Source organism: Saccopteryx bilineata, chromosome 2 (assembly GCF_036850765.1).
Source record: "Saccopteryx bilineata isolate mSacBil1 chromosome 2, mSacBil1_pri_phased_curated, whole genome shotgun sequence".
Lineage (NCBI taxonomy): Eukaryota > Metazoa > Chordata > Mammalia > Chiroptera > Emballonuridae > Saccopteryx > Saccopteryx bilineata.
The window spans coordinates 369,632,324-369,701,342 of NC_089491.1; the positions used below are offsets into that span (position 1 = coordinate 369,632,324).

General features: G+C 47.8%; 4 protein-coding genes across 7 annotated transcripts in view; all 4 read right to left on the bottom strand.

The window, feature by feature from the left end:
* The window catches only part of HEATR9 (HEAT repeat containing 9), a 12,509-nt gene extending 5,672 nt beyond the window's left edge, over positions 1-6,837 (bottom strand). The window contains exons 1-8 of the mRNA XM_066254568.1: positions 6,750-6,837; positions 5,604-5,653; positions 4,964-5,145; positions 4,588-4,714; positions 4,322-4,378; positions 4,073-4,129; positions 3,374-3,431; positions 2,880-3,010 (exon numbers count right to left, since the gene is read on the bottom strand). Of these exons, the coding sequence (XP_066110665.1) occupies positions 2,880-3,010; positions 3,374-3,431; positions 4,073-4,129; positions 4,322-4,378; positions 4,588-4,714; positions 4,964-5,145; positions 5,604-5,653; positions 6,750-6,837 (750 nt within the window). The remainder of the gene's footprint in view (positions 1-2,879; positions 3,011-3,373; positions 3,432-4,072; positions 4,130-4,321; positions 4,379-4,587; positions 4,715-4,963; positions 5,146-5,603; positions 5,654-6,749) is intronic.
* Positions 6,838-9,901: 3,064 nt separating this feature from the next.
* CCL5 (C-C motif chemokine ligand 5) lies at positions 9,902-15,306 on the bottom strand. Its single transcript, XM_066255383.1, has 3 exons — positions 15,166-15,306; positions 13,945-14,056; positions 9,902-10,129 (listed from the first exon to the last, which is right to left on the bottom strand). Exons 1-3 carry the CDS (start codon positions 15,239-15,241, stop codon positions 10,042-10,044), a joined length of 276 nt encoding a protein of 91 aa, XP_066111480.1. The 5' UTR covers positions 15,242-15,306; the 3' UTR covers positions 9,902-10,041.
* A 21,610-nt stretch (positions 15,307-36,916) lies between these two features.
* LOC136326856 (C-C motif chemokine 16-like) lies at positions 36,917-45,332 on the bottom strand. Of its 4 annotated transcripts, none has more exons than XM_066263382.1 (3): positions 45,141-45,330; positions 42,373-42,493; positions 36,917-37,800 (listed from the first exon to the last, which is right to left on the bottom strand). In XM_066263382.1, exons 1-3 carry the CDS (start codon positions 45,223-45,225, stop codon positions 37,689-37,691), a joined length of 318 nt encoding a protein of 105 aa, XP_066119479.1. In that variant the 5' UTR covers positions 45,226-45,330; the 3' UTR covers positions 36,917-37,688. The 4 variants fall into 4 exon arrangements, with proteins under 4 accessions (XP_066119479.1, XP_066119476.1, XP_066119477.1 ...); XM_066263379.1 differs by lacking the exons at positions 42,373-42,493; positions 45,141-45,330 and adding exons at positions 38,192-38,333; positions 39,597-39,751; XM_066263380.1 differs by lacking the exons at positions 42,373-42,493; positions 45,141-45,330 and adding exons at positions 38,192-38,312; positions 39,597-39,754 and having other exon boundaries at positions 36,918-37,800.
* Positions 45,333-52,134: 6,802 nt separating this feature from the next.
* On the bottom strand, positions 52,135-57,598 carry CCL15 (C-C motif chemokine ligand 15). Its single transcript, XM_066263378.1, has 4 exons — positions 57,427-57,598; positions 53,394-53,444; positions 52,812-52,923; positions 52,135-52,402 (listed from the first exon to the last, which is right to left on the bottom strand). Exons 1-4 carry the CDS (start codon positions 57,521-57,523, stop codon positions 52,306-52,308), a joined length of 357 nt encoding a protein of 118 aa, XP_066119475.1. The 5' UTR covers positions 57,524-57,598; the 3' UTR covers positions 52,135-52,305.
* Positions 57,599-69,019: the final 11,421 nt, after the last annotated feature.

A 69,019-nucleotide genomic window follows, 5' to 3' on the forward strand; every position in this document is an offset into this window, starting at 1 on the left:
CTCCGTTACTCAGCAACTGAGCTCTTCTTAGCACCTGAGGCAGAAGCCACAGAACCATTCTCAGCACCCAAGACCAACTTGCTCCAAATGAGCCATGGCTACAAGAGAGGAAGAGAGAGAGAGAGAGAGGGAACCAAGAGGGGGAAGGGTGGAGAAGCAGATGGGAGCTTCTCCTGTGTGCCCTGACTGGGAATAGAACCTGGGACATCCACATGCCTGGCTGACGCTCTGCCACTGAGCCAACTGGCCAGGGCCCAGACTTATTTTCTAAGCTTCAAATTGTATATCTAACTGTTTACTTGCTGTCTCCTTTGGATGTCCAATAGACACATCAAACGTAACTTGCCCAAAATTGGACTTCGGATATTACTTCTAAACCCATTCCACCTGCAGCTTTCTTCATCTTAATTGATGATGACTCTATCTTTTCATTTTCTACGCCCAAAACCTTGACTTCAACCTTGCTTCCACACTATCTTTTTTTTTACAGAGAGAGAGTCAAAGAGAGGGATAGATAGGGACAGACAGACAGGAAGGGAGATGAGAAGCATCAATTCTTCGTTGCAGCACCTTAGTTGTTTGTTGATTGCTTTCTCATTTGTGCATTGACTGTGGGGCTGCAGCAGAGTGAGTGATCCCTTGCTCAAGCCAGCGACCTTGGGCTCAAGCTGATGAGCTTTGCTCAAACCAGATGAACCCGTGCTAAAGCTGGCGACCCGGGGTTTCGAACCTGGGTCCTCTGCGTCCCAATCCGATGTGCTATCCACTGCGCCACCGCCTGGTCAGGCTCCACACTATCTTTTATAGCTCACTCAACCTGTCAGTTTTACTTTTAAAATATGTCCACTATTATTTTACCAGGATTGCTTCACTACCCCCTAATTTAGTCTTTCTGTTCCCACCCATGCCTCCCCCTCCCATCTTTTCTAACACAACAGAGTAAACTTTTTGAAATGTTAGATCATGCCACTGCCTTGCTCAAATGCATCCCTATCACACTCAGAATAAAAGCCCAACTACCTTAGTCCAGAAGGCCACCCTTGATCCAGCCTCCTGGTAACTTGTTTGACCTAACTTCATTTTCTACTTTCTCTGTTCCCACGCCCCTCCAGCCATACTGGCCTCCTTGCTGTTCCTGGGTGATGCCAGGAGTGCTCCTGCGTTAGGGAATTTGCATTGACTGGTCCTTCTGCCAGGAATGCCCTCTCTTGTATTTGCAAGGATAACCTCCTCACCTTCGTGTCTGCTCAAAGGACACCTTTTTTTTTTTTTTTTTTTTTAAGTTCTAGAATGCTTCCTTTTTAAGATTTTTATTCATTTTAGGGGGGAGGAGGGAGATAAAAAGAGAGCGAGAAGGGGGGAAGAGCAGAAGGCATCAACTCCCATGTGTGCCTTGCCCAGGAAAGCCCAGGGCCCTGAACTGGCGACCTCGGCATTCCAAGTTGACGCCCCATCCACTGCACCACCACAGGCCAGGCCAAAGGACACTTTCTTAATGAGGTCTTTTCTCTCTTCCATGTTTAAAATTGCAATCCATCCCCATTTGGCATTCCACATCATCATCACCCATCCACATAATTTTTCCGTAGCACTTGTTATCTCTAATATACTATATAATTAAGTGGATTGGTTTTTTTGTTTGTTTGTTTTGTTTTTTTCTGAAGCTGGAAATGGGGAGAGACAGTCAGACAGACTCCTGCATGTGCCCGACTGGGATCCACCCGGCACGCCCACCAGGGGGCGACGCTCTGCCCACCAGGGGGCGATGCTCTGCCCCTCCGGGGCATCGCTCTGTTGCGACCAGAGGCACTCCAGCGCCCGGCCATCTTTGCTCCAATGGAGCCTCGCTGCGGGAGGGGAAGAGAGAGACAGAGAGGAAGGAGAGGGGGAGGGGTGGAGAAGCAGATGGGCGCCTCTCCTGTGTGCCCTGGCCGAGAATCGAACCCGGGACTTCTGCACGCCAGGCCGATGCTCTACCACTGAGCCAACCGGCCAGGGCCTAAGTGGATTGGTTTTTATGTGTCTGCCTCCACTAGAATGTAAGCTCAACAAAAACAGGGATCTTTGTTTTATTTACTGATGTATCTCAAGGACATCCTATAGCTGCTTAGTATATATTAGTTGAGTAAGTGGACAAATGATGAATTCTGATTCATTTGGAGCAGTGATGGGGTCAAAATAAGAGGACTGTAAAAGGGAGATTTTTTTTTTTTAAGAGAGAAAGATGGAGAGAGGAGGGAGATGAGAAGAATCAACTCATAGTTGCTTCATTTTAGTTGTTCACTGATAGTTTCTCATATGTGTCTTGACCAGGGGTCTCAAGCCAAGCCAGTGACCCCTTGTTTAAGCCAGCAACCTTAGGACCATGTCTGTGATCCCGCACTCAAGCCAGCGATGCCGTGCTTAAGCTGGCAATCTCGGGGTTTTGAACAGGGGCCCTCAGTGTTCCGGGTCAGTGCTCTAGCCACTGTGCCACCACTGGTCAGGCAAAGGGAAAAATTTTGACTAGTGTCAGCAGAGTCTCTTGGTCCCTGTTCCTTTAATAGGTTATTTGAGGGATGATAATAACCTATTAAATGGGTACCATTTAAAGAACACAGGCTTTGAGCTAGATACTTTACGTACATTATCTCAGCTGATCTTCTCAACTATGCTATAAAGATAATTATCTCCATTTTAGAGATGGACATACTGGCTCTTCAGAGCCCATGTGACTGGTAAGTGGCTGGGCCAGTGCTTCTATTCAGGAAACTCTATAGGACAATGGCTTCCCCATCACAATTAGGGGGTAGGCTACCTTCTCCCTGACCGAACCCCCAGCCAACACCATCAATTACCTCGTCCTACCTCATCCCAATTACCCATCTCCTCCCAATCACCTTGTCTCTGGGGACAGCAGCCCAGTAGTTCAGAGCTACTCGTAGTCCCCTCAGAGTATCCATCCTTTGCTCCTCATTGTGCCCCTTCAACTGCTTGATGAAAGCCTGGATCACGTCCTTATTCAGGCAGCCTAGACAGGGAGGGTCCTCGGGTCAGGGCAGAGCCTCGGGAGAGGCTTGCTCCTCCCTGCCAGGATCCATTTGACTCCATTCTGTCCTCGACAGAAGTTTCAAGTACTAGGTCCCAAGGTGTTGCCCGTCCTCCCAGGACAGCAGAGCAGCTGGTTGAGCATGACCATGATTCCGGTCTCCCTTTTCCCTTCACCTCCCTCTGTCTGCCCAACAGTACCTAGGATAGTTCCCAGACACTGCCAGATGCCAGGCCAGCGTGGGTCTACACTCCCCTCCCTTCTGTCCTTACCCAGAGGGGCAAGTGGCGGCACTGCCTCCTGTCTCACCTGCCCCAGCTCCCCACCCAGGGAGGATATACTCACCCAGGATGGCCAGGGTTCTATAGGCCTCAGACTTCACTTTCTCTGAACCGGTTTGGGCCTGATTTGAGAAGCAGTTGGTGGAAAGATGCTGTCAGGTGATAGAATGTCAGAGCTTTAAGAATCTCAACTCCATATTATAAATGAGGCAGCTGAGATCTAGAAAGTGACCTGTCTATGCTCAGAGTACAGCCAGGACGGTGCAAGGGAAGGAACACAAGTTGGCAGTAAGACTTGCTCCAGTTCTTATTTGGGATCTAATAGCCACATGGCCATGGGCAAGTCTCTTGGCCTCTCAGAGCTTCTATCTCATCGGGACAATGCAATTACCACCTTTTCCTACTATTATAAAATTTAAATGAGATTATGGAGAAGATGCATGCTCTCAATTATAAACTGGGAGATCGTATAAACATAAGACATTGATTCAGTTAAGATAGAGAATGAACTCAGTCCCATTTCTCTCCCTAGTTTTCAGTTGAGTGTCTTAGGCAAAGGGAACCTGCAGATTCTGCCTCCTCCATGCTTTTAGATAAAGCCGAGGGCAGGAGATTGGCGTGTGCTGCACACTGGCAGCTCTCTCCTCACTGGGTCTGACCCACCATCCCTGCAAGCCTTGTCTGTGCCCCATATGTGCCCATGCTCTATACACCTCACGCCTTGTTCCCTCCACTCCAGGACTCGGTGCAGCCCCAGACTCACCACCTGCAGTAGTGCCTCTATGATAGAGCTGTCACTGACGCCCAGGCACCCCAGGGCCTGCAGGAACACGGATAGAGGCAATGGAAGAGAGCTTGGATACCGACCTGGGAGTTTACTATTCTCTGCACACAGCTGGGTTGTGTTCTTGGAACACCGCCCTACCCCCACCCCAGCTGAAGCACCTTTCTACTCTCCAGCGCAGCCAACTCCTGCCTGCAACCATGCTCTCCCACCCTGGCCGCTTCTCACCTGTGCTGCATACAGCTGCTCGTCCTCTCTGGGAGATTTCAGACTCTCTGTGAGTTCCTGCCCACCCAAAGGGAGCCAGTGGAAGGCAGACAGGGAGAGAGATAGTCATAGAACTTCAGACTGAAAGGAGCTCATCCAATCCAATCCCTCTTCCTGCCCTCCCTCCATTTTGCAGGCGGGGACTGAGGGCTGAAGGATGGTGTGAGCCCAAAGTAAGGACATCCACAGGAAGGGAGTCTCCCCATCCTCCCACCGTGGCCCCTGACCTTTAACCTCTGCCACTTCAGGGGGTCCCCAGTAGGGTGTAAAGGCTTGGATCCCTTCTGAGAGTTTATAGTCAGCTTGACCATGGGGAGATGGACTTCTTGGATGGCAGTACCCTCTTTGAGGTTCCTGTGTGAGAAGAAACTGCACAGGCAGCGTTGGGCCCCTTGTTCCCTCCCTCTGCCCTCACTCCACAAATTCTCCTCTGCCCCAGGTTCTCAGCCCAGCCCAGAGATGGGAGCTGAGGAAGACGAGCCTCCTTCTACCCCAGGGTCATTATAATGGCCGACTTACTCCATTCCCTGTCCCACCACACCCCTCCCTTCTCTTTCCTAGAAGGTGCGGAGGGTGCGGGGAATAGGGAGGGGCAAAGCACACCGAGGGTGTTCTCTCATTTTCCGCAACATCTTCCGGGGCTCCCTCTCCCGCCGCTGATCATACAGGCTGGGCCAGTACAGGTAGATCTGAGGCTTCTCCAAGTAGTGGTAAGGGACCGAGCTTGGCTTGCTTGCCTGCTGCCTCCAGCATTCCGGACTGGGGGGAAACACTTCCTTTGGTATGTGGAGGGGAGGGGTGTTAGTGGCAGAGCCGTCACAGATATAGGAAATACCAAGCAAATACAGAAACAGGACGTTGAGTTGGGATTTCAGGTAATGAATGCAATCTTTGAGACATGTATACTAAAAGTTCACTAGTTATTTGAAATTCAATTGGGCACCCTATATTTTACGAGCATCTCTGTGTTAATTAAAATGACTCATCATTAAGCACTGCCTGCACAGCCCAGGTCTTAGCGATATCATCTCATAGCGACTCTACAAAGGGTGCCGGGCAAGGGTTGAGCTGTGACAGGAGATTTCTGAGGCTCAGGGAGGGAAGGTGTCTTGTCCAAGAATTAGTGGCAGCCTCAAGGGTGAATATTGGGGTGCTGTGAACTGGCCTTAATGGGAAGGGAACAGTCTGCCGCCCCTCCTATTTCAATAAAGCTTGCAGGGTGGCAAAAGTTAGGGGGCCTTACCTGGTAACGGGACAAGGACCTGTGAACAGGAGCTGATGCTGTTTTGAGTTCTGTGGTACAAGTGAGACAGCAGTTGCGAAGGTGGGTTAAAGAATCCTCCATTCAGGCATTCCTTAAGTCAGCATTAGTGAGTACCAGGGAGCCCAGGGAGGTAAGTCAGGCATCATTCCTGTCCTGCAGGGGCTCATGGTTTTCTGGTAACTTGCTGCTATAGAACAACAGGATTGCCACGGCCTGGGCGTGTCTCAGAAATGCAAATCTCAGGCTCCACCCCAGGCCTTCCGAATCAGGGTCTTCATTTATCATGATTTCTGTGTACTTTGCAGTTTGAGAAACACTGGTCTAGCAGAGTGGTTCTCAACCTTGGCGACGTATTAGAATTATCGGAGGGAACTTGAAACATGCCTTGGCTCTCCCTACGTAAGACTAATTGAATCAGAACAGATTCTCTGCGGAGGGGCCTAGATAGTTTAGAAAGCTCCCCAGAAGATTCTAATGTGCAGCTAATGGTGAAAACCAGTGGTCTCAGCCAGGGCATTAGAATCACCTGGAGAGCTTGTTAAAGCGTTCCTGGGGCTCCTCCTTAGAGAGTTGATTCAGCAGATCTGGTGTTGGATCTAACAAGACGCAGATGCTAGTGGTCCTGGGACCACACTTTGAGAGCCACTGGACTAGCTGGTGAGACAGAACTGTTTATTAGTGAGTAACAAAGGGAAACACCTGTGAAGACAGATGGAGGCACAGGTGGTATGATGAGGGGCCCTGAGCCTGGCTGGGAGGATCAGGGAAGGCCTCCCAGAGACTGTACACAAGCTGAGTCTTCAGGCTAAGTAGAGGTTAGCCAGCTTCATAAGGGGAGGCGCATCAGGCGTGGGAACAACTCGTGCTAAGACTTGGATGTGTGAGAGGTAGATAGAGAGCCAGGGTGTGGATGCAGCAGCTGTGGGAACACGAGATGCCCCACCTTAGAAGACCCTGGAGATTTACCTTGATGGCTGTGGGGAGCCATCCAAATGTCCAAGGGTTGGCCCTGACCCCTCCCACGAATTTGCTGAACTCACCCAGACCTCTGCGAGTAGGGGAGCCAGGAAGCTTCCCTCTTCAGACCCTTGCCCCTGAATCTGTTCCTCTCCATTCCAGCCTCACCTTTGGTCCTGCCTGTAGATTTCAGCCAAGGGTACTTGGGCATTGACCTGGATTTGTCCAAGATATTGACCGATTTTTCGCAGGCCATCCTTTTATTCTCCTGGTGGGGCCAGAGGGAACCAGTGGCAGGATTGTGGTGGTGGAGGTGGAGGAGGAATACAGGGCCTTTGGGAGAGTGGGGACACAGCCCAGGGAGACCTGTCCTCTGCCACACAAGAGGAACTAGCGAGGAAGGTGGGCTTCTGGAGATAGAAGCTTCCGAGGGCTGAGCAACCAGGTCTCCTAGGTAAATAGAACACTCCAGTTCCCTTCTTGAGTCCCAGCCCTGGCTGTGGGTTGAGCTAGTCATTTTACCTCTGGGACCTTCAGTTTCCTCATCTGAAAACTGGGAAAGTCAGGCCTGTCTAGCTAAGTAGAGGGGCTATGGTGAGGCATAAATTCACAAAAGAGCGTTAGGGAAGTGTCAAGCTCCCGTAGCCCATGTTAGAAGCAAGGGTTCTTCTTAGGATTGGTCACCAGGGAGATGGCGGGGATGGGGAAGTCCCTCTCACACACACACCTTCCTCCTCAGCAGTGAGAGACTGAGCCGGCTCTGTGGCAAGGCGTTCAGACCTCCCACTTTTGCATATGCTGTTCCCCCTGCCTGTCAGGACTTTCATTTTCTTTTCCACTTGTGAAACAGTTTCAAACTCTATTTCACTATTATCTCATGTCTTTTTTCTCTTTTCTCCCTCAGGCACACTGCCCAGGTGTGATCTCCTACCCCACAGACCTTTTTTTTTTGACCATAGACTTTTGTATTGGTCCTTCCCTTCAAGTGTTTATCAAGTTTAATCTGGTCATAGGTCCCTCCATCTTCCTCACTGGACTGTGAACTGCCTAAAACGAAAGACTGTGGCGGCAGCTCACTGACCACTCTCTTCCACTCCCCACCCCCACCCCCGAATGCCCAGCACGGTGCCTGGCACATAGCAGGCAGCTCACTGTGGCAGGAAGACATGGGCCACCGAGCCAGGAGACGTGGCGACACTAGCAAACTGATGTCCTGTGCCCCGATGTGCTGCCTTGAGAAAGCCGGCACCCACCACTCACGTGGTATTCCTGCCAAGCATGTTGAACCTGAGTTTAATTATGAGGAAAACACCAGGCAAATTCAAACGAAATGTTCTACAAAAATCTGATCTGGCCCTGGACGGTTGGCTCAGCTGTAGAGCGTCGGCCTGGCGTGCAGGGGACCCGGGTTCGATTCCCGGCCAGGGCACATAGGAGAAGCGCCCATTTGCTTCTCCACTCCCACCCCCTCCTTCCTCTCTGTCTCTCTCTTCCCCTCCCACAGCCAAGGCTCCATTGGAGCAAAGATGGCCCGGGCGCTGGGGATGGCTCCTTGGCCTCTGCCCCAGGCACTGGAGTGGCTCTGGTCGCGGCAGAGCAACGCCCCGAGGGGCAAAGCATTGCCCCCTGGTGGACAGAGCGTAGCCCCTGGTGGGCGTGCCGGGTGGATCCCGGTCGGGCGCATGCGGGAGTCTGTCTGACTGTCTCTCCCCGTTTCCAGCTTCAGAAAAATACAAAAAAAAAAAAAAAAATCTGATCTGAACTCCTAGAAAACATCAATGTACTTAAAGACCAAAAAAAGAAAAAGTTTGTTAAAGAGCACTAAAAAGACATGGCAGCTAAATTCAACGTGTGTACATAATTGTATCCTGGAATTAAAAAGCAGCTACAAAAGGCGTTATTGGGACAGTTGTGGGGATTTGATCATGGCCTGTATATTAGAAAATAATACTATGTCAATGTTGTTTTCTGAGCTTGCAATATATTACGGGAATTTTTAGGGATGAAGTGATATCACATCTACAACCTACCCTCAAATTCATTAAAAAAAGTATTGTACCAATCATATATAACTATACACACACATATATGCATATAGATAAAGCAGATATGGTAAAATGTTAATATTCAAATCTAGATGAAGGGTATATGGCTATAGTCTTGCAAATTTCTGTATGTTTGAAATTTTGCAAATTAAATATGAAAAAAACAAGCACACAGGCTTTGGTATTAGACCTGATGGCTTTATATGTCCCCCCCCCACTCTTTTTTTTTTTTTTTTTCCTTTAGGACTTTGTGCAAGTTATTTCCTTCTCCTGCCAGGGTTTTCCCAGCTGTAAGGATGGTTAATAATATTTCCGCCCCCAAAGGGTGTGAGGATGGAGGACGGTGAATGTGAGGGGCTGGCAGTGCCTGGCGCACAGAGGGCGCTCAGCTATGCGAGCTACCATCACAACAGTGTATGTTGTCAATGTATGGTCACATGCAGGGACACACAGATGGGACATTTGGAGTGCTCCCGCTGCTTTATTTATTCTCTCTTTTTTTTAAAGAACTGGGGTGTTTTGGGATTGCCATTAAAACTGACTCCAGGAGCAAGAGTGTGGAGTAGCCCCCCCTGGGGAGGAGCATAGGGCAGACGAGGGTGAAGGGGTGGGCCGGATGGCCAGCCACATGGTCTGAGCAGACGGTGGTGAGTAGCCCCCCCTGGGGAGGAGCATAGGGCAGACGAGGGTGAAGGGGTGGGCTGATGGCCAGCCACGCGGTCTGAGCAGACGGTGGTGCTGTGGAGGGAGTGAGATCAAGTGTTGGGACTTGGGGGTGGGGATGTAGTGATTGTTGTATCCCCCAGAGTGGATAAACCGCTAGTCACTTTCCCTGCTGTGTCCCGCCCATGCCCCTTCTCAGAGAGCTGTGCTCCCAGCCCTGCTCACTGTGCAGGGCCATGGCCTCCAAACCTAGGGTGGACGCCAGATGTGTGCAAGCCTTGGACCCCTGCATGCTTAACAGTCATGAGGAAGGACGGTTCCCGAGGAGAAAAACCAAGAGCCAGCTTTGTAATTGCCTTGAGAATTTTAATGGAGAGCTGGTTTCTCACTTTTGCAGTCAGCCTATCCCAGGAGGGGCCGAGATCAGAACTTTGGCTGTGGGATATTACCAGAGAAGCCCAGTTTTTCTCCCTTCTTCACCTCCAGGGGCACGCTGACATCCTTCCTGATTGCCAAGTCATGGCTGAGCTGAGGGGCCTGAAGTTAGAAGCCCAGGGCGCCCTGTGCACAGCGCAGAGCCTTGGGGTTCTGGGAGGCCTTAGGTGGGGGAGGCTACTATAACTGCTCCTGTGTGGTGGAACTGAGGCCCTCCAAGGAGGGCTGGGAGTAGAAGATTGGGGAGAAGTCTTCTAAGCTGGTTAGGACAAGAGCAAGAAGCAACAGGAAAGTGTGCACAAGTTCAGCCCTCCATCCTAGCTCATCTCCAAAGTGTTGATATAGTCCCGCACCCATTTCTTCTGCGGGTCGGCACACACCTGGCGGTTCTTTCGGGTGATAAAGCTGTGGGAGAGAAGAGAGTGAGATCTGGTCAGCGCCGGGCCAGCCAGTTCGGGAACAAGATGGACTGAAGGGTAAGAGGAGGAGATGATGATGGTACCGGCGGGTCATTTTTGGAGCTCCATTAGATTGTGTCTGTGGCTTTAAGGAAAGGACATTTCCTCTTCTGTTGATTCAAAGGGCTCCAAGCCAGAAGCAGATTTGTGTGCCTTGTAACATACAAACCTCATGCAACCTGGACAGCTAAGGGGACTTGGGGCTTGAGGAGCCCAGGCTTGAGCTGGTCAACCACAGGCCTTGTCTCAGCACTTCTGTTGCAGACACTGTGCTGGGCGCTCAAGATGCAGAGAAAAAGGGGTGTCCTCCCTCCAGGAACTGGGTCATGGCTGAATAAGTGAGAGACAAGAAGTGGGAAAACAAACCTGCGAGGGGCCTGAGCCTCAGTACTTTTTAAAAAGCTCCTTGGATGGTTAAAATGTTTGCCCAAGGTTATGAAGCTCTGACGTAGAGGTAGGAGCTGTAAATGTTGGACTGGATTCATTATATGAGGTCTGCTTGAATGGACCTAGAGGCTGTTATGCTAAGTGAAATAAGTCAGACAGAAAAGACAAATACCATATAACCCCATGTATATATGGAATCTAATGAACAAAATAAATGAACTATCCAAACAAAAATGAACGCATGGGGACAGAGAACAAACTGACGCTTGCCAGATGGGAGGGGCGGGGGGCTGGGCGGGGGATTGAAGAGGTTAAGAAGTACAGATTGGCAGTTACAAAATAGCCATGGGGATGTAAAGTACAGCTTAGGGAATATAGTCAGTAATATTGTAATAACTGTGTACAGTGCCAGGTGGGTGCTAGACCTATGGCTGGATCACCTTATAAATTATATAAATGTCTAACCATTATGCTGTACACCTGACTAATAGGATACTGAATGTCAACTGTAATTGAAAGACAAAAATTAAAAAAACACCCGTCCTTCAAAAAACCCCCAAAACCCTACAAACCTGTGATTTGGCTTTAGATAACAACAGTGCCTGGTACACGGCAGACACTCAACAAATGGATACATCTATGTGTGTGTGTGTGAATGAAGGGACATAAACTGGAGTCTTGATTTGACCATTTACTAATTGGATTACCCTGGGCAAGTCATTTAGGACCTCTGAGTATATTCCCTTATCTCTAAAATGTGGATAGAAATAATTCCTTCTGCCTAACCAGGTGGTGGCACAGTGGATAGAGCGTTGACCTGAGATGATAAGGACCCGGGTTTGAAACCCCGAGGGCGACAGCTTGAGCATGGGTTCATAGACATGACCCTAAGGTCACTGGCTCAGCTGGAGCCCCCCTGTCAAGGCACATATGAGAAAGCAATTAATGAATCACTAAAGTGCCGCAACTATGAGTTGATGCTTCTCATCTCTCTCCCTTCCTGTCTTTCCCATTCTCTCTCTCTCTCTAAAAAAAATAAAAAAAAAATAAAAAAATAATTTCTACATTGCACAGGTATTGAGAAGGTCAAATGAGATGGTGTGTATGCAGTAGTTTTAGAAAATACCATACATACATTGTCATTATTGGAAATCTATGGGACCTCTGTTTTAGGGTGGATCAGAGCAACATGAGACCAAAGGTCCTGGTACAGGGCGCCATGGCTCAGAGAGGTTGAGGGCCTTGAGATATTGGTAATGTCAAAGCTCTTCTACTAATTAACCGGCCAGAATGTGCAGGGAGGTGTAGGAAAGCCAGAGACCTTATCTCTATAGGTGTTGATGGCATATGTTGAGGGTATTAAAAGGCTGGAGATCACCCTGGCCGGTTGGCTCAGTGATAGAGCATTGGCCTGGTGTGTGGATGTCCCGGGTTCGATTCCCAGTCAGAGCACACTGGAGAAGCCATCATCTGCCTCTCCACCTCTTCCCCTCCCCCTTGTCTCTCTCTCTCTCTTTCTCTCTTCCTCTCCTGCAGCCATGGCTTGATTGGTTTGAGTGCATTAGCCTGGGCACTGAGGATGGCTCTGTGGAGCCTCTCTGCCTCAGGTGCTAAAAATAGTTAAGTTGGAAGCATGGCCCCAGAAGGAGGCTGCTGGGTGGATTCTGGTCGGGCGCATATGGGAGTCTGTATCTCTATCTCCCCTCCTCTCACTTGGGGAAGAAAAAAAGGCTGGGGATCACAGGCTCAGTTTAGTTGCCTGCCTGACCTGTTACTGGGAAACTGGTTCTGTCTGGGAGAACCTGGGCCTAGCAAGCAGTGCTTCCAATTCTCATGTTACTTGGGGCTAACCCTGCCTACTTGCACCTTCTTGGTTTGGCTTCTCCCTCGGGATGTTTTCAGACAAAGTGAAGGTTTAGGTTGTCTGATGAGAACGAGGAATCTTGGTCCCTTTCATGGACCCTGCTCTATCGTGGGTAGTGTTTGCTCTCAGGGAAGCTGCCTCCCCTTTTCTGAGCCTCAGAGCCACGTGACCAGCTCTCTCTCCCACCCTGCCATGCAGACGAGAGAACGGGGGCAGAAGGAGTATTCTGGGCTCTTGTGCCTCCTAGTGTTTTTCTTATATCGGGTGGTGAGAGAGCTTCAGACCGAGCCCCTCCCTTTCTTTAAGCCTGGTGTCATACAGGAAATCCTGATGACTCACTATCTTCTCCCCTTAGGTCTGCTTGGCCTGTGGCCAGGAAGTCAATGGTCAGGAAATGAACATCTGAGGTCAGGGTCACTCAGGTGGTCATCTCTTCCTGCTCCCTGTAGAATGAGAACCCTGAGAAGAGCCCCTGCTCACCAAGCCTTCTCTTTCTTTCCCCACATTAGGGCCCCCTACCTGCCTGACCTCCCGCTTACTTTTTTTTTTTTCTCTGTCTCTTGGGAGCCTCCACCTTCACCTGTCCTTTGAGAATTGCTCAAAGTTACTGCCCTTCCTGTGCTTAACGAATATCTATTGAATGAGTTAGTGAATGAATTGCATTCACTCATGAAGTTTCACTTCATCATTACATAGAAAACTTCGTGATTGCCCCATTTTCGTCCTTTAAGTCTCTTATGGTCTTAAATTTCTATGCGACTCTCACTAATGACCTTGCTATAGTAGAAAGAGGAGGGTTCAGAGACAGACTGTACCCCGCACTTACTGTGCAACCTTGGGCAAGTCACCAAACCTCTCTGGGTCTCAGTTTTATTATCTGAAACATGGAGAGAATTATGCATACCTGTCAGGGCGATTATGATGAGATTTAGAGATAATGCGTGCAAGACATTTGACACACTTTAGGCACTTCCTAGGTACTGCAGCTTATTATATTTTTTCAAATGTAAATTTTTTCAGATGTAGCTTGCATATTTAAATCTCATTTTATTATTTCTTTGCCAATTGATAGTTTTTTGTTTGTTTTTTAATATACAAGTGACTGCAACTAAGACCCTGACCTCTGACCTCTCTTTCCTAGTTCTTCTGAAGATGTAGGTGGATTTGATTGGCTGTGGGATACGGAAGACTTGGCGGGGGGGGGGGTTCTTCAATGGAAAGGGATGACCAAGTCGATCTTCATGCAGGGGCAGTGCAGATGATGTTCAAGTAAAAGTCCCATCTGTAAAGATCGGAGACCCAACCTAGACCATCAGAGTCAGGCGGATCTTCCGAGAAGACCTGATCTACTTTTCATGACAGCTGGGGAGTCTGAAGCTAGAGTGGGAGGAGCCATGGCTGTTTGAGCAGTGAGAAGATGGGTGGGAGTGGAGGGCGCCTGGAGGGTGGGCTCTGCCACAAAAGATGTCCCTTCCGCACCCCCCTGGAGGTTCCACGGGACTGAGACTCACACGACTGCTGGGATGGAACACTTGCTGCTGGTGTAGAAATACTCCCGGATGTGGGTGCGGGGCAGTGGGCGGGAGGTGTAGGCAAAGCAGCAGGGGGTGGTGTCCGAAGCATCTGGGAGAGGGAAGGAAGGAGACCCTGTATCATTGCCAGTATTTTTCATGATTTATCTTAAATCAATGACTATCCTCCTTTGGCTGAAATGGAGGTTCAGAGAAATGAAGTCCCTTGGCCATGGACAGGATCGAGTGGGGATTCCAGCAGAGGACTGAGAGGGTCGCCCCAATTCCTCATCTAATCCTGGAGCCCAGCTGTAGCCTTCTCCCTACATCATAACCCCCGTGCCCTCGGCTCTCAGGGCATGCTGGGCCTCCTCCTGACTTGTCTTGCCCTCCTAGGACCCTCGATGGATTCAGAACTTGGCTTCTTTGAAACCTAGGGTGGGCTGTGGGAAGGCTTCTAAAACTCAGACTGAAGATGCATATTGGATCCTAGGAGCCTTGGCTGAGGTGTGGTAAGAAGGGCTCTAATAGACAATGAGGACTTATTTTGGTCAGTTAATTCAGGACAACCCTGGGCAATGTTAGCTGCCACTTCTAGGCAGAGTAAGAGTGTTTAAGAGCCAGAGAGAACTGGGTTTGAACACCAGATTCCCTACTTTCTAGCTGTGTGATCTTGGCAAGTTACTTAACCTCTCTGGGCTTCTGTTTCCCCATCTGTAAGTCAAGGACAGCTAATCAGAGTAGTTGTGACTATTAAGTAAATTGATATATATAACATGCAATCAGCATAATACTTGACCCATAGTAGGTATTTAATTAGCTTTCATTATCCTTTCTCAAGCCTAATTTTTCCAAGCTATGAAATGGGAAAAATGAGACTGTCCCAGGAGGGTTTTAGTTAAGTGCTTATAAGTCTCTGAAACCCTGCCGGTGTGAGGCATGAGTCAGTCATGTTTTGAGGTCAGCTTCAGCTGCCTCATCAGCCCAGACTCAGCACCTGCAAGCTTGGGTCATAGACCCTGAAGGACACAGGACAGTTATTCAGAGGGTCCCTGCCATGAAGTAGCTTAGAGATCTATCGGAGACCACTGGACATCTGGGAAAAGCAAGAAGTAATAGTGTAAATCATAAGATCCAGACAGTCTAAATGCTATAGTTGAAAAGAATGCAAGATCTGGGCTAGCCTGGTGGTCTGACTCAGGTGGTCAGGACAGGACTTACATGGGGAGGCAGATGCAGGAGCGCAGAAGGCCGCCGCGGTGAGGATGACAGCGAGGGCGGCTGCGGAGACCTTCATGGTACCTGCAGGCAGAGGCTGGGGAGGTCCTGTGCTGTCCTAGGGTGCTCTGCTGGGACTCTATGCAGCTCAGGTTGGCCCTTTATAGGGAGTCAGGCCAGTAGAGGGGGCCCTCCCCCCGCCCCCCCAAGGGGAGTTTCCGAAACAGTAGCCATGCATTGGCTGAGCTCATAAGTGAAACTGCATTAAACAGAAAAGAAAATTGCAACAGCCTCCGGAAATTTGAGGCTCCTTTCCTTTTCCTTCTCCTTCTCCTTCTCCCTCTCCCTTTCCTCCTCACCACCCTCAAATCCAGAGTGAGCACATGGATTCCCCCTTTGCCCCCCCAGGAAGAGCTAGCACAGGCTGGTGGTAGAGAACCACTTCCTCTGCTGGCATCCTCAGCATCCTCCTCCAGTGGGGTTCCTCCCCAGAGGTCAGGAAGCTGCTTCCCTAGGGCAGATGGAGGGGCAGTTAGGACAGGATCTGAAACTACTAGGTGTTTATTTGGTTGCTTTCAAAGTTCTTTCCGATGCATTACAGGTCTGTGTTCTCTCTCTCTCTCTCTCTCTCTCTCTCTCTCCTCCCCCCTCTATCCCTCTCTTCCCATGGAAGAAAGTTATTTATGGGGTTTTTATTGAGAAGGGGATCCTCTGACATGTAGTCCCCACGGGAGGTGATTGGGGCAGTGGATCTGAACTGGGCATTGGCAACCTTTCCACCAGAGATGAATTGGAATGGGTAATGGCTACAGGGTCACCCCATTTACTTATTGACTGATCTTTTGAAAAGTTGCGTAGTGTCTTTGAACTTATAGGCTTGTTGAGAGAGAGATGATGATCACTAGCCATTTACTGAAGGCTGACTCTGTGCCAGCCACTGTTCTAAGGGCTTCCCATGTGTCAACTCATTTACTATTAAAAAAATTTTTTTTGTTTTGTATTTTTCTGAAGTGAGAAGTGGGGAGGCAGAGAGACAGACTCCCACATACGCCGCACCGGGATCCACCCAGCGTGCCCACTAGAGGGTGATGCTTTGCCCATCTCAGTTGTTGCTCTGTTGTAACCTGAGCCATTCTAGCGCCTGAGGCAGAGGCCATGGAGCCATCCTCAGCGCCCGAGCCAACTTTGCTCCAATGGAGCCTTGGCTGCGGGAGGGGAAGAGAAAGAGAGAGAGAGAGAGAGAGAAAGGAGAGGGGGAAGGGTGGAGAAGCAGATGGTTGCTTCGCCTGTGTGCCCTGGCTGGGAATCGAACCCGGGACATCACATGCCGGGCCAATGCTCTACAGCTGAGCCAACCGGCCAGGGCTCATTTACTATTATTATGTCCATTTTCTCACTTTACAGATGGGGATTAGTAAGTGCTGGGATCTCATCGCGTTTCTAGGAAACAAAAAGCTACAGATTATGAAAGCTGCAAAGGGATTCTGAGATCATTTATCTGTGTTGCAGAGGAGGAAACTGAGGCCCAGAGACTGGGAATGACTTTCTAAGAATACACAGTGAGTGAATGATGGGCTCAGAACCCCAGTGCCCTAGCTCCTGCTTCAGTGCTCTGTCCACCAAGAACTGCTCCCCATCCCAAGGTTCATGGTTGGAGACATCCTTGAACTGAGCCCATGTGGTGGTCTTGATTACAGCCAGGCTTCTTGCCCCTTCCAAAGAGCTGGACACAGTAATCTTCTCAATTCCTATTCGGATAATTCAGAATTAGTGACAGTTTGGCCTGGGCTGGGCTGAAGTTGACTTCTGAATTATCTAAGTGAAAAGTGTCTGTTGACAGTGACAAAAGCAAACAAACTGAAAAAAGAATATTAACTTTAAAAGAATGTAATCTTATACCAAGACCGTTTCCTTGCTAGCTACTGTCATACAGGTAACGGTGGTGGAGAGTGACCAAATCACCCGGAAAGGGAAGTCCCTGTGTTCTTTCTTCCTCACAATTACGTTGAAGCAGGGTGGTTATTACTCTCATTTTGCAGAAGCAGAAACTGAGCCTCGAGACTGGTCATTAAGGTCCCCAGGGTCATACAGCTAATATGTGTTTCTGATGACCTGGAGAAGCTCTTTCTACTCACTCACATCTGTCAGGCATTTAATATTAATAGTTATTATGTCTTTTTTTGGTGCCAGGTGCTGTTCTAAGCTTGTCACTAGACTCCTCTCATTCCTTTCTTATTAACCAATTAACAGTAGAAACACAATTTTGGAAGGCATGGCCATCTCATTTAAAGAAATAAATTGCAGCCTGACCTGTGGTGGTGCAGTGGATAAAGCGTCAACCTGGAAACGCTGAGGTCGCCGGTTTGAAACCCTGGGCTTGCCTGGTCAAGGCACATATGGGAGTTGATGCTTCCAGCTCCTCCCCTTCTTCTCTCTATCTCTCTCTCCCTCTCTCTCTCCTCTCTAAACATGAATAAAAAAAAAATAAAAAAAAAAAATAAAGAAATAAATTGCAAACACTTCAGAAACACTCATCCATCCACACAGCAATGTTCTGCCTGTTTAGTCGTTCCCTTCACATAGCCTCCTTAGTTACCAAACATGTGGGACACTATGTGGCCTGTTGGCTAAGAGCAGGGGCTTTGGTGTTTCTCCCATTTACCAGATAGGTGGCCTCAGACAAGTTACTCAATCTTTTTGGTCTCAGTTTCCTCATCAATAAATCAGGAATAATAATGACTGCTCCACAGCTGTTGAGACAACTAAGTCCCAATAAATGTGCTTATGCTGTGAGTTCTTAGTACAATGCCTAAGCATATTAAATACTTAATGTTAGTTATTATTATAATATTATTACGAGTAAGAAAATGGTGGTCCCTTTAAGGATATTCTATATTTTAGGCTTTTCAGCAATCTACACAAGACCCCAATTAATAGGGATTAGTAACCTCTTATTTTATTTTATTTTATTTTATTTTATTTTATTTTAGTGAGAGAGGAAGGAAGAGAGGGTAAGGGAGGAGAGAGGTAACAAACATCAACTTGTAGTTGCTTCACTTTAGTTGTTTATTGATTGCTTTCTCATATGTACCTTGACTGGGAGGCTCAGGCCAAGCCAGTGACCCCTTGCTCAAGCCAGCAACCTTGGGCTTCAAGCCAGTGACCTTGGTATCAAGCCAGTGACTTTTGGGCTCAAGCCAGTGACTTTGGGATCAGGTCAATGATCCCGTGCTCAAGCTGACGAGCCTGCACTCTAGTCAGTGACGTCAGAGTTTCAAACCAGGGCCCTCAGCATCCTAGGCTGATGCTCAACTCACTGTGCCATCTCCTGGTCAGGCTTTAATTTATTTTAAAGTGACCTTTATTTATTTTTAAGCAAATGGATCAGTCGAGGCTTAGGTTAAGGGACTTGCTTAAGGTTCTATAGCCTTTAAAGTGGTAGAACTCAACACTGAACCCAAGTCTGGGTTCATGGACTTTCTACCGCATTGTATTGTTTCTAGAGAAATCCTGAACATTTTGCTAAGGTTCAGTTGTTCCATGTGGGCTCCATTTCTGTTTCCTTTTCTTGATCTTAGTTTCTCTTTAAGGTGTCCCATGTGGGGACACCAAATGTGTTGATAGACACGAGCTGAGGAGAGAAGTGAGGGAACTAACCCACAGATCCTTATCTTTGAGTGTTTGGGAACCTTTCGGCTGTGTGTGTGTGCGTGAGTGGTAGTGGAGGTAGGGTGCTGGGGTCAGTAAGCAGGAATAGGCGACGGGTACATACCTCAGGAGTATGCTTCCCTTTCGGTGGTTCTATTGGATTGTGGGAGTAGGGGCAGAGGAGGGAGAAGAATCTAATTGTAATTCCATTTCTGTTACCTACCTTCTCCTGTGCAAAATTCTCTGGCTCTAATTCACTGATTCCACGAGGAAATCCAAGAGCCTGTGTAAGTGAACAGTATGGTGCCTGGGGAAGGTCAGTGTTCAATGAATGACAACTATCATTAATAATTCACCCAGATTGTATGTTCCTGAAAACTAGGAACACTTGCCTGCCTGACTCACTGCACTGGTGGTTGAGAGAATCTAAGTTAGTAATGACTGTGAGCATGGTTAGGAGACTGTAAAATGAGGCAAAATAAAGTCATGAAGTTTCTCTGCCCTTCCTGTCCAGCCTGTGTGCTTGGTCTACACTGCTCGTTCATTTCTTATTCACTCCATTCACATCTGTAAAGTGAGAGATTGCTTCTGTTTTGGGTAATGAAGCCCTTTAAGAATCTGATGAGCCCTGACTGGTTGGCTCAGCGGTAGAGCGTCAGCCCGGTGTTTGGAAGTCCTGGGTTTGATTCCCAGCCAGGGCACACAGGAGAAGCGCCCATCTGCTTCTCCACCCCTCCCCCTCTCTTTCCTCTCTGTCTCTCTCTTTCCCTCCCACAGCCAAGGCTCCATTGGAGCAAAGTTGGCCCAGGCACTGAGGACAGCTCCATGGCCTCCTCCTCAGGTGCTAGAATGGCTCTGGCAGCAACAGAGCGATGCCCCAGAGGGGCAAAGCATCACTCTCAGTGGGCATGCCGGGTGGATCCTGCTAGGGCGCATGCGGGAGTCTGTCTCTCTGCCTCTCTGCTTCTTACTTCAGCAAAATACAAAATACAAAACAGAAAAAAAAAAAAAGAAACCTGATGAAAGCTGTGAACACTTTCCTCAAACACGTGGAGAGCTACTCCAACACACACATGTAATTTTGCTTCTAAGAGGCTCATAGACCCTGAAGGCTCATTGACAGGCTTCTCGAGTTCCGAGGGCTGGTTCTCCTCCACCTTCTTACCCACTGCAGCCCTGTTCCTAGCAAGCATATTTCTTGCTGAAGCCGGACGCTCACTGCCTTCAGCCTCCTGAAGCTCCCGCCCTGCTCTCCGGCTCAGGCTTGCTTTCTCCTCTTTCATTCGTGCTGCCTGGACTAAGCTGGCTGCCCGCCCAGCCTCACACAGTGACGTTAGGAAACTAAAGCAGGCAGAGAAAGTGAAACCTCATCCCGACTGGATTCCAAAGCTTTACTCAGATCTGGAGTTCCCCTCTGACCATGTGGGGAGCCGCTTTCGCTTTTTTGCTGCTTTTTAAAAAAATGCCCGAAGCAGGAAAAGTCCCTCCATCCTCTAGAAATCCGTCTGGGTCCCAGGAGGAAAACCTGAGGCAAGGTCGTTTCCTCCCAACGAGCCTTAGTTCTCCCCACCTGCAAATCGGAGAGATGCTCCGTGTGGGTCCCTTCTTCCCCACCCTTGTTTACAAGTGTCAGTACTTCCCATGTGAGTCAGTGATGGACCTGCCGGCCCACCCTTCCTTGTTCCTCTGGGATCCTGCGTGGGGTAGGTGCTCCTTGGGTGCTGTGGGAGGTCTGTAGGGGCAGCAGGGCGGAGGTGCAAGCCCAGGCCTCCCAGCAGGCTCTGGGGACTTGCCCAGGTGGAGGCAGGGTTGAGTCCCTATCCAGGACTCTGCCTCATCTTGCCCTTGCCTTTAGTTCCAGCCCTGGCGTGTTCTTTCTATACTATTCTATGCCGCACCTTCCCTCCCCTCCCCTCCCCATCACCTCATGTGCAGAAGTCAGAGGTATTAACTATGACAACTGTTCTCATCCTTCCAACCACGTCTGGGCTGGATGGTTACGGCTTAGCCTCCCTAATCTTCTCACCTTCACCACACGGGACAGTGGCTGTGCTCAGCTGCTTGTTTTCTGTAGCTGGAGACCACACATGGCGTGTTTGCTGCTGTGCTTCCTGGCTTCCTGGAGGAGCCTGCAGCAAGGTGCCTTGGCGGGCGGGGCGGGCGCCTGGGGAGCGAGGCCCAGGGGTAAGCATCAATTCTCCCAAACTTGCTGGGGGACAGATGGTCTCAAGTCCTACGCCTCCCTCCTGACACTTTGGAGTCTGATGTTTGTTTTTGTCAGAGTTCCTTCTCTGTGAGCACTCCCGAGTCCAACAACCCCGCTCCCTTCTGCTGTCCCGGCCGGCCCTCGGAGAGGCTGGATTGCACGGACAAGTGTGGGGTTGAAATCAGACAGCTCACTGACTCTCTCTCTATGTCCTTGGACAACTTATTAAGTATTCTGTGTCTTGATTTCCTTTCTGGAAATGGAGCCAAGAGTACTTTGCTCCTAGGACACTCAGAGGGTTAAGTGAGGGAATCTGTAAACCGCCCAGTACCATTTGGACCCAGGGAGATGCTAGGGAAACAGTTCCTTCCCTTCCTTTCTCCAGATATCCAGGCTCCAGCGGCTCTTTCCTCCGGTGTCTCCCCCTCCCAGTGGAGCTGTCATCTCAGCTCAGTGTTAGGAAACGTGGGGGCAGGTAAGGGGGAAGCTGACAGTGATTTTCCATTAGCTGTCAGGCACTGCAGTAGCTAATCTAGGCATTACTTCTCTTATTAGGAAGACAGCACATAGGAAACGGTGATGACTCAGGTCTGTCCTGAGCTCTTCCGCCTTCTGTCTTAGAGACTGGTCGTGGAGTGAGATGTGGTCCCCTTTTTCTCTCTTCCGCCTGTCCCTGCAGGCTAGCACATAGACCCTTTCTCAAAGAGTTTCACCGACAGGCTTACAAAGGAAGTGACAAGTTTCGGAGTTTTACAGGAATCTCGTGGTTATGCTCTGGATTCTGACCCTTTTTTGAGCTAGTCCCGGGAAGCCCCTTGGCTTCTGGCCCATTGCATCGATTCTCAGGGGCGGGGTCCCAGCCTCTTCTCTGTGCTGCCTCCCCTGCCCTCCACCTGTCCCCTCAGCACTATGCCTGCAGGGCATTCAGCCTGCAAAAATAAGACATTAGTACCTCCAGTGGCATTTGTATCTTTGAGGCCCTTCCGCCCCCAGTGAGGAAGTCACAGGGGATTTCCTCAAAATGGACTTGGAAATTCTGTCCCTTAGTGAGCTCTGGTAGGGGCAGCTCTGGGCAGGGAAAGGGCACGGGCTCGGGGGTCAGGAGACCCGAGTTCTAGCTCCAGTTCAGCCTCAAACGTAGCTGGGAGGTTTTGGCAAACCTCTTGCCCTTCGTGGGTCTCAGTTTCCTCATCTAGGAAGTAGAGTTTTGAGGCCTTTCTCAGTTAAAATGTACAGAACTAAAGGAGTCCTGGCTTACAGGAGGAGATAATGAGCTTAGGCGTCCCGTTGCTCCTAAAATCAGTTCACACCGCCCCTCCTGCAGGTAAGGCTGAGGGGTTAGCATTGCAGTCTCTTCTTTTTCTCCTAACCTTCCAGGGCCTGGGACACACCTGGTCACTTAGCTCTGAAGTCCTTCCACGGGCAGACTGCACTCATTCCCTGCTCTCCCTCTTACTCCTCCACTCACTCCTTTACTCCTTCCACTCTTCCACCCATCCGCGCCTTGATCTGCTCATTCATCTTCACATCTGTGTCACTTAAAATTCCTTGTGGATGGGTGCAGAAAACAACATTGGCTAACGTAAGCAGAAGGTACCATGCTGGGGGGTGGGAGGAGCTCAGAGAATGGCTGGAGCCCTGGGAAACCAGACTTGGACAGGACAGGCGAGAACGCAGGGAAGCTCTGAGTGTTTCCCTGGGCAGCGGGCACTCCTTGACTGCATACCCTGGGGGAGAAGTGATTCCACAAAAGGATGTTAAGCAGATATTTGATGAGGGGACTGCTGGATGCTGTGTAGGAAAAGAAAAGCAAAGAAACAAATCAAACTGATACTCTACCCATCCTTCCATCCATCCATCCATCCATCTGTCCATCCACCCATCCATCTGTCCATCCACCCATCCACCCACTCACCCACTTATCCATCCAAATCATGCTCCCAGCCGACCAAGCAAGTTGCCTTTATTGAGCACTTGTCGTGTTCCAGAGGCCATGCTAGGCACTTAGATACAGTGCCAAGCCACCCATTAGAAACATCCCAAGAGTCTCCTCACAAAGGACGTGTCTGTGGAGCTGAAACAGGGTGAGGATCCAGGGAAAGGAGTTTATGTAGGTCTGTATATTAGAGGGTCCCAAACAACACTGGTAGGGACATGGTGACTCATCCAGATGCAGGCAGATAAGAGGTGGCTTTGTGGACATCTCACATTGCCAGGAGATTGCTAATCATGAGCGCAGAACAGAATGTGGCCAGAATTGGGCACCAGAAACTCTGGGTCTGCCTCTAGTCTCTGTTCTCTCCTAGCAGTGGACAAGTGAACCTCCTTTTTCTTAGCTATAAAGTGGGAAGAGCGAATATGAGCATCCTGCTTTGTTTAGCTCGGAGAAGTGCTGTGGGGGTGAAATGAGTTAGTAGACGTGAAACACTTTCCAAGCGCAAAGGACGAGAACGGTTTTCACCATGCTTGCTTCTCTTCGCGGTGTGGCTGATGGTAAGGCCTGTGGCTCATGTGCTCCTCCCACTTCGTTCACACCCTCACTGCCCACTGGTTTCCTTTGTGTGGGAAGGAAATGGCGAGGTGAAGCCCTAAACCATGTGGGTGTTCCAACTATTTTCAGTTCGCTGTAGGAAGGAGCTGGAGTCTCCAAGTTGTGGCCGAGTCAACACAGGAGACCGCAGCTGAGATCAGAGGGTGAGGCATCTGCTGTCTGGAGGGATTAGCCCTGGATTTACAGGGCTCCAGGCCATGACCTTGGCGGAGGCACGCCAACACTCCGAGCCTGTTTTCTCATCTGTGAAATGGTGTCTTGCCTACAGGAAGCAGCCTTTTGTGGTGCTGGGCCATCTTTGTCACTGGTCACTTGATCTGCCTGTCTGCCTACCAGCTGGTGTTTTCCAGCTTATCCTTATATGAAAAGTGCTCCTTTACCTCCTTCCACGGTTGCTGGGCTACATATTGATGCAAGTTCTATGGAGGGAAGTTTGGCCAAAACCTATTAAATTTTAAAAGCACATATTATATTTAATAAGCCCTAGAAATCCTTCTTCTAGGGCTTCATCTTACACACATACTCACACAAAATATATACAAGACATTCCTAATTTGTAATAATGAGGATCGGAGACAGCCTAATCGTCTCTCTTAAGTGGCTGATTAAATAATTCTGGTACTGTCATATAATGGAATGTCAGGCAGCTACAAAAAAGACTGAGGCAGCTCCCTGCCTGCAGGTATGGAATGATCTTTAAGATACAAGAACTTCAAAGGGGCTAGGGACGTCATTTATACGTGTGTGTGTGTGTGTGTGTGTGTGTGAGAGAGAGAGAGAGAGAGAGAGAGAGAGAGAGAGAGACTCATCTATGCTTCTAAATGCAGAGGTTCTGGGAACAGGGGTAGGAGAGAGACCTCCTTTTCTTTGCACATCACTTTGTGTCTTTAGAATTTCCTACCCTGTGCATGCTGGATCATAAGTCTGGTCTGTTTATGGAAAGTCAGCTGGCAGGACGTGTCCTGGTGTCCAGGGAAAATCCCCAAGGGATTTCAGTCCCAGTCTTGGCGCCTCTTGTATCCCTGAGTCCAGTGAGATATGCGGGTCCTCTCAGTGGGTTCTCCGAGGTGGAGTCACTGACCCGCGGGTTCATCCTTGCTGTAGCCCCCCCCCCCCCCCCCGCCCCACCGCATCAGGGAAGTGGGCTTTTAGAATTACACTTTGACACCAAACAACCAGCCTTACATGCCCCCCCCCCCCAGAGAAGAAGAGTGACAAATGATCCCGTGGGGAAGGGGGAGGAGATCATTATCTCCCCTGACAGAGGGCTTCGGGTGAGGGCTTTGGAGTTGCACAAACTTTGGTTAAAATTTTCGCTTCTGTGGTTTAAGTTGCAAAAGCTCAAGAAACTTCCATGATCTTACTAGACGGTTTCCTCATCTCTAAACTGAGCTGCCTTCTACTGAACCAAGGAGACTAGGAAGGGGAGGTGAGGTGAGGTCACTGTGGACAGTGGCGGGCACAGCAGGTCCTCAGGAAATGGCTGTAGCTGTGTGCACGTGCGCTTTGCCGCTGACGTCAGTTCACTCGGCTGGGGCCCTTATCACCAAGCAGGGGAGAAACGGCAGTGGCTAGAGCTGGGCCCAGTTCAGCAAACACTGATGGTCCTCCTCGCCTCGTCCCCTCGCCCAGTCGAGGTGAAAAAGGCACAGTGCCTGCCCTCCAGGGGTGCATGTTGATAAGATGGTCTGGGACAGCCTCAAGTTTGCAGCTGCCTCTCCGTAGCTGTGAGGTCTGCAGACAGTGTGCTCTGCCCTAACATGACTATTGCAGGACAGGATGCAGCAGTGGTGTTTACAGGGGACACTCAGCGAAAAGGCTCATGTGCAAGCTGGAGGCTGCTCCATGAGGACGCGGCATCGGACCAGTAGGGACCTGGAATGCAGTCTCCCCCAGCACCAGGGGCTCTTACATCCGGGCTCCACAGTGACCCTGCAGCACACTGGCCTTCCTTGCCACAGAGGAAGTTTTCTGAAAACAGGTGTGCCTCCCAGCTGCAGAAACATAGCTCCTTCTCCCAGGACGGGCAGTGGTGGAAAGCATGGGTGTTGAGAGGAAGGTAGACCTGGGTTTGAGTTCTTGCCTGGCTGTTGATTTTCTCAGTGGGTATGTTATTTAGCTTAACGCCTAAGTTTCCTTTTTTTTTTTTTTCTCTCTTCTTTTTCCAACTGAAAGGTGGGGAGATAGAAAGACAGACTCCCTCATGCACTCCAGCCAGGATCCACTGTCTTAGGCTGATGCTTTGCCCATCTGGGGCCATGCTCGCAACCAAGCTATTTTTAGCACCTGAGGCAGAAGTTCCATGGAGCCATCCTCAGCCCCCAGGGCTGATGCGCTAGAACCAACTGAGCTGTGGTTCTGGGAGGGGAAGAGAAAGAGAGAGAGAGAGAGAAGAGAAGAGAACAGAAGAGAACAGAAGAGAGGGATGGGATGGAGAAACCAATGGTTGCTTCTCCTGTGTGCCCTGACTGGGAATCGAACCCAGGACCTCCACACACTGGGCCGACGCTCTACTACTGCACCAACCGGCCAGGACTAGTTTCCTTGTTTGTCAAATGGGGTTAATAATACTAGTAATTGTTCACTGTGAGGATTTAAAGAAATGTATGAGGCATCACAGAAATGCTTTGGTAGAGCTGGCTAAAGTTGAGCTGGTTAGTCTAACTGTTAGACTCTAACATGAGGGTAAGAAATCTTAGGAAAGGAATTATTACTCTTTGGCTTAGGGAAAATGCTTAATGGGCATCTTAGATTATAAAAGGGGACCCCCCCTCATTCCACCCCTACCTATATTGCCTAGAGAGGGCTAAACTGTTCTGCCTGAGGAAGAAATAGGATTGGGCATTGTTCATGGTCAGCGTGAGTCAGTACGGCGTTGTGAGGGAGAAGTGGGGTGGTGTGCAGAGGTCCCAGTTCTTGGGAAGAAAATTGGGCCAGGGAGAGATTCATTTCTTCTGTCAGTGGGTCTTTAAGACAGGGATCCTTATGACTAATACCTAATTTCAAGTTCTCACCCGAATCATTCTGTGCTACATTCAGAACTTAGCTTATGCCCAAATTTCCAGGAAACTTTTGCTGACACCCAATAGCTTAGAGCTGTGCTATTTAGTGGGGAGAAGGACTGAGGGCCCTTCATGTCGGGTGAAGCAGTGTGGGAAGGAATAGAGTATTCAGTGGAAGCTGGGAACTGGAGGAAGAGGTGCCAGACTACACGAGCCGTCAGTTCTGCTTGGGGGCGTCGGGATGAAACTCGACTGCTTGGCGGGATCTGAGATGGAGGATGGAACGATTTTTCTGGGTATTCTGGTGGGGCTCTGCACGGCCCCGTATCAGAGAATGCCAAGCGGGGGGCTTTAGAAGGATGGAGGGCATGCTGAGAATCAGGTTGGTGGGAACTGGCTGGGGCAGAGGCAGTGAGTGAGGGGCCCTGGGCCCAGACCACACCCAGAGAACACACCATGAGTTTCCCCAGCGTGGCTCTGTGGCAGTCAGGAGGGTTCACAGGCGAGGTGAGATGAGCCACACTCAGTGCAACATCAACTGAAGCCAGCAGGATGCGAATCATGTCCCTCAGCCCCAACCAGAGTGACAAGGCTGCCTAAAGTGGCCCCTGCATCCGGAAGCCCTCTTGGGAGATAAGAAACAGCCCTTGACAGGGAGTCTAAACTTCACATTGGCGGCGAATGTCTACCTGATGTGCATGGCTTTATTCCAGATAGATGGTTTCCCAGTATTCTTTGCACCGTTGGTGGGTGCTATGCAGCATGAGATCAGTTACTGAAAATACAGAGAACAACTGTTTTTTTTTGGTCTGTGTAAGCGGTAACATCTTTGACACTGGCACATGATTAATGATGAGGAACCACCCCCACTGTTGCATCCACACACAGTGCTCCAGCCACAAACCACGCTCGCGTACTGCAGACACACTGGAGGCTTTCTAGCCTCGCAGCTGCGGACGCTCTGGCCAGTCTCTCTTCAAGTCTTTGTTAGTGCTTCTGAAAACAGGAGGGGATCCTGAGAGCCAGCACCCCCTTATGTCCTACAGCTGTCCCCTGGTGGCTTCACTCTCTTACTGGGGCTTAATTCTACCCTTACCTCCCAGGGACCAGGCTGGGGAGGCTCAGAAAGTAGGATGTGGAACTGTTTTGTTAAAAAAGAAAAATAAAAAGGAAGGAAGGAAGGAAGGAAAGAAAGAAGGAAGGAAGGAAGGAAAGAAAGGAGGAAGGGAGGAAGGGAGGAAGGGAGGAAGGAAGGAAGGGAGGGAGGAAGAAAGGAAGGAAGGAAGGAAGGAAGGAAGGAAAGAAGGGAGGAAAGGGAGGGAGGAAGGGAGGAAGGAAGGAAGGAAAGAAGGAAGGAAGGAAGGAAGGAAGGAAGGAAGGAAGGAAGGAAGGAAGGAAGAAAAGAAAGAAAGAAATGGAAAACACAGAGGCTAAGTCTGACTGACAGGGAGGTTGGGCTGAACCCAGGCTGAGGGGGTATCAGGTTGGATGGGTTTTCTCTTCATTGTTCTGTGGAATTTGTCCTTTCCTCCTGTAAAACGGGGGATAATGTTAGACAGTACTTCCCTCAAGGCTCGTTGGGAAGATGAAGTGAAACGACGTAAAGAACCGGACAGCGTCTGGCTCACGGCAAGCACTCGGTACAGAAGAGCCGGTGTTATTCTGATTACTCTCTTTCACCCTTTTTACTTTTGGTTTTTCTCTCTCTCCCTCTTTTCTCTACTTTCTCCATCAGTGAAAAGGTGAATGATAGTGCCATTCAGACTCTACCGTGAGGAAATGGGAACTTTCCAGTTGGGAGTGAGGGGCTGGTAATAGGAATTGTCATGAACCCACATTTTGGGCAGCCAAGCCACAGCCGTGGGGACTTACTACCGCCCTCACCTGCTGCTCCCTGAAAGCCAGTTCCACCACTCTCTAGGTGTCTGACCCTGAGCAAATAAATGGCTTCACTTTTTTGAGCCCTTTTTCTTATTGGTCATGTGGGGGATGATACTTTATAGTACGTAACGTGCCTGGGATAATTAATTGGCATATTCTATGTCACAGGCCCAGAAGAATGCTTGGCTTGGCTCACAGCAAATGTTCAATACATGTAGCTACTTAAGCTAAAATGATGATGGCCAATAACTTAGAAGTCATTTTTTTATATATATATTTTTCTGAAGTTGGAAACGAGGAGGCAGTCAGACAGACTCCCGCATGCACCCGACCAGGATCCACCTGGCATGCCCACCAGGGGGCGATGCTCTGCCCATCTGGGGCATTGCTCTGTTGCGATCAGAGCCATTCCAGCGCCTGAGGCAGAGGCCGTGGAGCCATCCTCAGCCGCCGGGCCAACTTTGCTCCAGTGGAGCCTCCGCTGCGGGAGGGGAAGAGAGAGACAGAGGGGAAGGAGAGGGGGAGAGGTGGAGAAGCAGATGGGCACTTCTCCTGTGTGCCCTGGCTGGGAATCGAACCTGGGACTCCTGTATGCCAGGCTGACGCTCTACCACTGAGCCAACCGGCCAGGGCAGGGGTCATTCTTTTTTTTTTTTTTTTTTTTTTTTTTCATTTTTCTGAAGCTGGAAACAGGGAGAGACAGTCAGACAGACTCCCGCATGCGCCCGACCGGGATCCACCCGGCACGCCCACCAGGGGCGACACTCTGCCCACCAGGGAGCGATGCTCTGCCCATCCTGGGCGTCGCCATATTGCGACCAGAACCACTCTAGAGCCTGAGGCAGAGGCCACAGAGCCATCCCCAGCGCCCGGGCCATCTTTGCTCCAATGGAGCCTCAGCTGCGGGAGGGGAAGAGAGAGACAGAGAGGAAAGCGCGGCGGAGAGGTGGAGAAGCAAATGGGCGCTTCTCCTGTGTGCCCTGGCCGGGAATCGAAGGAGTCATTCTTGACTTTCATTTCCCTCACACCTTTCTTAGATTGGGGCCCCCTGGACCATGAGATAAAGATTTGAGTGCAAGTAGTCGACTGGGAGGTGGCCCCTAGAAGTTTCAGTAGGAAAACAGAGAAATGAAATGTAAAAGGGAAGGAAGCCACCGCAGGGTTCCTTAGTGAGCAGGTTCCCACTGTCAAGGGCAGCCCTGCTGGGGCCTCTGGGGGACTGTGTAGAGCAGTCTCAGTGTAGTCCATCCTGCCCACCCTGGCCCTGGGGCGTGGGGGGGGGAGCTCAGTGATTTCTCCACCAGATTGCTTGTTAGGATTCTGGAGCTTGGCTGCGGAGTCAAGGGCCTGTACCCCCTCTCACCACCACCACCCACCACCCCGCTGGTAGTAAGCAAGTGAGGAAGCCTGTGGGCACCCTGCCCATCCTGTGGCCAGCAGCTAGAGGCCTCATTGTTATTCAACCTCAGGACTGGGTCAAGGAGTCTGGTCAGACCAGGGAAGCCACAGTGGGAACTGGTTTGTCCCGAGTCTGCTCTGTGTCAGCTCCAAGCGCTGCTGCATCTCTGTCCTTTTGGTGTCGCAGGGGTTACCCGGAGGCGGATTTAACGGTAGGCGCAACAGACACGTGCCCTGGGCCCCGACTTCTGAAGGGCCCTGCAAATCCCCAACTTTTTTCTAATGACATCAAGTTTGGTTTCATATGTGCAATTTTAACATTAGTAGTATATAATATTTTTTATTTATTTAAAAATATGGTTAACATGTATTTTTATTTTCTCCATCTTTTTTTTAAGGGGCCCAATATTTTCTTCTGCACCCGGGGCCTCAACCGACCTTAATCTGCCTCTTGGGCCACCATTCACTTTGCTGCTGGTCAGGACTGTGAGACTTGGGCCTCATCTCGCATTGGGATCCGGCTCATTTCACCTGGCCATCATGGAAGGGATAATTAACTTTTGTTGAAAGTAGCAGAAATCTAAATGAGCTTAATCAAAAAGAAAACCTAATGACTCACGTAACTGCAAAGTGTAAAAACTTCTGGGCTTCAGGTCTGGCTTGATCCAGAGACTCAAACGATGTCATCAGGGGTTTCTCATGCTCCACTTTTTATCCCTGTTTATTGTGTATGCTGCTCAGTTTTCTTCTCCTAAAAATGCTAGAGTTCCTTTATTCAGAGGTGGGAGAGAGGGACAAAGTCGTAATCTTTCATCATTCTAGCTTAGCCAATCCCAGTAAGGAGCAAGCTTCCTTCTCCAAGTGTTCATTGCCAATCTTAGGGAGGTACTTGGTCTGCCCCTGGTGGAGACTTGGTGGGTTGTGTATCTACCTCTTGAACTAATCTCTACAGTTGGGTGTGGGGAGAGCCCAGAGACAGACAGTGTCATCAGGACCCATTATGGTCAGACACAAGATTGTCTGCAGGCACTGTGAGGGGTGACTGTGGGGTCGGGCACACTTCCCTCAACTGCCCTGACTCTGTTTCCCTAACTCTACCAGCGAGGGCCCGTGGTGGTGCAGCAGACATAGCAGACTTCTCTGACACTTTTGGGAAGATGTTGGGTGGTTTATATTGCCACTGTCCAAACAACCTACGTGGAAGTGTTAGATGTCTTAGACATCCTCTGGTCTCTCTGTCACTTGGAATTTCTTTCTGCTGATCAATTCCCTTCCATGTGGCCTCATCTTTTCTCTTGTTCTGCAGCTCTCTCTCCTCTTTTCTCTGTTTCCTCTCTCTCAACTTAATTTTTTTTTTTTTTTTAGTGAGAGAGAGAGAGAGAGAGAAAGAGAGAGAGAGACAGGAAAGGAGAGAGATGAGAAGCATCAACTCGTAGTTGCAGCACCTTAGTTGTTCATTGATTGCTTCTCATACGTGCCTCGACCAGGGGGCTCCAGCCAAGCCACTGACCCATTGCTCAAGCCAGCGACCTTGGGCTCAAGCCAGAGACCATGGCATCATGTCAATGATCCCACGTTCAATCTGATGACCCTGTGCTCAAGCCAGTGACCTTGGGCTCAAGCCAACGACCATGGCATCATGTCGATGATCCCATGTTCAATCTGATGACCCTGTGCTAGTGACCTTGGGATTTCAAACCTGGGACCTCAGTGTCCCAGATCGATGCTCTATCTACTTTACCACCACGGGCCAGGCTCGTTCACTCTTTACTGGACTCCTCAAGGTATTTTCCTAAATAAAAGCAATTCCTTTTTAAAGAACAGCTCTGGTGCCAGCTAACAGGATAATTGGTTATTTCATCTTATATCATCATCAGAATAGGCCTGTCCTGGACCAGAATCTGAATCAATGGGAATTCCGTAAGCAGACTTCCTGTGATTTAATGAAATTCACTGGGGAGAAGGAGCTGGCTGCATTTTAATTTATTATCATGTGTCTAAACTATAGTACTACTGCTTCGGATAGGGGAGCTGGCTGAGTTCCAACTCTGGTTTTCTCTAAATTGAAGATCTATTTGTCAGATAACAGACAATGAGCTATTGGTGCAACTGGAGTTTAAATTATACTCGTCTTGATGATGAAGGTTATTACATTTCTCAACACTGGAATGATTTGCAAGTATAATGTGAAGATGATACCATGTAAAATTTTGTTGTATGTTTTTATTGTAGACACAGCCCCTGTGGAGATTCAAAGTCACAGCAAAGACAAGGTCTGAGGGGCGAGAGTCACCCTGCCCTGCCCCCACCCAGCTAGACTTGCTGATTTCCACCTGCAGGCTCGGTTGCTCCTTGGTGAGCAAATCAAGGCTGACCTGAAGGATACCTAGGGACTGGGAGGCTTTTTAAAGTTGGACCCTAGATTCAATACCCTATCACTCGTCCCTGGGCCCCAAGTCATACAGCTCACTCCCAGTACCATATTTGGCACATGAAAGGTACTCGATAAATAGCAATGATTATCACTCTCTGTATTCTCCCTTTTCTTGCCATGGGTCCCATTTAAAAGGACATGGCTCCTACTTCCGCCTTGGTTTTGAGTTCTTATTACTTGATCTCCAGTAGTCTGAAAGGACCAAGATCTTGTCGTGCCCTGAATTCCCAGCCTGAGTCTTTCCCTGGTGTCTCCCCATCCACCCAACCAAGGGTGTATACCATTTGCAGGACTGGGATTCTGGTCTCATTTCAGTTACAAGATCCCAGTCTCTGAGTGGTTTCCAAAACTTCCTTAGAGACCAAGAACTGGCCTTGCTCTTGACACTGTTTTCCAGGAGCTTGGACCCCCAGACTGTGCTCCTCCTTGGCTTTGGGTATCTCCTGCCCCCAAATTCTGTGGGGCTGTGCTTGGCAAATGCTCAGCCTTATCAATCTCTAGATAGCATCCTTTGGCCCCTGGGGCCTGGTCTCTGGGCCTGTCTCACAGTGTCAGGCAGGGACAATAGGTAGGATCTGATGGGGAGGACTGCTTCTATGACCTTCCTTGTATCTTCCTGCCTGAGACTTGGCTGAAAACCATCAGCTCTCTGCTTATTTGTAATTCTCATCATCCCCCTTCCCCCGCCTTCTTTGTGGTGATGTCATCGAAGACTCTTGATGATAACAATAATTAAAATAATGGTTGGTAAAACCAATAATAAAAATTTATTGAGCTTTAATTTACTATGTGGCAGGCACTATGCTAAATGCTTTAAATGAATTAACAATGGTTCTATGGTGGGGGTACAACTATTAGTTTGATTTTATAGGCAAGGACACTGAGACACAGTGACGTTAATCAAATTGTCCGAGGTCACATAGAGCCAGAGTTAAGATAATATACTCTGTGCCAGGTATACTTGATCTTATGTAAGCCTCACATCAACTCTCCTGAGATAGAATTATTCTTTCTATTCTACAGATGTGGTGGCTTAAAAATATGTCCATAAGTTCTTTGATGTTTCTTTCATCAAGAGGTGGAGAGTATGTCCGCTGTCCTTGGACCTGGGCAGACCATTATGAATGTCTTAACAGATGAATACAAAGTGAATAGAGGATAGATGAGAAAAGGTTATACAATTTCTTGCTTTTCTTTTTAAGATACTTTCTCTGGGCGCCTTTTAAATGCAACTGCTCTGAGGCTCCTGGATGTATGCTGGAGAAACCATGTGGAGGGAGAGAGAGAGAGAAAGAGAGAGAGAGAGAGAGAGAAGTAGAGAGAGAAGTGAATTTGATTGCCTCAACATGAGACACCCCAAACCAAAAACTTCTTGCAAGCCTTTCCTGATTGTCTGTTTCTCTGATACAAATTTCATCTCTCTGAGGGAGAGTCCCATTTCTGAACCTCTGATTTCAGTATAGAGGCCTTGATTGATCAGACATAACTTACTTCAACTTACTTCACTTGTGGTGACAAGTTTTCTTTCAGTACTTTATTTTTTAAAACTTATTTTTATTTTTTATTTTTTGTGTGTGACAGAGACAGAGAGAGGGACAGATAGAGACAGACAGACAGGAAAGGAGAGAGATGGGAAGCATCAATTCTTCGTTGTAGCACCTTAGTTGTTCATTGATTGCGTTCTCATATGTGCCTTGACTGGGGGGCTACAGCGGAGCGAGTGACCCCTTGCTCAAGCCAGTGACCTTGGGCTCAAGCCAGCGACCATGGGGTCATGTCTATGATCCCACGCTCAAGCCAGCAACCCTGCACTCAAGCTGAATGAGCCTGTGCCCACACTGGCGACCTGGAGGTTTCAGGCCTGGGTCCTCTGCATCCCAGTTCGAGGCTCTATTCACTATGACAATGCCTGGTCAGGCTCTTTCAGTACTTTAAACTGTTGTTTCACTGTGATCTCCATGGTTTCTGATTCAAACTTGTCAGTCATTCATTTTTTTCCCCTGTATGTAATGTACCGTTTTTCTCTCCTGCTTGTAAGACTTGATTTTTTGTTTTCTGAAGTTTGACTTTGATATGTCTAAGCATGAATTTCTTTAAATCTATCCTATGTGGGATTTGCTGACCTTGAACCTGTAAAGGTATGTCTTTCGACAAATTTGGGAAGTTTTCTGTTATTAGTTCTTTAAATGTTTTTTTTGTTTGTTTGTTTTTTACCCCATTCTTTCTCTTTTTCTTCTGGATTCCAAGTATCTACATGTTAGAACTTTTGAAATTGTCCCACAGATCCCTGAGGCTCTATTCGTTCTTTCCTAATCTTTTTTCCTTTCTCTTACTCAGGTTGTATCATGTTTAGTTGCTTCCTCACTTTCTTTCCTTCCTGTCCCGCCCACTGGTTCCCCATGTTGCTGTGTGTGACCTTCACCCAGCCAGAGCTGTTCCTTTCTCTGACCAGGGAGGGGAAAAGCCCACTGCTCTAGCCCTTATTTTCTACTTCTCCCAGTTGATCAGCTATGTTCCACAGGCCAACAGTCACAGAAGCTGTTTGGGTTAGGGTTACATTACGGAGGTGAGGTCTTCTTTGCTTGATCAGGACTGTGAGACCCCTGTGTGTTAGAATAAGGAGGTTCTCTGTGTGTGGGCGTGAGTCTGTCGCTCTTTGTGTTTAAAGCCAGGCATCTGTCTACCTGGAAGGGACAGGAATAGCCCTCTTTGAGAACAGTTGAGTGAGCCTGAGCAACGTACTTCTGCTTCTGAACCATTCACATTTTCTGGCAAATCTGATCATGTCCTAGGATGGAGATTTGACCCTGTATGTAGACTTTCAATTAGTTTTTCAGGTTGACATATTAATCCAGAAGTCCTCTGATGGACTTGGAAATTTCCTGCTGCCTTGGGTACATGTTGAACTTGTTCTGTCTCCTATGTCAACCCAAGCTCTGTCACCCCTCCACGTTCACTCTGGCCTCTGCAAGCAAAGTTCCAGACTTGACTACATGGGATTTGTTAGTGATTCTGTCATCCCTGGGCTGTGAGCTCCTGGAGGGAGGAGTTTGATCGTGTTTACCTCTCAGTTTTGATAGCAAGGAGGGTGGAGAAAAATTCCTGGATCAAGGAACAGGAGCTCTCAGCCCAGTAGGGACGAAGGCATGTAGCACTGCCCCCCTGTGGCGGGTCAAGGGCAGGAAAAGCCTTGGTCAGAGCCTCGGGCCCTTACCTGCCTGAGCCCCTACCTGGACAACGTGGTGATTGATAGGCCATTTGGCAAGTTAAAGTGCTTTTGGCACAAGAAACAGAAACTAAGATCTGCTAACCCTGGCTAAGGGGGATACCCAGATTTCCATGGGTGGATGAATGAATAAATAAAATGTGGAATACACATGCAATGTGTTACTGCGTTTTAAAAAGGAAGAAAATTCTGACTCATAACATGGGTTAACCTTAAAGATATGGGCTAAATGAAATAAGCCAGTCACAAAAGGACAAATACTGTATGATTCTACTTATATGAGGTAACTAGACTAGGCAAGTTCATAGGGGCAGGAAGCAGAATGGTGATTACCAGGGGCTGGGGGAGGGAGGCATGGGATATTGTTGTTTAATGGTACACAGTTTCAGTTCTGGATGATGAAAAAGTTCTAGAGATCGATAGTGGTGATGGTCACACAACAATGTGAACGTCCTTAATGCTACTGAAGAGGACACTTAAACATTTAAAAGTGGTGTGTATATTTTACCAGACACAAACCAGAATGGACCTAACCAACAAAAAATTATTCCAGAGCTGTTAAATGCCACCACGGTCCTTCAGAAATTAACAAAACAAAACAAAACAAAACAAAAAGCTGGGGCATCTCATGGAACTAAAAGACTAGCTGAACCTTCAAGCCTTGAGCGAGGACAGGAAACGGGGTGGCTTCAGGAACTTCAGTGCAAAGTTCATAGACATTTTCCCTTGGATGCTGCTCCAGCAGCGACCTTATGTTTCTCTGGTCCAAAGCTCGGCTCTTAGAGAGTGTGATTGGCTAGCTGTGGTCAAGTGGCCATCAGGGTAGATTAGCTCCAGTTGGGGTGGGGTGGCAGGCTCACTGGGGACCACTATGGGAAGTCACAGGTCAGTTTAACAGAATCCAAGTCATTGAAAAGCCAGTTTTCAGAATGATCACTTTTCCTAATGTATTTGTTTCTCTTAATTACATATCTTTAATTGCCTGATTTTTGTTTTGTCTTCACAACAGCATTTTGGGAGAGTGTTGACTTTCTGAATCAGCTTCCTGCTGTGGAGCTAGAGGCAGAAAGTTAGCAAGAAGGGGAGACTGACTGTGTGCGCCTGGCCTCGTGCCATATAAACTCTCCAGCCCCCAACCTTGGCAAAATCTCAGGTGAGTGTTGATAAGCTTCTGAAACAACAACAACAACTGAGATTAAGTTTCTTCCACCCTAGCAGCAAGGAGGCAGGAAGTTAGGAATCAAGTTGTCAATAAAGGCGATTTTCTTTATTGAGTGGTTGAGTTTGGACCAAGATTGTTACTTCCAGCCTAGTCTAATGCCCTTTCCCTGCCCTGAAAAGGTTGGCGTGGGAGCTAGAGATCCTCACCTCTTCTTTCTATATCCACGGTGCCTGGGGGTGGGGGGTGGGGGGGGTAGGGAGGGTGGGGGGGGCATGCTCAGTATCCATGCCACCTGGGGGAGGGACACTAAATCCCCAGGGGATCTAGCAAAGCCTCAGCAAAAGGAACAAAGATCATTCGCATGTGAATATTCCCACCTTGGTCTGCTAAGAAAAAGTTATGTTTTGTGGGATTTTTTTTTGACAGTTTTTATGAGTATAAGTCTATTTGAGCCAAACTGATGATATGTGCAGAGGAGCAAGATCTCAAATGTGTTTTGTTTTAAAAAAAAGAATAATGTTTTAAAAGAAAAAAAAATACAATGAAAGAAAAAAGATCTTTCTTTTTTAAAATAGGATGAGGATGAACAGGAAAAGTCAAGAGTTCCGTGGGGCTCTTAATGAGTCCAAGGTTAGACACGGTCTAGCTGGTTGGAAGCTGGACGTAATTATTCAGAACGGCTGTTGTATTGGTGTGAGGGGAGGGACTGAGAGCAAGGAGAAGGATGTCAAAGTGTGTTTCTGTGATTCAGAATGTCTGCTCACCTCCCTTACCTTTGGCATTTCCTCCAAAAATTGAGAAAATATTCAAAATAGTTTTTTGTTCTTTGGTTTTTTGTTTTGTTTTTTTTTCTTTATCACTGGCTTGTTTCTCTGAATGTGACTGTCATTCAGACCTCAAGGCTGCCCTCGTAGCTCATGGGGTCACACCTTATTTTTTTTTTTAAACCGAGGCTCCCTGATTATCATGAGGAATTAAGGAGCTGGGCTAGGCCTTTCTATGGTCGAATAGATTTAACCTAGGCCGCGTTCCTGGGGGGTAGCAAAGGCAGGTTGGGATCCTTGATGTAATCTTGGACCCATTTGTTGTTGGGATTGGCGCAGACGTCATAGTCCTTTTTGGTGACAAAGCTGTGGAGGCAAAGTGAGACTGTCATGGGCCATGGAGTAGAGCAGGGGTCCAGTCCACACTCCCGCACTTCCAGCTCTCACACAGGGCTTACCTAGGCCTCCCCTGCCTTGGTCCCGTCACGAGGTCTTCCTCTCTGACCTCTAGACCTCATCAATCCTCCTTTCAGCCCCTTGCCTACTCAGCCTAGACCCTCAGGCTTGCGTGTCATCACGAGCACAATTTATTGGGCCCCACAGCTATAAAATTAGCAAAATCAAGAATTAAACCCACCCCTGTCCTGTGAGATCAAAGCCCTCAGCCACTATTCTCCTCTGGCATGGAGACTTCTTGGTTCTGTGCATTCATTCTGGCCCCCAGTTCCCCTTCCTTCACCTGTAGGGAAGTGCTTACATGATTGCCGGCAGGTTACAGTTGAGGGCCTTTCTGTATCCCACCACCCGTTTCCTTGGGAGTACGCTCTCACGATATTTCCAGCAGCATGTACGTGCACTGTTCACCGACTCAATAATTTCTGCGGGAATCACGTTGAAAGCTGAGCCAAGAAGGCAGAGAAGGAGCCTATGACCTCCATCTCCTATCCACTGCATTTGACTCCTTTGATGGCAAAGCCATCTGTTAGCAGGGACTGATCATAGCTGGTGGCAAGGTTTGGGACATCTTGAGAGTACCGTTTGGCTGATCTGTGCTTTGGGTGGGCCATTTTCTCTTTCTTGAAGCTGGAGCCCATTTCACAGGCCTTTTTGACCCCCTCAGAGGGCACTGTTGTCCCCTCCCACCCGCCATATGCACACAATGACATTCATGTCCTTGGTTCTCAAAGCAAAGTTTAGAAAGACCAGGGGCATCCTGAGAGTGTGTGGGCAGATTATGTGGTGTGCATGACCCTTGCTCCCTCAAATATTTATACAAGCAGAGTCGAGCTGGACAGCATGCCAAAAGCTAGCCTCAGGAGAAAAGAAGGGTCAGGGCAGCAGAAGGTGGGCATGTGGAAGGACTGGGTGACTTAGTCCCTTTCCTGTCACCAGGTCCTCATAAGTGACAATAGACAGGGATAGGGAGTGGGCAAAACCTTGTTCTCCGAAGCCCCCAAGCATCCTGTAGCTCCAAAACCTTTCAACCCCTTTTCTCTTTCCCACAGACTTTTTTTAGACCTAGGCTGGGGTGGTGGTGGTGAAGATGGGGGTCATTCAACCTCAAAGGGCACACTTGGGCATCCCCTTGGGACTCCTTTTGGCTGCCAGACTTTATTTAGACCTAGGCTGGGGGGGGATGAAAATGGGGGTCATGCAACCTTAAAGGGCATACTTGGGCATCCCCTGGGGACTCCTTTTGGCTGCCATGATAGTCCCAGCAATCTGCGCCAGACACTGCCGGGAAGGGGTGTCTAGGTTCAGACCCCTCACTCCCGAGCTTGGCCCCAAACGTGCTTCAGCCTGCCTCACTGACACCCTTGTCGCGCACTCTGGGAGAGCAGGCTGTTCTATCCACTGGCCTTGCCTGCCTCTTTGCATACTTTCCTTGTCTCTCCTGTGACTTCCTGAGCTCCTCTTCCTAAAGGCTCATTCCTGGGGACTTCTGATGTAACCTTGACCCAGCTCTCCAGAACAGCACAACCCCAGGAGGATCAGGACCGCAGCCCAGCTCTACTTACAAAGGGGAGAGTTTGCAGATAGTGGCTAAGCAGGCAGGAGGGGAGAGGACCCCCTGGGATGAGGACAGAGATCTGAAGCGCTCTTGCCATCACCCTGCTGCCGCCCCCTTTCTCATTGCTGCCCTACCGGGACAGTGGACTCACTTGACTGGCTGTGAACAGCAGATATCATGGTGAGGATGAGGATGAGGAGAGAGAGGGCAGCCACGGAGACCTTCATCCTCTCAGTGGGGCAGATGTCCTTTTTGCTGCTGTTGTTCCCTCTCTGACCTCCCTGGTCTCCGGACTCTGACCACTTCAGAGCAGGTGGAGGAGGAGAAACAATGGCCCCTCCCCGATGCCCTCCGCAGGTGTTTGCCCACAGGGAGGGCAGTGCAGGGCGGGGCCTGGGGCAAAGTTGCAGTCAGTAGGATCGGAATTCGTGTGCGGGACGTAACAGAGAAGAGGCGTGTGTGGCGAACGCGTGCTGCATATCAGCCACCTTGCCCATCCGACTTTACTTAATCCTCACAATTGTGAAGTAGAGCTTATTCCTATTTTACAGATGAGGCCATTGAGGCTTAAAGAGGTTAAATAAATCGTGCAAGGTCACGGGAGGCAGATAGGCAGTCCTGGAAACCAGATCTATGTGACTTTACTGTTTTACCTGCCAACTACTCTATGTGGGGGAAGAAGGAAGGAGGGCTGAAGCACCCCTTTCCTCGAGTGATCGGCCTTTGGGAGAATTAGAGAGAGCACAGACTGAGGCAAGGGTAGGGTTTGGTGGTCTCAAAATGATGTCCCCCCATCTGCAGTTTGAGGACACATGATGGAGCTTGCTTTTTTATGTCACAGATTATGCTGCTAATATTCCTAAAAGACAACGTGCCTGTTCTTTGGGTTTCCGTTTTTTGCTGAGGTGTTTGGCTAATTTGTCAATGTTTTCATTTATTTCTTTAGATCTTGGACTCAAAATCAGCTTTAGGTCTTGGTTGGCTAATCCCTCCTGAGTGCCCTTAGTATGGATTTATCCAACCTGCCACCATGGTCAATCATGGCCAACAGAGGGCGCTCTAACACTGTGAGCCTGACAACCTGCGTCTGAGTCCCAGAGTTCCAGCTTCTGCCCTTTGGCTTTGGCTAAGGCTGGACCTGCCTCTCACCATCTTTTCTCTTTAGACTGCCGCAGGATCACCTTCCAGGTTGAAGGCGGCATTCAGAGAAGAGATGAAATATATAGGGGATTTTGCTGCTGATGGACTGTGAGCTTTAGAGGTATGGGGGAGTGCTTCAGATGAGAGTAGAGGGAGGTTGGGGCAGAAGGGGGAATATAGATAACTTTATGGGGCTTGCTGTTTGGCATGCCTGCTCATAAACAGGGAAAATCATACAGTGCCATTGGGCTCGGTGGGTTCAAGGCAGTTAGCGGTAGTGAAGCTGTGGCTTTTTATGAGGGTAAGGAGGGTGTGTGACGGGGGTACTCCCTTGGCCCCTGTGTATGGAGGCAAGGAGGTCTGGGAAACCTGGTTGTACATTTAGCAGGAAGGGCCCCTCTTAGCACTTGTCTGTGGAGGGCTGGAGGCCAAAGAGTAGTGACTCTAGCTCCTATGCTGTACATGCTCTTATTCTGAGTAGGTAGAGCTCCTTCTTGACCCCTTAAGGTGGGTCTGAGAGCCTTTGGGGGCAGCTGAATGTTATTCCTGAAGTACAAGCCTCTACTTCCTTCTTTCCATCCATCCATCCATTTATTTCCTGAGCATGGACTAGGCTTTCTGCTAGGTCTTGTGAGGAGGACACAAAAATGAGAAAAACAATATAGTACAGCCTGACATATGTAGTGGGTGGGGAGGGTTGGGTAAACTACACCTATGAGTCATTCCAGTCCCAGAAGGCAGCGAACCTAGGGCCTTGGGAGCAGCACAGGAAAAGGACTGTGGAGCTGGATTGCTATGGAGAGGCCTTTAGGAAGATTTACCTGCAAAATCAGGTGATGATTCTTAGCTTGACACTTGTAAAGCTTAGATAAGATAATGCACATAGAAGACACTGAAAAAATGGTAACTGTTATTGTGGTTATTCAAAGATGGCCTTTCCACTGAGTGTTTTTTATCACTTGCTGCCCACTACCCACATCGCAGCCTGACTCATTTTTTTGCACCAGACTCTGGCCAGATTTCCGCAGAGCAAGTTTTGATGCTGAGAGTGCCACCCTGGGCTGGGCTCACCTGTGTCTCAGTGCTAATGGACAAAGTCAGCAGAAATAAAGGAGGACAGGAGGGCATGACTGATCTTTAATTCAAGGCAGGACAGCTTCCAGGAAGTAGCTGGGGCTGAGGGCTGGGAGCAGGGGTGGTCTCTTTGTAAGATTCTGAGCCGTGCCCTTCCCCACTACCCCTGGGTCACTCAGATCTCCTCCAGCTCCTTGATGTAGTTCCGGACCCAGGCAGCACTGGGGTCGGCACAGAAGAAACGGCCCTTTCTGGTGATGAAGCTATGGAGCAAGAGGGAGAAGGATTGCAACCCAGGTCCAGCAGCTGGGAAGGAGAGCTTGTCCTCCCTTCTTCACAAACCCCTCACCTGACCTAGACTGTTCCCCTTGCTAAAGGCAGCCCAGGGCCCGTGTTCTTTCTGAGACAAACTCTTCAGCCTGTCAGGGCCCCTAAATCCCACCTAGTCTCCCTGTCCCCACCCAGGAAGTGCCCTTCCACCTTCTCTTCCCCTCCCTTGATACCTCCGCATCCATAGAGCTGGCTTCCTCCCGGCCCCCCAGCAGCCTCCTGATGGGCTGGAAAGCCCTCAGGTGGCCCCTGGGCTTCCTCTTCCTGTGTCAACACACCTGAGAGGCACCCTGGGGAGTCCCCATTCTGCCTCCTCCCTGACTCTGCACCTTGCCGGCTCTGCTAGCCCCTTCTACCCAGTGTGGTGTGTGACTGCCACCTACACAACGCCGGGCTTGGCGCATTGGCCGCCAGTCTTATAATATTCCACAATCCGATGACGCGGGATGGTGTGGGTAATGTAGGCAAAGCAGCATATCGTGGGGTGGTGGTAGTCAGGACCTCCTGCGGAGAAAGCATGGAGGGAAGCTGAGGTTGGGTCCCTTGTTCAAGGTGGTACCCGAGGGGAGGGAGAGGAAGGGGAGGGAGAGGGAGGGGAGGGAGGGGAGGGGAGGGAGAGGGAGGGAAGGAGGAGACAGCCCTGCAGAATCCGGAGACAGGGCTGTGGAGGAACTCAGTGCTCTCCTCTCCCGCACCACACTACTCCTCTGGCCCTCCTCCTCCTCCTCCTGCTCTGTCCTCAGTCAGTCTGCTTCCTGTTCTTCAGCCCCTCCTAGAAAGTCGGCTGATGGCTTTCAGCTCTGGATTGAAGAGCAGAGAAGCCCAGACTATCCCCGTGAGCACACGCCATCCCTGTGGGGCAGGCTGGCAGAGACACTCCAAATAGGAGACATATTTGGAAGAATTCCCAGTAGGGGTTGGGACATATTCCATTTAGGAAAGTGGACCCAGTCCCTCCCAGCCCCCCCCCCCCCATTCTGCAAAGAGGGAAGCATGCCCACAGCCATCCCCAAACCCAAAGACAACGGCCAGGGAGTCAGGACACCCAGATTCTAACCCCACCTCGCGTGTGCTGGCTTTGTGCCGTCACCTCTAGTCCCCTCTCTGTCCTCATCTGGCAGCGAGGCGGTTGGACTGTGGTGGTTTTTACAAGGAGGGAGCTTCCTGGGTCTCTGGACACGTCAGGGACTATCTTGGGGGCGCCAATGCCTCTGAGGGTAAAGTCTTGAGTGTAGGACCCCAGTCAACCATGATTTCTGCTTTACATTTTGGATCTCTGTGTAAGATTTTGCTTGAAGAAAAGGTTTCATGGTCTAAAATAATGTTGTTGTTCTTTTAAATCCCTGGATTAGGTGATACTTCAGTTATTTTCTGATTCTGAAATATCATGGTTCTTTTTTTTTTTTTTTTTTTTTGTATTTTTCTGAAGCTGGAAACAGGGAGAGACAGTCAGACAGACTCCCGCATGTGCCCGACCGGGATCCACCTGGCACGCCCACCAGGGGGTGTTGCTCTGCCCACCAGGGGGCGATGCTCTGCCCCTCTGGGGCATCGCTCTGTTGCGACCAGAGCCACTCTAGCGCTTGGGGCAGAGGCCAAGGAGCCATCCCCAGCACCCGGGCCATCTTTGCTCCAATGGAGCCTCTGCTGCAGGAGGGGAAGAGAGAGACAGAGAGGAAGGAGAGGGGGAGGGGTGGAGAAGCAGATGGGTGCTTCTCCTGTGTGCCCTGGCCAGGAATCGAACCTGGGACTTCTGCATGCCAGGCCGACGCTCTACCACTGAGCCAACCGGCCAGGGCTCAAATATCATGGTTCTTATAGGAGGTCCAAGGGGGTGATAGCAAAGCCCCACCAAGCTTGAATTATGAATGTAGCAGGAAGGGCATTTCAAACAAGCACGTGCTGTGGTGATGGGCTGGAGCGACTGGGGGTGTGCACACTGTGCGACCAACCTGGACAGACTGTGAGTGTGCATCGTGAGGAACCCGGGGTGGCCAGATGCTTGGGTGGAAGAGGAAGGCCTGGTCCTGTTACCCAGCATCATTCCGGGCAGCGTCCTTGCTCTCTTAAGAAGGGGACCAGGGACCCCCCGGTCCCAAGACCCATTCCCATGGCATTTCTCTGAGCTTACTTTTCAAAGAGGCAAATCAAACTGTCCAGACTCCCATTTACTTTAGACTAGTTTTTTCTCAACAACCTTCTACATTTCCCCACCGTTTCTGAAAAGGAAATGAGGTAAAATTGAAGGGCGAGAAATAGTTTGGTTGTCTGTAAAGGCAGCTCGTCCTAAGAAATAAGCTGGAAAAAGGTGGCTTAGGCGGGACTCCTTACCCCTGGCACCTCCCCTATGGGCCACACCTAACCACTGCCGCACTCACGAGGGCGGGGCTGGCCCTGGGAGCCGCTGCACCCACAACTCAGGGGTCAAATAGACAATATGGTCTTGAGGGGCTCCAGGCACTGCTCCTCAATCTCTCTGAGGATAATGTCCCCCAAATGGGGCAAGCCACTCTTTTGCTTAATGGCAAGGACAGAAGAATTGAGGGAGGGAAGAAGCAGGCTAGCCTCACTCTATGGCCTTGGCAGGAAGGGGACTGGTCCTGGGGACGGAGGGGATGAGCCAGTCTGAGAAAACCAGCTCTGCCCTGGCTGGCTGGCTCAGTGGTAGAACGTTGGCCCAGCATGTGGAAGTCCCAAGTTCGATTCCGGGCCAGGGCACACAGGAGAAGCGCCCATCTGCTTCTCTATCCTCCCCCCTCCTTCCTTTCTATTTCTCTCTTTCCCTCCTGCAGCAAAGCTCTATTGGAGCAAAATTGGCCCAGGTGCTGAGGATGGCTCTGTGGCCTCTGCCTCAGGCACTAGAATAGCTCCAGTTGCAACAGAGCAACGCCCCAGATGGGCAGAGCGTCACTCCCTGGTGGGCATGCTGGGTGGGTCTCGGTTGGGCCCATGTGGGAGTCTGTCTCTCTGCCTCCCTACTTCTCACTTCAGAAAAATACAAAAAAAACCCCCCAAAAAACCCCCAAAAAACAAAAAAAAACACCAGCTCTTCTCGGAGAGCCCCTCTTCCTCCTCGTGTTCCCAGCAGGCTTATCCCTGCTCATTTCCTCACAGGGACCAGGTTGGAAGGAAGACGAGGCAGTGCACTCACCTACGGAGGGCTTGGTCTTGGACCCTGGGGTGATGGTTAGGATGATGAGGACGAGGCAGGTGATGGCAGTCACAGAGACCTTCATCCCGTGAATGGAGCTCCCGTGGGACAAGAGCTGACCTGGTAAGGGCTTCTGAGGCTGCTGGGCCGAGGAAAGGTAGAGAAATGATCATTGAGGCAAAAATGTCCTTTTAAAATAAGAGAACTAAGATTTGAATGGGTGGATGCCTCAGTGATTTCATATCCTGCACATTTGCTGAGGGTGGAGTGAAGGAAACACATAGAGCCAAGATTTCAGAAGGGAAATTGCCTTCCATCCTGAGTAGGAAGAAGTTTAACCGTTTCATGTAAGCCCCCCATTAGGTAGGTGCAGGCCAGGAGCACAGTGCTGGGGGCAGGAGGCACTGTCTCAGACTGAGAAGGTCTCCAGGCTGGGATGTGCCTTGTGCCCAATTCCAGTCCCAGGTCTCAGAACAAGGCCGTGTCAGGGCTGGGGACTCAGACTGTGCTCATCTGAAGACCAGAGGGGATTTGGGGGTAACTGGATGAGCCCCCATGTCAGCTCTAGGAAATCCTCACTTGAGCTCTTAAGCAGAACTTTCAGTTGCCGGTCTCATCCTCACCCCCTCACCATACCCAGGTGAAAAGTCCCCTGATGCTAAGTAGGTAATTCCGTTGAAGGCACCTTTTCCAAGCCACTGTGTTTTCATTGATGCACAAATTTCTAAATGGATAAAGAATGGACTGATATTTTCTTCTGAAGCAGTCTACAATAGCCCTAATTTTATACAGTTGATCACCTTGGCATTGAATATTGTTATCACAAAAGTGCAACAGTCATAGCATCAGGTGAAAACTATCCAACAACATAATTTTTCCAAAGATTGGTATTTCAATCAAAGAATTTTTTAACCAGTATTTCTTCAGTCTGTTCTTTCTGAAGCTGGAAACGGGGAGAGACAGTCAGACAGACTCCCGCATGCGCCTGACCGGGATCCACCCGGCACGCCCACCAGGGGCGAAGCTCTGCCCACCAGGGGGCGATGCTCTGCCCCTCCGGGGCGTCGCTCTGCCACGACCAGAGCTACTCTAGCGCCTGGGGCAGAGGCCAAGGAGCCATCCCCAGCGCCCGGGCCATCTTTGCTCCAATGGAGCCTTGGCTGCGGGAGGGGAAGAGAGAGACAGAGAGGAAGGGGGGGGGGGGGTGGAGAAGCAAATGGACGCTTCTCCTATGTGCCCTGGCTGGGAATTGAACCCAGGTCCCCCGCACGCCAGGCCGACGCTCTACCGCTGAGCCAACCGGCCAGGGCCCCATTTGTGTAACTTTGATTTTTCTTTTATGTCTGCATTTTCAAGAATAAATTTGTGATAATTACTCATTTCAATCGCATTTTTTCTCAGAAAAACTTCATCAACAATCTCTTTGAAAATTGAAATTTCCAGTCTATTGTTGTCATCAGCGTCATCCAGTTTCTGAGAAAAGCTATCGAAAATACCTGAATTTGGATCATCAAAGGCAGGAGAAATTGTTGGAAGAAACTTTCCTGCAGACAGCCATTTCCTCAACACAGGGGTTTATTCGGTGTACAACGAGGCCTTTTTGCTTGTGTTGCTGGCCCAGGATCAGAAGAACCTTCATCAGACGAAGAATCGATTATTTCATCATTGGAATCACTATCACTGCAAGATGAATATTCATCATCGGACTCTGCATTTGTCAAGATATTATGAATATCTTCTACAGCTAGCCTTCCTGCCCAATTGTGTCTCGATGTCTTTCCTGGGGAAGAATTGAAAATTTTAGACTAATGAAGGATGTATATGTCGAGAAAAAAGCAAAAAATTAGAAAAACAACAATTGTACCAGGTAAGATCCTGAATATTGTGGTATTAGAACAACAATAATAACATAAAATGACAAAAAACAGCTGTGAGTGCAATAAGTTCTGTCAACGGAACTATGGCAGCTACATATGCACATACTCAAGGCTGAACGTAGTTACTAGTATTATGGAACAGGTGGTAGCACTCTTCAGAGATACTTTATAGTGATAATTGGGCTCACCAGCCTCCAGGATAGATGGCAACACATGCTACAATGCTTCTGAAAGGGAGGTGTGCATGCACACCTTTACTGCTCCAGCTCAAAGTTTAAAGACATACATGTACAATTGTACTCTGGATGGTCAGGAGGCACGAGGACGTGCATGAATGTTTGTACTACTCAAAGGGTTGAGCACTGTGCTATATGGAGAAACATAGGAGCCCCACTAAACCGTCTCTAGAAATGTCCTGGCAGGCTTGGGTTCTCCTGAACTCAGGTAGCGGGTCCCTTTGGAACCATCTCTTGGTTTCTAGCTTTCATTATAAAGAAACTTACTTGGTGGGAACCTAAAATATACCGAGTTCAGGGATGGCTGGTAGGTTTTCTTGATTAGTGGTGGACACGAGTTCAGTGTTGGAAGCTACTCCGAGACCACGCCCACGCAGATCAGAAGGGAGGGCTGGGACTGACGGTGGTTTCTGTTCTGGCGCAGTCGTGTGCTGTGTATTGTATTTGCCATTTACTGGGGAGGAATCAGGGCTCAGGAAGGGTCAGAGACTTGCTCACATGCAGAAATGATTGGGATACAGGACAGAGCCAACTCTGTAGACTCAGTCCAGTGGCCTTTGCCATGCTCTTCTGCGGCGAGGGGACACTCCCTCATTCTGCTTGCTGCTGTTGTTAGAAGGCTGTTAATGTCTTCTCACCTTGATTCATCAAGGCAGGGAACTTGTATTACTTATCTTTGCCCATTACACAGAGCCTAGTATATAGCAGGTGATTTACAGATTATTTTTATTTTATTTTTGTTTGTTGTTGTTTTTTGTATTTTTCTGAAGTTAGAAGCAGGGAAGAGGCAGACTGACAGACTCCCGCATTCACCGTACCGGGATCCAGCTGGCATGCCCACCAGGGGGTGATTCTCAGCCCATCTGGGGCATTGCTCCACTGCAATCGGAGCCATTCTATTGCCTGAGGCAGAGGCCATGGAGCCATCCTCAGCACCTGGGCCAACTTTGCCCCAATGGAGCCTTGGCTGCCTGAGGGGAAGAAAGAGAGAGAAAGGAGAGGGGGAGGAGTGGAGAAGCAGATGGGTGTTTCTCCTGTGTGCCTTGTCCGGGAATCAAACCCCAGACTTCCACATGCCAGGTGATGCTGTACCACTGAGCCAACCAGCCAGGGCCACTATAGCAGGTGATTTACAAATATGTGTTTTAGAAGGGTGGATAAATAAATTGAGCTGTTCTAAGTATGTATATCTTACAAGGAACAACGGAATTCTCATGCTTACATGCCAAGATAGTAATTTATTAGAAATTTTCTGTATTTGTTATTGTGAATAATAACATTATTTAAACTTTGAAAATCAAATGATAATAACTATCATTAGGAACAATCTAAGGAAACCAGTTTGTTTCTGGGAAGAACGTCAGTTGGAAAGAAATGATGTCCACTCCTTTGTTTTTGTGGAGACCAGCCTACCTGCCAAGTTGTTACTAGGAGCTTTATAGGAAATTCCTTTATTTTTCAAGCAGTTATTGAGTTCCTATCTACATGAGTCTGGATATGCTAATTGCTGTAATAACCCCTAACTCTCAGGGGATTGATTAAAGATAGTTCATTTCTCGCTCATGTTGCAGTCCAGTGTGGGCCGTCAGTGCGGTGAGGGTGTGTGTATTGGGGAGGGCTGTTTCATTCGCCCGTTCAGAGACCAAAGCTCTTCCCTCTTGTGATGCTGACATTTTCAGCACGAGGCCTCCAAGTTTGCTACCAAAGGGGAGAAGCAGAAAGGGACTGGGATTTTTTTAATGGACCAGTTCTAGAAGTATTATGAATTACTGTCACTTACACTCCATGGCCAGAATGAAGTTACTGGCTCCCACATAATGGCAAAGGTTTGGGAAACAGAGCTCATCTGTGTGTCCAGAAGGAAAGGGAATGGGGTTTAGTGATCACACCACTCCTCTGCCACAGGATCAAATGCCACGCACAGGGCAAGCTTGGAGGCTGGTGATGAAGATGACCTCAGTCCCATAAAATCTTTAAAAAATTGAGACATAAGTGTTTCGGCTTATGCCGTTAACATCATACAGTACTTACAGACTACGTGGGTGAACTAGTTCCGTTCCCGGCAGCAGAAGAATGCGCAGTATATATTCTTTTTCTGCAGAATAGTTGTATTTTTATGTTCTAGATCAGAGGTAGTCAACCTTTTTATACCTACCACCCACTTTTGTATCTCTGTTAGTAGTAAAATTTTCTAATCACTCAATGGTTCCACAATAATGGTGATTTATAAAGTAGAGAAGTAACTTTACTTTATAAAATCTATAAAGCAGAGTTACAACAAGTTAAAGCATATAATAATAATTACTTACCAAGTACTTTATGTCAGATTTTTGCTAAGTTTGGCAGAATAAATCTTTATAAAACAACTTACTATAGTTAAATCTATCTTTTTATTTATACTTTGGTTGCTCTGCTACCGCCCACCATTAAAGCTGGAATGCCCACTAGTGGGCGGTAGGGACCAGGTTGACTACCACTGTTCTAGATTATGATTTTACAACTGTGTTAGGATAGGTAAGTGACTTAGGCTAGGGTATTTCGACTTATACCAAAATTCGGGTTTCGTCACTGTTGTTAGAACAGAACTGTGTTGTAACCCAAGGACCCCTGTAGCTCGGTTGGGAGCATCCCCAGATGGGTAGAGCGTCAGCCCCAGATGGGGGTCGCCAGGTGGATCTTGGTCGGGGCGCATGCAGAAGTCTGTCTCTCTATCTTCCCTACTCTCACAAAAAAAGAAAAAGAAAAAGAAAAAGCACTTTCTCAGCAGGACCCTGGGGAATACAGCTGTCAGTCAGTGGGTGTTGGGAGAAGAAGCTTGGGTGCGCAGAACAAGCCCTGACCTTGCCAGTCCTCACTTCAGGACAGGCAGGTGCAGTGTTGGCCCCAGGACAAATCCGCAAGCACAGTTCTATATATAAAGAATGCTATCTGTGTTGGGAGCCTTCCAGAGGAGGCCATGGGCCAGACAGAATTTAACTTCTGGTCAAAGATAAGAAGGCCCATTCCCTGCCACTTAGAAATAAAGCTCTCTGATAATCTCAGTGAAAGCCTGACTAGTTCCACCCCTCCTCCTTCTTCACCTGCCAGAGACAGGATCCCAGTAAATAGAATCTGCATTTACAACCCAGGAACGAGAGATTTCCACTTATGCCATAAATAAAGAAAGACATCCATGAAGGCTGAAATATACTAAGGTACTCTTCCCGGTCCACCAGCCAGCATGCCTAGCTGTTTACCCACACCTCCTAAGTGATGTGTCTGAGTGAGGTCTCAGGACCACCTGCATAACAATTACCCGGAAAGTTTGTTTAAATTGTATATATCTGTGCTTTATCCCTTATCCCCAACCATTTCCTGCCCATCACTCCACTCCCAAATGAGGGAGTAAAAGAAACTTTTCTACACATAGTCAAACCTTCCAAGGTTAGCTCTTTTAGTAGGAAGGATAGGATATACTGGGATTTGTGTTTAATCTCTTTGGCGTTATAGTAATTTCCAGCTTTCATCATTGTCTCAGGATTTCTTTCTAATAGTGATTTATTATTACAAAGGACATTTGGTTATCGATCATTTTTTTTCCTATTGATTGTCCTCAGGGAGCCACACCAAAAGTAAGCATAGGTTTTAAACTTAAAAAAAAAATTTTAAAAAGCTTTGCTGTTTTCTAAAATTCAGTGCATTCTTCTGAGTTTTATGAGACAGTTGACCAAGATTTACTAATTATAAATATATAGACTTTAATAGATATAAATGTAAAATTGATATTAACTCTAACTTTAAATGTTTTTTTTAAATGTCCTTTAACTTTCAAGAAGACATTTTTTTTAGGAAGTAGTTGTATCTATTAAGAAATAAGGCAACAGCCATGTTCATTGCAGCAATGTTCACAGTGGCCAAGACATGGAAACAACCAAAAAGCCCTTCAACAGAAGATTAGATAAAGAAGATATGGTACATATATACTATGGAATTCTACTCAGCCATAAGAAATGATGACATCGGATCATTTACAACAACATGGATGGACCTTGATAACATTATACTGAGTGAAATAAGTAAATCAGAAAAAACTAAGAACTATATGATTCCATACATAGGTGGGACATAAAAATGAGACTCAGAGACATGGACAAGAGTGTGGTGGTTACTGGGGAGGGGGTAGGAGAAGGTGGGGGTAGGGAGGGGGAGGAGCACAAAGAAAACCAGACAGAAGGTGACGAAGGACAATTTGACTTTGGATGATGGGTATACAACATAATCAAATGTCAAAATAACCTGGAGATGTTTTCTCTGAATCTATGTACCCTAATTAATCAATGTCACCCCATTAAAATAAAAAAAAAAAAGAAATAAGGCAACAGGTTGACTGCATACCTTCAATTACATTTGAACATTGTCTAAAAGGCCCACCCAGGACTCCTTATATCAGTGGGGGAAATGGACTTTTGATTGATGTTCTATTTACTATTGTATTGATCAGGCCTTGGACTTAGTGAGAGTACATGTGAACTTGTAAATTTTTGTCCAGTGCAGATGAGAATGTTTTTTGTCCAGTAGAAAAGATAATTCAAGATAATAATTATATTGAAATACTGGACTTACTCTGTTTTTCAGATTTCAGAATGCCACCCCCAATTAACTGTATAAATCTCTGTTCCTCAGATCTTAGAATCAGTTTTATGGTTTTCTCATTAATGGGTTAAGTACATCTTTGACATATATTCAATCAATATTTGAGTAAATTATGTTTTTTAGATACTTTTAAAAATGTTTTTAGCTTCTTAAAATTATATTGTGATGTCTCATTTTGAAAAAAAAAACAAACCCCACAAATGCAAAGTTCAGCTATTTCTACATTTCTTTTTCTTCATAAAGTTCAAGTAGAGTGAAATCGGATACTTTTTTATTAATGCATGGCTTTTATAACCAGAACAGAACAGTGATTGTTGCTTTTGAAAAAATAATTCCGGCCAAGAGACTCTCAGAAGTGAGGTAAGAGGGAACAGAGGTGGGTGGTTGGGACCTAGTATTCCTTCTCCTCAACCAACAATTTCACTTTCGCCTCATGTCCCTTATGTCCTTTATGCAATCCTGAACTCCCACATCACTGGGGTCCACACAGACACGCTTCCCCCTCTTGGTGATGAAGCTGGGGAGCAAGAAGGAGAAAGATTACACAGTGAAGAGGATTCTGCAAACAAGGTGGGGGAGCCCCATCCCCCCTGCCCGTCCACCCCTGGGCCCCTGGGATTCCCCACCCAGCCCATCGTGTTCCTCTCTCTGCTGCAGGAGCGCAGGGTGTCTCCTGTTTGAGACCCTCAGCCTCTTGAGACTCCCTTAGTGACTCATGGGAGTTTCCTGGGGCAGACCTGCCTCTCTCTTTCCTTCCCTAGCCTCCCTTTTCTCTGGGAGCATCTGAAATCTGATGCTTTGCAGGTTCCTAATGGCGACACCAGCCTCCCCTGACCTGGAAGGATCCAGAGGGTGGGACTTTCCTGGACATCCATCCATCATCAGGTCGCCCTTCCCAAGACATGGCTGGTAAGCTTTGCACTTACATGGCACCAGGCTTGGAGCACCCACTGGATGTTTCAAAATAATCGTCCATGAAGAGGCATGGGATTCTTCGTGAGGTGTAGGAGTAACAGCAGTCAACAGCATAATGTAAGCCTGCAGAAAGAGAAAGGGCTGTTTAGGGACCGAGTTTCTTTTTGAGGAAAACTAGATCCTTCCCCCCTTTCCTCCAAAGTACTGGGGTGGGTGAGACGGTGAAGGACTCAAAAGGGGGGGGGGGTTTCCTCCTCCACGGCACTTGCTGGCATCTCCTTGCTTCATCTCCCCGGGGCTGAGCTGTGTGTCTGACGGCACCCAGGCGGGACCACAACAGGGCCAGCTGGAACCGTTTCTTCCAGAACTGGAAGGGTGTGAGGCGTGCAGTGGGCGTCAGAGAGCACCCTTCCCCCAGGTGAGCCTCCTTCGGGACAGCCAGGGGGAAGAGAAGTCATCTACAGAGGAGGGCCCCATAGCGCATTCTGATCTCCCTTGGAGATGTTCCCTCCCCCTTCCCCCAGGCCTCAAGCTGCCGGGCAGATGGGTACCCACCAGCTGCTTTCAAATCTATGCGATCACTAAACATTTACCTTCATGTTTCTCTAGTAATAGTTTCCTCTCTTGTATCATCATTCTGGGTTCTATTGGGGAGAAACAGACAAGGCAGGAAGAGAAATCACTGGGAGGCAGCATTGTCTCAGCGGTTACCCTGTCGCATTCCTCCGCCCAGCACCCCCCCATCCTGGGTCCACCCCCCTTTGGGAGGGAGGCATCGAGGTTGAAACACCGGGCTCCTCTGTTCCACGCCCATTTTCTCCACTGGCGCCCTGAGATTTTTCAGGGAACTTTTGAAAATGTTTGAGACAGGGAAACATTCTATTAAATACAGAAAGCACACTGTAAATCCAACATGAATAAATCAATTGAATAGAGACATCATATGATCTAGTCCACAATGCTTCCTGCACATTTCTGGAATCCACATGGCTCTGGAAACAGAAAAAATTTTTAGTGACTGATTTGGTGGTACGATGTCACCCAAAGTGAAGTGAGGTTATTTACAGTTTTTATCCCATTAGTTAAATATTTGTAGGTGTTTGCTGCAGATATATTATTGTTTGATTAAAGTATGCTTCCCAGACTTGCAGAATGCTAAGTAATGTTCAATTATGGATTATTTTTAAAAAAAATATTTTTTCAGTATGTGGTAAAATATACATTATATAAAATTTATAATTTTATCTTTTTTTTTTTTTGTCTTGGAGCTCTGACCTTGTACCCTATACTCACAGTGATCTAGACCTGCAAAATATACTGCTCACAAAAATTAGAGGATATTTAAAAATGAAGGTGAAGCAATAAAATATCCCCTAATTTTTTTTTTTTGTATTTTTCTGAAGCTGGAAACGGGGAGAGACAGTCAGACAGACTCCCACATGCGCCCCACCAGGATCCACCCAGCATGCCCACCAGGGGCGAAGCTCTGCCCACCAGGGGGCGATGCTCTGCCCCTCCAGGGCGTCGCTCTGCTGCGACCAGAGCCACTCTAGCGCCTGGGGCAGAGGCCAAGGAGCCATCCCCAGCGCCCGGGCCATCTTTGCTCCAATGGAGCTTTGGCTGCGGGAGGGGAAGAGAGAGACAGAGAGGAAGGAGGGGGGGTGGAGAAGCAAATGGGCGTTTCTCCTATGTGCCCTGGCCGGGAATCGAACCCAGGTCCCCGGCACACCAGGCCGACGCTCTACTGCTGAGACAACCGGCCAGAGCCAAATATCCCCTAATTTTTGTGAGCAGTATATATAGAGGGTGTGGCAAATGTTGGATTAGAGTTGTTTGTATGGAAAATAATTCAATAATTAATAAATAATAATACAAGAATAAACTCTGTGTTTCACATACAACTGTTTCTACTTTTGCCATACCCTGTATTTGTTAGGTGGATTGATAGGGACTATCAAGGAGCTTAGACTCTAGTCATTAGATAAGGCACAGTGTGATCAAAGTTGTAAGAACAGTTAGAATGCTATTAGGTTCAGAGGAAGAACAGAAGATGTATATTTTAGACCAAACTGGTCAAACTTGAACCATTTTCAAGTGTACAGTTTAGTAGCATTAAGGACATTCACATATTGCACAACCATAACTACACTCTGTCCGGGGAACGTTTTCACCTTGCAGAACTGAAACTCTGCCCCCATTAGACAGTAACTCCCCATTTCACCATCCCCCAAACCCTGGGCCACCGCCATTCTACTTTCTTTCTCTGAGTTTGACTACTTTGTGGAATCATACAGTATTTATCCTTTTGTTACTGGCTTATATCATTTTTTATAATTCAGTTAGAGACCTCTCTTCAATCTCCACCCACGTTATAGCATGTGTCTGCATTTCTGTACTATTTAAAGCTGAATAATATCCCATTGCATGTATATACCATTTTAAATCCATTCATTTGTTGATGGACACTTGGGTTACTTCTACCTTTTTGCTATTATGAGTAATGCTGCTATTAGTGTGCGTGTACAGCTGTCTCTTCATGTGCCCTCTTTTAGTTCTTTGGAGTATATATCCAGAATTGGAATTGCTACATCATATTGTATTGCCTTTTTAAAACCTGAAAGACTCTGCATTCCAAAATACATCTAGGTCCAATGTTTTGGGTAAGGGATTGTAGACCTGCATTATGCTAATCAGGAAAACACAACTAAACTTTTAGCTAATTTCTTATGTAGTTACATATGAATTATATTTAATGAGGCATATACATATACTTCAACATGCTCTATATGATGTGTGTGGGGCTTGCAAAATAAAGTCTTAGGGCCCTGACTGGTTGGCTCAGTGGTAGAGCGTCGGCCTGGCGTGCAGGAGTCCCTGGTTTGATTCCCGGCCAGGGCACACAGGAGAAGCGTCCATCTGCTTCTCCACCCCTCCCCCTCTCCTTCCTCTCTGTCTCTCTCTTCCCCTCCCACAGCTAAGGCTCCATTGGAGCAAAGTTGGCCCAGGGGCATTGAGGATGGCTCTGTGGCCTCTGCCTCAGGTGCTAGAATGGCTCTGGTTGCAACAAAGCGACACCCCAGATGGGCAGAGCATCGCCCCCTGGTGGGCATGCTGGGTGGATCCTGGTTGGGCACATGCGGGAATCTGTCTGACTGCCTCCCCGTTTCCAACTTCAGAAAAATACAAAAAAAAAAAATAAATAAAATAAATAAAGTCTTAAATGGACTTGTTTTTCCGTAAGGGCTTCCTAGCTCTACCACTTACTGGTTGTATGATCTCGAGCAAGTTATCTAAGGGTTCTGTACCTCAGTTTTCTCATTTGTAAAATGAGAATAAAAACAATATATAAAGCCTGACCTGTGGTGGCGCAGTGGATAAAGCATTAACATGGAAACGCTGAGGTTGCCGGTTCAAAACCCTGGGCTTGCCTGGTCAAGGCACATATGGGAGTTGATGCTTCCTGCTCCTCCCCCCTTCTCTCTCTCTCTCTCCCCTCTCTATAATGAATAAATAAAATCTAAAACAAAAAACAAAAAACAAAACAAAACAAAAACAATATATAAAACTAGATAAGGTGCTGATAGTCTATACCACAGGGTGTTAGGAGGATTCAATGTATTAATATCTATATGACAATTAGAACAGTACTTGCTTGTACATAGGCAGTCCTAGATAATTTTTGTTGTTGTTGTTGTTAAATAAATAAATTGTTAGGTGAACTTGGTGAGTTACTTGCCTGGCTTGTCCCATTTCCTCCTAAAAATGATAATTTTATACTATATGGGATATAATAGTTCTAACATTGTAGGATTCTATTCTTCTTTCTCCAGATTTACAATTTTACTACAATTCTTTTGATCTAGTACATAATGGTTCTATATCAGCTAAAAAAAAAAAATCAAATAATTATAGCCCATGAAAAGGGAGTGAATTGTTTCCTAAGTCAATTCTCATTGGGAAAAAATACAGTTTTCCCCAGAGACCAAATGCTACAGAGAGAGGTCTATACCAGGGGTCCCCAAACTTTTTACACAGGGGGCCAGTTCACTGTCCCTCAGACCGTTGGAGGGCCGGACTATAAAAAAACTATGAACAAATCCCTAAGCACACTGCACATATCTTATTTTAAAGTAAAAAAACAAAACAGGAACAAATACAATATTTAAAATAAAGAACAGGTAAATTTAAATCAACAAACGACCAGTATTTCAATGGGAACTATGGGCCTACTTTTGGCTAATGAGATGGTCAGTGTCTGGTTCCATATTTGTCAATGCTAGCCGTAACAAGTGATATGACGCGCTTCCGGAGCCCTGACGCGTGCGTCCCGCATCGCTGCACTTGGTGGCGCCACCACATACAGCATACAGGATGCATCCTGTGCTCTCTCATTGACCACCAATGAAAGAGGTGCCCCTTCCGGAAGTGCGACGGGGGGCCGGATAAATGGTCTCAGGGGGCCATAGTTTGGGGACCCCCTGGTCTATACCTTACTGCTGCTGCTTTTAAACAGTACCAAATTCACCTCCATGTCACAGGAGAACAAAGATGTCCCCTCTGTGTCTCCTCCCTGGACTTCAAGTTATCATTGAATTGGCAACCAATGAGAAGGCTCACTGAACTTACCATCGACTTGGAATTCATGGGCTGGAGCTCCATGGGCTGGGGATTCAAGGACAGCCACAAGGATGAGGAAGGAGAGGGCAGCTGCAAAGGTCTTCATCTTCCAGATGTGCAGGCAGAACTAGACTGAAGACTCCTGGGCTCTCTGCTTCCTGACTCCTTGGACCCCACCTCAGCCCTTGTATTTATAAGAAGAGAATCAGGAAGTTATAGGGCAGAGGTCAGTATGCTGTTCTTTGGCTGTATAGCTAAATATCATGACAACTGATATTTCTAATAAGAGAACAAGTCTGGGAATACAACAGGATAACTCAACAATGATGACTTGGGGTTTTCCCCATTGCCCAATGGATACAAGCAGAAGATGTTAAATTGATGACAGAGACCTTAGCTAAAACAGGAATCCTGAGACCCTTTGGGAGGACTTCTCACTTCCTCTGTGGGTTATGATAATCCTACAGGAAGAACCCAAAGTTTACAACAGAGCTCTATGGTTACAACAGCCCCTGCCCTTAACTTCCTCTTTCTTACTACTTTCTTCTTCTTGCTCTCTTTTATAAATGTCATGTCTGCATGTACTGAATTGCAACCTTTACTTTTCCCCAAATAAATATTTTTTATAGAGAGAATAGCTAGTCGACTTTTTGTTTATGATAGACAAGAATAACTGTATTTTATGAAGGATCCAGGGGATTTATTTAATCCTCTAAATCAGAGTTTTTTTCCTCAGGAGTCAATCACCTTCACATGCACAAATAGCCTATTGATATTGGTCCGTAATATCCTTATGACCATAGACACATAAATCCTCAACGAAATGTTAGCAAACCATCCAACAACATATAAAAATGTTATGCACTTTGAGCAAACTGGGGTTTATCCAAGGAATGTGAAGCTGATTCAATATTTGAAAATCAATGAATGGAATTCACCATTAAGACAATTTCCAAAAAATTGCTGGTAACCTCAATTGCTGAAGAAAAAGGGCCTTTGACAAAAAGTTAACATCCATTCATGATAAAAACTCTACTACAAAGTAAGAGTAGAAGAGAGCATCCTCAACCTGATAAGGGGCATCTACAAAAAATCTATAGCTAACATCGACTTGAGTTATCCAAGCTTAATCATCTAATCTGAAAAACAGATAGAAATATTTGCCTCTTGAATTGTTATGAAAGTTAAAGTTGTTAGCATAATGCCTGGCACATTAGAAATGGTGAAAATAATGACTATGATTATATATACAATGATAAAATTTATATTTATCACACAAACACAAATCATCTACTGTCGGGGTGCTCACCAGAGGGAATACTCTAATATGTAAACCTGGTTGTGTGATTCCTCACATAGAATCTTGGTCTGGAACACCTCACATTCGATCCATTAATAAATAATGTTGGCTCTACTTTCAGGAAATATGTCCAGAATCTTATTATTCACCACCACCTCTATTCTCTCTACCTGGTCTCTCATTGGGATTCTTGCCAAAGCCTCTAACTTGTCTCCTTATTCTGCACATGCCCCTCTTCATTTCATTCTTCACATTGCAGCCATGGTGAGACTGTTAAAGAAATCAGATCAATTTAATCCTGTTTGAATGGCTTTTTAATCTTACCCAATGTTAAAGGCCAGTTCTTTTAAAAGTTACAAGCCCCCCCTGTGATCTTGTCCCTGTTCACTCTCTGTTATAAGCTCCTGTGTGATCTGGTCCCTGTTCGCTCCCTGTTTTCATATCCTGCTATCTTCCTCCTCACTCATGCTGCTTCAGTTATGCAGGCTGAACAAAATTTCTGTTCTCTCTGCTTGGATCACTCTTCCCTCAAATATCTGTATTACTTTCCCCTTTCCTTCCTTCCTTCCTTCCTTCCTTCCTTCCTTCCTTCCTTCCTTCCTTCCTTCCTTCCTTCCTTCCTTCCTTCCTTTATATTTTCCTGAATTGAGAAGTGGGGAGGCAGACAGACAGACTCCCGCATGCACCCAACCGGGACCCACCAGACATGTCCACTAGGGAGTGATGCTCTGCCTATCTGCTGCATTGCACCATTGCAACCGGAGCCATTCTAGCGCCTGAGGTGGAGGTCATTGAGCCATCCTCAGCGCCCAGGCCAACTTTGCTCCAATGGAGCCTTGGCTGTGGGAGGGGAAGAGAGAGATAGAGAGATGGGGGAGGGGGAAGGGTGGGGAAGCAGATGGTTGCTGCTGTGTGCCCTGATCAAGAATCGAACCTGGGACTTCCACATACCACCCCGACACTCTACCACTGAGCCAACCAGCCAGGGCTCCTCCTAGCTTCTTTTATGTCTTTACTCAAGTGTTATCTTTCAGTAAGTCTTTCTGAGATACTCTAAAATTAAACTCTTTCACCCAAATTCCTTTAGTTTTCTTTTGTGCATTGAACCTTATCTAACACTACATATTTTACTTCTAAATCTTTTAATGTCTATCTCTTCTTGTAGAACATAAACTTCATGAGAGTAGGGATTTTTTGTTGTATTTTTGTTCATTGTCTGGTCAGGCATTCTGTAAGTCCGTGAATGATTGGGCTGGCAAAGGCACTACTAGGGAGAGAAAAACCATATCTGGAATAAGTGCCAGTTCTGCTAAGGTTGGATTGCTCTCCCTTGAGAGATTCCAAGATAATCAACGTTACTGTATTTTCTCCTTGAGGTTAGGTGCTATGCTGAGACCTGACGCCTCTTCCTGTTGCTGGAAGGCTAGACATGCAGCAGTGACAATGGTGAAGTTGGCCTCCGTGAGAGACAGCCCATGCTGTTGGGCCCATGCGTAGCCTCCATCCTGTCGCTGCAGCTTCTCTGTCCACAGGCTCGTTGTGCTCAGCATTGTTGCGGCTGATGGAAGAGGCTGGCTGACATCCACAGGACAAGTCATCTAGCCATACGTTCACGGTCTTTCTCCTTCACTGAGCATGCTCCCCGTTGGCTTCCCAACCACATTAATCCTGCGTGCTCGTCCATTGCTTCCAGGTCACACATACCTGAGTACCGAGCAGGTACCTACTGTAGGTAGCCTATACCTCAGCATCAGAGCGTCTCTGACCGTGGAAAAGAGGGGTCTGCACGATGGCCAAGGTGCGGTGCGGTCAGATGATACCTACGCGGAGCGGGACAACGTCTGTACAGAACTTGCAGTAGTGGTGGCCAGAGGGAGAGACGGGGCTGACAGAACGGAGGCGGTGTGCAGAGGCGTCAGACACAGCATGTTCATTCAGTGAAAGAAAGGATGAAGGAACAGATGTCTGATTTTACAACACACTGCCATTTCTGGACCTCCCCAATGTAGAAAACATTTTTAAGTGGTTTTTGTGTGCTTCCTGAGTCTTTTATGACTTTCCTTACCCCCTTGTCCCCACCACCAAGCATCATTGGTGACATTTAACAATGAGATCAGCCCTATTTGTTACTTTACTTGACATAAACAGGGACGAGGCTGTGATACTCTGACACGCAACTCAAGCCTCAGAGGTCTTCCGGGCCAATCATGACAACAGCAGCCGGTGCTCAGGGAGCACGAACCCACTTCAGGACTGCACTTGGGACCCTGCTGGCATCGTCTCACAGATGAGGTGTTTCCTGTGTGAGGTGCTTTAATTATTTCACAATATGGTCTAACACATCTCACAGCTTCTTCCCTTACAGAAATACCAAGTATCGTTTTACCTCTGCCTGTAACTACTGCTCCGGCCACATCCCATGATGAAGCTTGCACAACATGTTTGTCTAGTATACGGTGAGGTATCCTACACTATCACAGGGGAGGTGGAGGGCAAGGGTCAGTATATCTGAGCTGAAATATCCCCTCACTGGCATCACCCACCTTCTTTCTCAGTCTTGCACTTAATCTATGAAAATTTTCTTCTTTTACCTTTTTTTTAACTTTAAAAGAATTAATTTTAGAGAGAGAGGAAGGGAGAGAGAAAGAGAGAAACATTAATTTGTTGCTCCACTCATCCATGCATTCATTGGTTGAATCTTGCATGTGCCCTGCCCAAGGATTGAACTCTCAACCTTGGCGTACCAGGACAATGCTCTAACTAACTTTCAACTTGCCCTCTCACTCCTTTCTTATTAGTCTGTTTTTCATGTGTTGGTATCCTGTGCAGGTCATAAAATCTCAGAGTAGCTGCTCCATGTACAGGTCTCTTCTGGGGACAGAAGCCTGAAGTGGCTCTCCCCTGCAGAGGCTGCTATTCCTGAGTTTCCAAGTGAAAGCATCCCAGGTGCCTGACCTTATCTGATAGATGCATGGTGACTAATAGTCCCTTGAGCTCAGCTTGTTGTCTTAGACGAAGGAGAGGTGACGTTCTAGTTCTCTTTCAGACCAGCTGCACAACCTGTTGGAAGGACAGTCTGGTACACGCGGCCTTCCAGCCCCTTCACAGCCACAGAAGAGTGGCTTTGGGCCGGAACACTTCCTTACCCAAAGATGAAGAGCTGCACAGCGGTGCTGGGCTTCTTGCTTGGTGTCGGAATGTCTTTGTTCTGGACTCAGTGTGTGCTCCTTTGTTTTTGCTGAACTGTGTGTGGCATGTGGCGTCGGGGCAACCCTAGTACGGACTCTATCCATGCTTGGTGGGGATGGAATAGGGTCCTTCACTTGCTGCAAGAGGGGTGCTTCAGATCATTGTCCGACTCTGGCGGTAGGATGGTACCCACTGGCCATGGGAGGCCAACACTCCCTGTTGTAATTGATCTTGCTCTCTCTTTCTCTCTCTCTCTCTTTTTTGTTTTTTAAACTGAGAGGAAGGGACATAGTAAGAAAGACTCCAGCATGCCCTCTGGCCAGGATCCACCTGGAAACCCCCGTCTGGGGCTGATGCCACGCTCAGACCAACCGAGCTATCCTCAGCGCCCAGGGCCTAGGCTCGAATCATACGAGCCATTGGCTGTGGGAAGGGAAGACGGAGAGAAGGGGGAGAGGGAGGGGAAAGAAGCAGATGATTGATTGCTTCTCTTGTGTTCCCTGACTGGGAATCAAACCCAGGATGTCCATATACCGGGTCAACGCTCTATCCACTGAGCAAACTGGCCAGGGCCGCTCTGTCTCTGCTATGTAAGGGAAGTGTTGTTCCATCTAGTTCTTTGTAAGGCAGCCTTCCGTGGCAACTCTTGACACCCACAAACCTTGCGGTAGGTTGACATCCTGGCACTACTGCTCCTACTGGCAACTGCTCTACATTCTTTTTTTTTTTTTTTTGTATTTCTCTGAAGCTGGAAACGGGGAGAGACAGTCAGACAGACTCTCGTATGCGCCCAACCAGGATCCACCCACACGCCCACCAGGGGGCAACGCTCTGCCCACCAGGAGGCGATGCTCTGCCCCTCTGGGGCGTTGCTCTGTCGCGACCAGAGCCACTCTAGCGCCTGGGGCAGAGGCCAAGGAGCCATCCCCAGCACCAGGGCCATCTTTGCTCCAATGGAGCCTCAGCTGCAGGAGGGGAAGAGAGAGACAGAGAGGAAGGAGAGGGGGAGGGTGGAGAAGCAGATGGGAGCCTCTCCTGTGTGCCCTGGCCAGGAATCGAACCCGGGACTTCTGCACGCCAGGCCGATGCTCTACCACTGAGCCAAATGGCCAGGGCCCTTGCTCCACATTCTTATCAGCATTTCTCGTTGTTAGTGTTCCGGATCTTGTCCATTCTAATAGGTGTATAGTGGTATCTCGTTGTTGTTGATGCTTGTTTAAATTGACTAAATTTTAGGATAATTTGTACACAGTGAAAGCTAATCTTCTTTGGGCAATGAAGATTGCCTAATATTCTTTACAGCTTGCTGAAAGCGAGAGTAATGGTTCCTCATTCAAGAGGAGGCTTATTGCTTTTTGTTGTTATGGAGGTAAACTTTACATAAATAATATTAAACATGAGCTACTATTATAAAGTGTGCAACTTAGTGGCATTTTAGTACATTCAGAATTTGAGTAACCATCACCTCTATCTTGTTCTAGAACGTTTCATCACCTCAAAAGAATTCTCTGTTCCTGGCAAGAAATCATTTGCATTCTCCCCGCCTCCAACCCCTGGCAGCCACTGGTCTGCTTTCTGACTCTATGGATCTGCCCATTCTGGATGCTTCCTGTAAGTGGATTCATACTATATGTTGCCTTTCATGTCTGGCTCCTTTCACTTAGCAATATTTTCAAGGTTCATCCATGTTGTAAAAAATTCCTTTTTATGGCTCAATAATGTCAGTTGTTGGACATTTAGATTGTTTCTAATTTGTGGATATTATGAATGACGCTGCTATGGACATTTGTGAACAAGTTTTTGTGTGAATGTAGGTTCATATGTCAAGGTAATGCTGACCTCACAGAATGAGTCAGGAAGTATTTCTTCCTCTTTTATTTTAAAAAGAGTTTGATGTGATAATTCTTCTTTAAATGTTGGTAGATTTCTTCAGTGAAGCTAGGTGGTCCAGAGCTTCTCTTTGTTGGGAAATTTAGGTCTATTGGTTTTTTTGTTTGTTTGTGTTTTAGTTTGTTGTATTTTCCTGAATTGAGAAGTGGGGAGGCACAGCGACAGACTCCTGCATGTGCCCGACCAGGACCCACCTGGCATGCCCACCAGGGTCAATGCTCTGTCTATCTGGGGCGTTGCTCTGTTGTGACTGGAGCCTTTCTAGCACCTGAGGTGGAGGCCATGGAGCCATCCTCAGCACCTGGGCCAACTTTGCTCCAATGGAGCCTTGGCTGTGGGAGGGGAATAGAGAGAGACAGAGAGAAAGGAGAGGGAGAAGGGTGGGTGCTTCTCCTGTGTGCCCTGACCAGTAATCAAATCTGGGACTTCCACACACTGGGTCGATGCTCTACCACTGAGCCAACTGGCCAGGGCCTAGGTCTGTTGGTTTTAATTCAGCTAGGACTTGTTAAGGAGGACTGCTGTAAATATTAGTAAAGGTGCTTTTGTTCTATTGTATCTCGTTGTCGATAGTTGGGGTGGAGGTGGACAGGGCTGAGAGAGTCGCTGCCGCTCAGAGCTGTGGAGTAATTGTGCCCAATGAAGATTTCAGAGGAAGAGAGAGAGCCCCTTGGGTTAGGATGATGACAAAAATTCATGAAAGGGACAGCATTTGAAGTGGGCCTCAAAAATGGCACTGAGATTGTATATTTTAAAATGCAGAGAAAAGAGGAAGAACATTCTAGTTAGAGGTACAAACAGATGTAATAGGATCTGCACCACTTACTGCTTTAAGGATTTTACAAACATCTTATAATTATATCCTCACTGCAACACCGTGAAATAGGTACAATTGTCATCCTTTTCTGCAGGTGAGGCTACAAGGCACAGAGTAGTGAAGTCACTGGCCCACCCAGTGGAAAGGGCAAAGCCGGGATTCTAACCAACGTATTCTAATACTAGAGCTCACCCTTTATAGGACAAAGGCACGGCAATGATAAAATTTGAGGCATATTTTGGGTGTTTTCATATCACTCACATAATGTATAAATGAGCACAAACGTTTAATGTGATCAATACTTTAAGACAATTCCTTAAAATAAGTCAATACTTTAAGACCAAGAGGGTTTTGCAGAAAAAGCAAAGTAGGGGGCTTTCCATATGTTTATTTTCCCAGTGCCGTTCTTTCTCTTTGGGGCTCCGGGGCTCCATCAACCCTTTGTCGCAGGTGTGGACCCACCTCCCAAGCCCGGCATCTGGGGCCCTTCCCCTTAGGATGACAGGGAGAGGCAGTTCGCGAAGGTCTTGTGGGTCCAGCTGCAGAAGAGCAGGTGAAGTCAGCACCTGAGTGCTGTGGAGTCCTGTGCCCTGGGCCACTTGTTCTTTTTAAGAGCATAAACCAATGAACTTTTGTTTTTCTCTAGAATATTAAAAAATATATTTTCTTTATTGATTTTAGGGAGTGGGGAGAGGGAGTAAGAAGCATTTGTATGTGTCTTGACTGGGCAAGTCCAGGGTTTCAAACTGGTGACCTCAGCGTTCCAGGTGGACACTATCCACTCTGCCACCACAGGTCAGGCTCCCAGGACATTTTAAATGGGTGTTCTGTCACATGGAGCTAAGAGTCAAGGTGCTTCCGTTCCCCACTCCTGGACTCTTTCTTGCTTTTGTCTCAGGGTTCTGACTTGCACTCCTTCAGCTATAAGATCCTGACCTGTCAGAGGCCCAAATGAAATCACATAAAATTTTGACATGCTCAGCATGGTTTTGCTAGAATAACCCTCTGTGTTTCCCGCAAGGCGCTGCTACCAAATCTACGCTAAGGCCTGGAGTCCCATGACTTCCTTGGGGCTCTGAGGGCTAGAGCCAGGGCAAAGCTGACAGGGATTCAGAAGCATGCACCTCCTCTGGGAAGTGCCCATCCCACTTCCCCAGGACCTGCTGACTTCTCACTACTCCCTGAAGTCAGCTGAAGGCAGAGGGTAGAGGTCTTAAAAGAATTTATCACAAATTGTGTGGGATTTTCCGAGATGGAAGAGAGATATATGTCAGGTCAGCCTCTGGTTCTGCTGGGAGACCGGCAGTGGGAAGCCACGCCCACCAGGTCACGTGACTTGCTCTGTCCCCAGGAGCACTGGGGAAGTGGGAAGGAGGAGGAGGAGGGGGCAAGACCACAGAGTGGTACGGCCTGGCCCTCTTCTGGAGGTCTCTTCTTCCTCCTGTTTTTAATTTATCCTTTTCTAACACCTCTCTTCCTCCTCTGCTGACTTCTCCTGTTCACTCCTTCCCTTAGACCCTCCCCAAGGCTAGACTATGCCCAGAGTGGGCCACAACAGGGGACTATCCTCCCTGCAAAAAGAAGGGGTCAGTACCATTTCCCATTCCCCTGAGGTCTCAGGGAGATGCGGGAGGGGAAGGCAGGTTTGCTGTCCGCAGCAGAGCAGAGCCTTGACTAGACGCAGGAAAACTGGATTTGCCCTTGTTTCTGCTTCTGGGAGCTGTGTGACCCCAGACAGGACACTTATCCTTTCTGGGTCTCTATGCTTGAAACTGCAAATAAGCCGGCATGGAGCATTGTATTGGGGTATTGGGATATGGGTTCATGCCCATTGACACATCTGATTGCTACCGTTCCTGACCTTTGTGCTATATAGCAGATAGACTCATTGTCCTGTGACATGTGAAGAACCTAAGGCTCAGGAAACCTAAATGACTCATGGAATGTCACAACTGGTCGGGGCAGAGCTTCCGGACTAGAAGCTCCCTGAGCGCGAACACTGAGCGTTTCTGCCCACGACTGTCCTCCAGCATGTGGAGAATGTGGGTGGCATTGAGTACATGTGTAATAAGTGAATGACTGATCCATGAAGGAGCCAGACTGGAACCTAAGTTTGTCTGACTCTAAAGCCTCTGATTGTCCTAGTATGTCTTATCTTCATGATAATTATTTTAACAACTATTACCGTTTATGAATTCCTAACTATGGGCAGGGCTGGGACTTGAGCATAATAAATGAAGCACTAGCTTGGGCAGAGAGAATTGAAGGGGGTGTCATAAAACTCAGTCATCAAGGTAAATAATGTTCTAATAAAACATTTAAAAAATCAAAATTAATGCCAAAATATCCTTAATGAACAAAATATCAAAACTTTAAATAAAGGCAGGATAAATAACAGTGCTATGCCGGACTGTATTGGAGCCGGAGGCAAAAGGGAAAAGCAGGGAGATGCTGCTGGAGCCATCAGCAAGGGTCCGCCTGCCCGGGTCACCCAACCAGTACCACTCGGCCTCATGGAACCGAGTCTTGGGAGGGAGAAAAACATTACAGCATTAAGTACGTGTAATATATACACAATTACAAAGAGGGATAACAGCTATGAAGGATTAGTTACTGAATTTTATTAAGCAGTATGAATGGAGACCAAACTTATACTAAGGGTTAAAGTAGATGTGCTCTAGGAAGAGATCATTTTACTGACACCTCAAGAATGCGTGGGAGTTGGCCAGCTAAAAGTGGGTGGAACTGGAACCCCAGGAGAGGGAAGAGCATATGCAAAGGCCCTGGGCAAAAATGAGGATAGTGCATTTGAAGTAAATAACAAAATAAGATCAGTGTGGCTGGAACACCAAGATGAGAGAGGGTGGGGCAGGAAGAGCCTCAGGAGACAGGAAGGGGCCCAATTATAAGGATTTTGGAGTTTATTTTAGGTATAATGGGAAGCTCGTGGAAGGTTTTCAGGGTGGTTGCGGTACAGAATGGAGGGAATGGGGAGGAATGGAAGTGAGGAGACAAGTGGAGCATATGGTGGTCATCAAGGGTAGCAATGAGGATGACTCCTCTCCGTGTGAGTTTTTCCATGTGGACGGTAAACCTTCTGTATAGGAAGCTACTTGCAGTTACTCTGATTTTTAAATGAATATTAGTTCAGTATAATAATAAATTTAAAAATTAGTTTCCTATAAGCCTTTTGCTTTGCCCATCTTGTCCTTTTTATAAAGCTAACATAATTAAAGAGGCCCTTGATTAATGCTTAAGCCAGTGTGAAATAGGCTGTCCTTAAACAATCAGTCTTGTTTACAACTTTGTTGATTAAATTTTTGTAAACAATTTAAGCTGTTTTTTTTTAAGCCAGAGAGACAGACAAATAGGGGCAGACAGACAGAAAGGGAGAGAGGTGAGAAGCATCAACTTGTTGCAGCACTTTAGTTGTTCACTGATTGCTTTCTCATATGTGCTTTGACCAAGGGGTTCCAGCTGAACCGGTGACCCCTTGCTCAAGCCAGTGACCTTGAGCTCAAGCCAGTGACCATGGGGTTATGTCTATGATCCCATGCTCAAGCTGGCAGCCTTTGAGTTTCAAACCTGGGTCTTTAGCATCCCAGGCTGATGCTCTAACCACTATGCCACCACCTTGTCATGCTAAGCTGTTTTTAAAGTAATAAAGGAGTTGGTGTCTTCCATGTTCTAATGCCAGTATATTGGTCCTTTAGATGTTTCTATAATTATTCTCTCTGCTCTTTGGGTTTTTTTTTTGTTTTTGTTTTTTTATTCATTTTAGAGAGGAGAGGGAGAGACAGAGGGAGAGAGAGAGAGGAGAGACAGAGAGAGAGAAGGGGGGGAGGAGCTGGAAGCATCAACTCCCGTATGTGCCTTGACCAGGCAAGCCCAGGGTTTCGAACCGGCGACCTCAGCATTTCCAGGTCAATGCTTTATCCACTGTGCCACCACAGGTCAGGCCTCTCTGCTCTTTGTGAATGGAATTTTGCATTCCCTACTAAAGTTATTAGCGATTTCTTTCTGCATAATTGCAGGATTTCTTTTCTGCATAATTGAATTCTAAATTTTTATGGTCCTCCTGACTGCCTGATGAAATTCTACCAAACCCTTGTTCAGTTCTGAGGTACATCATGAAGTCATGGTGAAGGCAGCTTGGACTAGAGTAGCGGTGGAAGAGCTAAGTGGGTGGATTTGAGAGAGATTTCGGCAGAGTTAACAGCATTTGCTGATGGATTGGATGGGGGAATGAGGGGAGAGGTTCCAAGGATGACTTCCTGTTTTCAACTTGAGTGGCTTAGAGAATGGAGATCCCATTTCCTGAGAGGGAGACTCAGAGAAGCAGCAGAGCCCACAGCAGTTATAGTTCCATGTTCACAGGACATTCAGTCTCTGCTCAGCTTCTCATG

What these genes read in the sequence shown, in the direction of transcription:
- CCL15 (XM_066263378.1), bottom strand. Translation starts at nt 57,523, where the DNA reads ATGAAGACCTTTGCAGCTGCCCTCTCCTTCCTCATCCTTGTGGCTGTC. An exon ending in ATTACTAGAGAAACATGAAG is followed by an intron (nt 52,924 to 53,393) that starts GTAAATGTTTAG and finishes CTCTTTCTGCAG; the next exon opens with GCTTACATTATGCTGTTGAC. An exon ending in TGCTCCAAGCCTGGTGCCAT is followed by an intron (nt 52,403 to 52,811) that starts GTAAGTGCAAAG and finishes CTTGCTCCCCAG; the next exon opens with CTTCATCACCAAGAGGGGGA.
- LOC136326856 (XM_066263379.1), bottom strand. Translation starts at nt 39,672, where the DNA reads ATGAAGGTCTCCGTGGCTGCCCTCTCTCTCCTCATCCTCATCCTCACC. An exon ending in TGCTGTTCACAGCCAGTCAA is followed by an intron (nt 38,334 to 39,596) that starts GTGAGTCCACTG and finishes TTCTTGGCTCAG; the next exon opens with CTTTCAACGTGATTCCCGCA. An exon ending in TGTAACCTGCCGGCAATCAT is followed by an intron (nt 37,801 to 38,191) that starts GTAAGCACTTCC and finishes TTGCCTCCACAG; the next exon opens with CTTTGTCACCAAAAAGGACT.
- CCL5 (XM_066255383.1), bottom strand. Translation starts at nt 15,241, where the DNA reads ATGAAGGTCTCCGCAGCCGCCCTCGCTGTCATCCTCACCGCGGCGGCC. An exon ending in TCCTGCATCTGCCTCCCCAT is followed by an intron (nt 14,057 to 15,165) that starts GTAAGTCCTGTC and finishes TCCCTCTCCCAG; the next exon opens with ATGCTTCGGACACCACCCCC. An exon ending in TGTTCCATCCCAGCAGTCGT is followed by an intron (nt 10,130 to 13,944) that starts GTGAGTCTCAGT and finishes TCTCTCCCACAG; the next exon opens with CTTTATCACCCGAAAGAACC.